This window comes from Lynx canadensis, chromosome A2, assembly GCF_007474595.2.
Source record: "Lynx canadensis isolate LIC74 chromosome A2, mLynCan4.pri.v2, whole genome shotgun sequence".
NCBI classification, from domain to species: domain Eukaryota; kingdom Metazoa; phylum Chordata; class Mammalia; order Carnivora; family Felidae; genus Lynx; species Lynx canadensis.
The window spans coordinates 157,476,995-157,546,402 of record NC_044304.2 but is presented as its reverse complement, the minus strand read 5'-3'; the positions used below and the strand labels follow the sequence as shown (position 1 = coordinate 157,546,402).

General features: G+C 39.0%; 3 protein-coding genes across 3 annotated transcripts; all 3 read right to left on the bottom strand.

Annotated features, from left to right (window-relative positions):
- Positions 1 to 4,534: 4,534 nt before the first annotated feature.
- On the bottom strand, positions 4,535 to 5,476 carry LOC115502074 (olfactory receptor 2A1/2A42-like). The gene has a single exon (XM_030297266.1). It carries the CDS (start codon positions 5,474 to 5,476, stop codon positions 4,535 to 4,537), a length of 942 nt encoding a protein of 313 aa, XP_030153126.1.
- Positions 5,477 to 12,148: 6,672 nt separating this feature from the next.
- LOC115502066 (olfactory receptor 13-like) lies at positions 12,149 to 19,006 on the bottom strand. The gene is made up of 2 exons (XM_030297252.1): positions 18,074 to 19,006; positions 12,149 to 12,265 (listed from the first exon to the last, which is right to left on the bottom strand). The coding sequence occupies exons 1-2, from the start codon at positions 19,004 to 19,006 to the stop codon at positions 12,149 to 12,151; spliced, it is 1,050 nt and encodes a 349-aa protein (XP_030153112.1).
- A 24,970-nt stretch (positions 19,007 to 43,976) lies between these two features.
- LOC115501023 (olfactory receptor 2A2-like) lies at positions 43,977 to 44,657 on the bottom strand. The gene has a single exon (XM_030295845.1). The coding sequence runs from the start codon at positions 44,655 to 44,657 to the stop codon at positions 43,977 to 43,979; it is 681 nt and encodes a 226-aa protein (XP_030151705.1).
- Positions 44,658 to 69,408: the final 24,751 nt, after the last annotated feature.

The following is a 69,408-nucleotide window of genomic DNA, read 5'->3' as shown; positions in this document are numbered from 1 at the left end:
GCTGTAGTCAAAGTTCATCAGGAAGGAAAGAAAGCAGACCCTTCCCTGTGGTCTGGGAAAAGACATCAAAACTATGATGTCCAGTGAGGCCACATTCTAACTCTCCTTCCATTTTCCTCCCTAAGAACGAAAGATTTAACAGGTCTTCTCTATTGCATCAACATTCAAAGTGTGGTCTGTGGCAGCGAGATAAGAGAGATTGTTAGAAATGCAAATCTCTGCCCATCCTATTCAGGCCTGCTAACCTGCAAGATCTTCAATGATTTGTATGCACACTGATGCCAGAGAAGCACTGGTCTACACCATCTAACAAAGAATAAACAGTCATCCTATAGGTCGGTGGTTGTCTGTGCCCACTCCACATGCCAAAGACCCTGGGGAACTCGATTCCAAATGGCTTGTGAACTAGCTCCCACCCACAGCATCCCACCCTATCATTTGCACGTGACAACCCCTAATTCTCCACCATCTTGCAAGACGTAGGAGGCTTAACACCCTCTGCTTGGCTGCTCAGCTCCCACGAGCACCTCCTGGCACACCATAATCACAGGCTTTCACAATTTGGCGTGCTCTTTTTGAAGGGCTCATATCCTCTGTTCCACATGACAGAAATCAATATACATAACTCTTTATGTTAAGGAGTAAATACCTTCTCCTAATATGTTTGTAATTCCCTTGTGATCACTGGCAAATGAAACATGATTCATCACCATATCTATAAGAAACTTGTAAGAACTGAGTGCATTTGAAACTAAAAGTGACTAATGGACAACCAGATGTCTAACTTTGAAAGAATAATGGCTGCTATATTTAAGTTACGTATTTTATGGAGCTGTACTGTTTTTTGCTTTTTGTTTTTGATAGGAGTTTAGGCTAAACTAAGAATGCTGATCATTCTTAGCCAGCATTCACTGAAGTACTACTCTGACATGAGCCTGGTCTAGCTATTGAAGATGTAAATATCAGAAGGTCCTGTTCAAAAGAATCATGCGGTTAATCTAGTTTGGATTTGATGGGATTTGAAGTGTTGGGGTTTGGAGACAACAGTCAAGGAAGAATTATTGAGATGTCTTTGGTGCAAAACGGTGTTTTATTTTTTTTATGGTGGCTTTATTAAAGCAAAGGGACAGGACCCCTGGGCAGAAAGAACTTCCTGGACTGTAAGGAGTCAGTAATTATATACTAGCGAGTTGGGGGAGCTAAAGAGAAGGGAAAGTTTCCAAAAGGATTTTCATATGCTAAAGAATCACAGGATCCCAGAAGCCTACCTATTGTCAAGCTAGGGTTGTTTTCCCCTCTAGCAAAGTATTAACAGTAAGATAGTAGGGACTTCCTGCAGGAATGTTTTACTCTGCCTGCCTCAAGTATTTGTCAGTGGGCTGCAGGTTATAAGGAAAATTTAATTTTGCCTGCCGTTTCCTTCTGCCTTTGTTTCCCACATCAGACTGACTGGATTTGAATTCTGATTCCACTAGTGGATTTTTGTGACATAGAGTATGTTCACTAATTCTTTAAACCTCAATTTCCCCTCTGTAAATGGAAATACCATTAATACTTCACAGCTTTGAGGTGAGGATTACACCTAAAGAATTTAATATAGTGTCTGGTACACAACCACTGCCAAATAAATTTTAGCTGCAATTATTTTCTACCATACTAAAGGATTTTGAAAAATGTGGAAATCATAAGATAGTTTAACATTGAAGATTGCGTGTAGCTAAGTGATAAAGGCTCATGAGTGCACCTGACCAGTGCTCGCTGAGCGCCTCCTACGTTCGAGGCAGGGTGCTAGTGTGGATGAAAAAGAGGTGGAGAGACTCCAGTTCTTGCCCTTGGGAAGCTCCCATCTTACCTATGAAACTCGGTACCTTCCTGAGCAATATTCTATAAATGCCACCTGAAAGATTATTACAGCAATTTTCAACACCGAAAAGGAAATCTAAATTCCTTTGTCTTGAGAACGGGCTCCTTTAGGTAAACTACTATCAACTACCCATTCTAATTCTACTCCATCAAGTGAAACTGAAACGTCGGTCTTCTCTTCCACTGTTTCCTGCTTCCCTGTGCAGCTCATGGCCAGAGCCCTCCTCTGGTCTCTGACCCTTGGAGTCAACGTTCGTTCTTGTTATCACACCCACTGCTTACATAAGTTTAGAGTCAAGGTGCTTCCTCTAGCAAACAAAGCTTCTGTCTGAAGCCTAGTGGCCATCACTTGGTCTTAGTCACTGATTTTGTTTTACTACCTTGATCTCTCTGGTCATTATCCACAGATAGCTCCAAAGGGGCCATGTTGCCCAGTGGTTATGGCTATAAGGTCAAGAAATAGATTGCCTTCGTTCAATCCTGGCCTGGACAGTTAGTATCTATGATACTGGGCAAGTTACTCCATCTCCTTGTGCCTGAGTTTCCCTATATGTGAAGTAGGGATACTGTCTCTTGCCTCAAAGGACCATTTTGAGGATTAAATAAGAAATATATGTAAAGTGCATTAACTGGCCTATAGTGAGAGAGACAGAGAGAGAGGGAGAAAGAGGGAGAGACAGACAGACCAGGTGTTGCTATCTTGGTGTATTGGTTCTGGGTCTTAGCTCAGCTAAATCACCAATCTCAATAAGAATGGCCTTTATCTTCATCTTCTTTATGTTTTGTGTTCCTTTAAAAGTCCAATGATTTTTGCGACTCTGCCCATGGGAATCATTGTGCACAACAACCAACTTCCCATAAATGATTTCATCTTCTAGGCCTTACAGAGCACAGATCAGCTCACTGTGGCATAGAAGGCTGGAAACAAGCCCTCCTTATGTAACACATTCACCTTTGGGATAACTTAGCTTTGTTCTTTATCGATAACACTGATGTTGAGGCACACAGTGCATACTGTTAAGTACTTAGGGCTTGGGAGCCAGACTGTCAAGATAAAGGCCAGATACTTGTTACTTTCTGGTATAAGTGTATATCAAACTGACAATAGGACCTTCTTCACAGCTTTGTTATAATGCCTAAATGAGATAGTCTATGTCAAGTGTTATCATTTCATAGAGTATGGCACTGGGAAAGCCATTAACCAAAATGTTAGTATTATAAAAACCCATTTTGTTTTCACATTTAGTGAGCTTTGCTGCCCAGTAATTAGAAATTGGGTTGAGTAATTATTATTTTTTTGAAGATTTTTTTATTTTGAGGGGAGGGGGCAGCGAGAAAGGGAGAGAGAAAGAGTCCCAAACAGGTTCTGCACTGTCAGCACAGAGGCCAACATGGGACTTGAACCCATGAACCATGAGGTTATGTTATGACCTGAGCTGAAGTCAAGAATTGGTGCTTAACTGACTGAGCCACCAAAGTGCCCCTGGGTTGAGCAATTATTGATTCCCAAGTGAAGGGCAACACATGTATTCTTCTGAACAAGTGTTCCATTCACTCTTAATATGAAATTGTGAAAGACTGGACACAAAGTGGCCATTTTAGTCTCCAGGCAGGTTAGAAAATGGACTTTATAGGTGACACCCTACAAAGCCACCTGAAATGTATGGGATTCATCCTTAATCATTGGATTTGTAAAGTAGAATGAATTAGTAAAAACCAGGGCATTACCAAGCCCAAATAGCCAGTTATACTCTACTAGCCACTTACGTTCTCTGGTCAAATTTCCTATTTCAAGGATAAAACATCTAATGAGGGAAATTATGTACATGTGGACAAGCAAGGTGGACATGCTAATAAAAAGACTCTCATAAAAAAGAAAAGCACATGTTGAGATACTCTGTACATCTAGATAACTTACAGCTTAACACTCAAAGTTTTCTGGTGAATCCACAAACAACCCTAAATATATGTTTTCTTTGATACCCCTTATCAGCCTATTCAAGGAGAGAATGCCCAGTTTTGCTCTTTTGTTACCTACGAGTAACCAGTTTATCTCCAGAGCTATAAACAACGTGCACTATTCCCATCCTGTCTACAGATTTTTTCTTCTTCTCTCCTTTTTCCTATATTCTTTGCATTAATTTTGTTCTTTCAATCAGCCTGCTTGTTTACTTCCTCATGTGAGTTAATTTTCATACAAAATTTCTCACCATCATGCAACACGTTAAGTAAATACCTCTGAGTTTCTTTAACAGTTATTCTTTAATAGGGCAAGTACAATTTTGGGATAATGGACAAGTGTGCCTCTGGGTTTGGAGGGTCATTATCTTTCACTGCAGCTTTCTTTTTTTCCCTAAGTCTTATGATATATACAGTTTAGTGAGTTTAAATACTTAGGTTAGAGAGAGAGATAGACTGTGTTCAACCTTTGGGACCTAGAAAATGAACTTAAACATTTTTTAATGTCACAGATATTAAATTCAATGAGCAATAAAAGAAAAAGATCGTATCTGATAAAATCACACCTGTAGATAATCAATGAATACAACATATCTAAAGCTTTTCATTCAAAGGAAGAGGAGGGCTTGTCCTTTAGGTATACCTAAGATGAGAAAAATGAAATTTCCTGGATTTAGGCAGTGATCAAGCACTTAGTCTGGTGATTCCAATGTCACTCCAATTGGGAATGACTTTCCTTGCACATTGCCCTTTTCAGGGCACTCCTGACATCTGCATTTCTCAGGCTGTAGATCATTGGGTTCAGCATAGGGTTGAAAAGGCTGTAAAACAAGGAAAGGATCTTCTGCTGCTCCTCAGGGTGGCGGGATTTGGGGGCCATGTACATGACAATGGCGCTTCCAAAGAAGAGCCCCACCACACAGAGGTGGGAGGAGCAGGTGGAGAAGGCCTTTCTGCGGCCCTCCCCGGACTGGATCCTCAGGATGGCGAACAGGATGCGCGTGTAGGACACCAGCACCAGGCAGAGGGGCCCGACTAAGATAAACACACAGGCAACAAAGATGACAACTTGGTTGAGCCAGGTGTCAGCGCAGGCCAGCTTGAGGACAGACAGGATCTCACAGAAGAAGTGGTTGATTCCATGAGGCCCGCAGAAGGGCAGCCTCAGGATGAGAACCACATGGACCAGGGCCAGCAGGGAGCCACATGCCCAGGAAGTCACCACCAGGGTGATGCAGCCTGTCCAGCTCATGATGACAGAATATCGGAGCGGGTGGCAGATGGCCACATACCGATCATAGGACATCACCACCAGGAGAAGACATTCAGTATGAGCAAAAGTCAAGAAAAGAAAGGTCTGCGTCATGCAGCCAGCAAAGGAGATGGGCTGGTCTGGCTTCAGGAGGTTTACCAGCATCCGGGGCACCGTGTTGCAGGCATAGGCTATGTCGACGATGGCCAGGTGGGAGAGGAAGAAGTACATGGGGGTGTGCAGTCTGGAGTCCAGCCAGATGAGCCCCAGGATGAGCCCGTTCCCCAGCAGGGTGAAGGCATAGAACAGGGAGAAGAGCCCAAAAAGGATTATGTGAATCCTTGGACCAAGACAAAATCCCAGTAGGATGAATTCTGTAACCATTGTTCGATTTTTCTCCATTTTACTATTAAAGAGAGAACCAGATAGCTGTATGACACAATTATTTGAAAACAACTCTTTTTTATTATTCATAAATTTTTGGTATGTACAAAATTATTAAGAAACAACTTTAAGAAGCCACTGAATTAAGGAAGAAAGGAAGGAAGGGAGGGAGGAAGGAAGGAAGAAAGGGAGGAAGGGAGGAAGGGAGGAAGGAAAGTAGGAAGGCAGGCAGGCTTACCTATTTAAACAAATTTAACTGTCTTTAAGCTAAATTCTTAATCTGACATCTAATTTTACAGAAGAGGAATATGTTATGTGATTACCCACATGGAGCCTTTGACACTGTGATGGAATTAGGAAATATCAAACCATATTACAAAGAAAATAATCATGAAATCTGGATTGTTTCAGAGCTACATATGTAAAAATATGTAAGAGAAATTCTAGATAGTAGAAATAAGAGGAGCTTTAAATGAGAATGGTCTCTGGAAAAGAAAATAATTTCACTTACTTCAGCTGAAATCATGATTGAGTTCTATCGGTATCTAAAGCCCATGTTCGTGGACTGGAAGAATTAATATTGTTAAAATGTCCATAGTTGTCAAAGCCATCTATTCAATACAATTCCTGTCAAGATTTCAATGACACTTTTATGGAAGTAGAAAAAAATTCTGAAATTTTAAGAAAGCATAAAAGACCTCGAATAGTCAAAGTAATCCTGAGAAAGAAGAAAGCAGGAGTCATCACCCTTCTTGATTTCAAGCTATATATGAAAGCTATAATTATCAAAACAGTGTGATACTGGCATAAAAACAGACATACAGACCAATGAAAAGGAATCAAGAGCCCAAAAATAAACTCATATAAATAATATTTGACACAGGAGCCAAAGGAGAAAAGATACTGTCTTCAATAAATGGTCCTGGAATCATTGGATATTCACATGTAAAAGAATGAAACTAGACTCCTACCTCACACTACTCACAAAAGTTAACTCAAAATGGATGAAAGACCTAAATATAAGATGAAAAACCTTAAAACTCCTAGAAGCAAACAGGAAAAAGGCTTCCTGACATGGGTTTTGGCAATGATTTTTTAAATATAACACCTAGGGGGACCTGGGTAGCTCAGCTGGTTAAGCACCTGACTTTGATTCAAGTCATGATCTTATGGTTCGTGGGTTCAAGCCCACATCGAGCTCTGTGCAGACAGCTCAGAGCCTGAATCCTGCTTCAGATTCTGGGTCTCCCTCTCTCTCTGCCTCTCCCCTGCTCATACTCTGTTTCGCTCTGTCAAAAATACACACACACACACACACACACACACACACACACACCTAACACCTAAAGCACAAGCAACAAAATAAAAAAATAAACAAGTGGAATTATATCAAACTAAAAAGCTTCTGCATAACAAAAGAAATGATTAACAAAACCAAAAAAAGACAATCTATGAAAAGGAAAAAAAATATTTGCAAACTATATATTTGATAAGGGGTTAATATCCAAAATATATGAAGGACTGATGCAAATCAACAGCAAAAACAACAGGGGCACCTGGGTGGCTCAGTCAATTAAGTGTCTGACTTTGACTCAGGTCATGATCTCACACTTTATAAGTTTGAGCCCTGCATTGGGCTCTGTGCTGACAGCTCAGAGCCTGGAACCTGCTTCTGATTCTGTGTCTCCCTCCCTCTCTGCCCCTCCCCCACTTGTGCTCGCTCTCTCTCAAAAATAAATTTAAAAACATTAAAAAAATTTAAGCAACAACAAAACATGAAAAAACCTCCCAAATAACCAAATCAAAATGGACAAAGAACCTGAATAGACATTTTTTTTCAAAGATGACACACAGCCAATAAGAGCATGACAAGATGTTCAATATCATTAATCATAAGGGAAATGCAAATCAAACCCATAATAAAATAGCTCTTCACTGCTGTCAGAATGGCTATCATCCAATAGACAAGGGTTAACAAATGCTGGAGGAAAGGGAGCCCTTGTGCACTGTTGGTAGGAATGTAAATTGGTGCATCCACTAAAGAAAATAATATGGAAGTTCCTTAAAAACTTAAAAATTGCATTTGCATATCACCCAGCAATTCCACTTCTGGGAACATATCAAAAAGAGCACACCATGTGGGAGAGATGTTTGTGCCCCGTATTCATTGCAGCATTACCTATAATAGTCAAGGCACAGAAACAACCTAAGTGACCATTGATGGATAAATGCATAAAGAAGTTTTGGTATACATATATGTTGGAATATTATTCAGCCATAGAAAAGAAAGAAATCCTGCCATTTGTGACAACATGAGATCATTGTGCTAAGTGAAATCAATCAGACAGAGAAAGAAAATATGGTATGTTCTTACCTATACGTGGGATCTAAAACAAATAAACAAATGAAACCAAACTTATAGAGGGAAAAAACCTGATCTGTGATTACCTGAGGAGGGGGGTGGGTGGAGAGGGAATTGGCGGAAGGTGGTCAAAACATCTTTTGATCAAATTGATCAAAAGATCAATTTCCAGTTCTAAGATAAATAGGTATTGGGGATGTCAGGTATAATATTATGACTATAGTTAACAATTATGTATGATATATTTGAACGTTTTTTTTTTTAATTTTAATGTCTATTTTTGAGGGGGGGAGTAGGGGAGGGGAAGAGAGAGAGAGAGACAGACAGACAGACAGAATCTGAAGCAGGCTCTAGGCGCTGAGCTGTCAGCACAGTGCCCAATGTGGAGCTTGAACCCACAAGCTGTGAGATCATTATCTGAGTCCAAGTCAGATGCCCAACCGACTGAGCCACCCAGGTACCCCTGTATTTGAACTTTAAGAGAATGAACTCTAAGAATTCCCATCACAAAATAGAAAACCTCTTTTCTTTTCCTTTTTCTACACACATATGCATATATATATATATGTATATATATATATATATACACACACACATATATGTATGTATATAGAAATATATACATATATTTCTATATACATACATACATATATATCTATAGGTATATATATATATACACATATATATCTAAAGGTGTGTATATATATACATATATATCTATAGGTGTGTGTATATATATATATATATATATATATATATATATATATATATAGGTATCTATCTGAGATGATAAATGTTAACTAGACTTACTGTGGTAACCATTTCACAATATTTTTAAGTCAAATCCTTATGCCTATATACTTTAAACTTATATAGTGTTGTATGTCAATTTTTTTTTAATATTTATTTTTGAGAGGAGTAGGGAAAGGCAGAGAAAGAGGAAGGGAGACAGAAGATCCGAAGCGGCTCTATGCTGACAACAGAGAACCTGATTAGGGGCTCAAATTCATAAACCGTGAGATCACGATCTGAGCTGAAGCTGGACTCTCAGCAGAGTAAGCCACCCGGGTGCCCTTGTCAATTTTATCTCAGTAAAATTGGGGGAAAAAATTTAAAGATCATAACCTGGAATGAATAGAAAGAGGAAATATACTCATCTTGCTGTTAATTCAATCCTTCATATTTGTAACATGTATTATAACTGAAATCCAAAACATAAGAAACTACTATTTACATCAACAAACAGTGGCTGACCACAGCACCATGAGTTAAAATATACTTAAAAAAAAAAATATATATATATATATACACTTTATAAGTAGCTAATAGGAACAAATTATTGACAAATGGTAATTCAGTTTGTCTACTGAGAAATGGACACATCAACAAATTAGTGATAAAATACTTAGTCTATGAATTTTATCCTAGACTTGGTAAACAAGAGAATATCAGGAAATATATGACTGGAGAGTTTTGGGAACCTCCAAAAGTCTAGTCAAGGTGCTTTGATACAACCTCAGGGAGGCAGGGCAGGAGGATGTGACAGTGAACCCACATGTAGTTGCTTGTGTGGGCTACCTGTCTGGAGACTGTGGGAAAAATAAAGGAGATGATCCATATGGAGCATAGACACAAAGTCTATGAGAGAGGCAGAACTTGTGCGTCTTTAAAGTTGTTTTTTTTTTTTTAAGAGAGAGACAGAGACAGCACAAGTGGGGGAGGGGCAGAGAGAAGTAGAGAGAGAATCCCAAGCAGGCTTCACACTGTCAGTGCAGAACCCAATGGGGGGCTTCAAACCATGAAGCCATGAATTGTTGAGCTGAGTTGAAACCAAGAGTTGGACCCTCAACTGACTGAGCCACACAGGCGCCCCTGTCTGTGCATCTTTAATGGCCTTCAGGGACAATAAGCCTGACCATGTCATACCTATATGACATGCATTAGTTTTCAAAATCAAATGAAATGCAAACAGATTAAATTTCTTATGGGCTGGTGGGGGTTATGAGGGTGGCTCAAAACTGTAATGTGTTCCAGGTCCAAATGTAACCCTCAGGCATAGCAAGGTACATTAACTTACATAGGTACAATTTCAGAATTTCAAAAAGGATAAATTGTCTGGTTAATGAATAATCAGGTAAATCTAAACTTCTAAAGTAAATATCTAAGAAGGAAATAATTTCATATATAATCATCAGAACTTGATGGAACCTATGTTTTATTTATTTTATATATATATATATACACACACACACACATACATACACACATATGTATGTGTGTGTGTGTGTGTGTGTGTGTGTGTATAATTTATTGTCAAATTAGCTAACATACAGTGTATACAGTGTGCTCTTGGTTTGGGGGGTAAATTCCCGTGATTCATCACTTACATAAAACACCCAGTACTCAACCCAACAAGTGCCCTCCTCAATGCCCATCACCCATTTCCCCTATCCCCTGCCCCCCTATCAACCCTCGTTTTTCCCTCTGTATTTAAGAGTCTCTTATGGTTTGCCTCCTCTCTGTTTGAAACTATTTTTTCCCCTTTTCTGCCCCCATGGTCTTCTGTTAAGTTTTTCAAGTTCCACATATGGAGTGAAAATATATGATTTCTTTCTCTGACTTATTTTACTTAGCATAATACCTTCCAGGTCCATCCACGTTGTTGCAAATGTCAGGATTTCATTCTTTCTCATTGCCAAGTAGTATTCCATTGTATATATAAACCACATCTTCTTTATCTATTCATCAGTTGATGGACATTTGGGCTCTTTCCATAATTTGGCTATTGTTGAAAGGGCTGCTATAAACATTGGGGCACAAGTGCCTCTATGCATCAGCACTCCTGTATCCCTTGGATAAATTCCTAGTAGCTCTATCGCTGGGTCATAAGGTAGCTATGTTTTAAACAGTAAATCTTGAAGAGTGATGAGCTGGCAAGTTCTCCTCTAAAGTAGTGGGCACGGGGAAGGCAGAATTCTTAAAATCACCACCTATTGTTAATCCTTGACTCAAAGGAAGCGTAGGACTACTCACCTGCAAGTAGCAAGGAAAGACTGAAAACTGATTCATCTTATTTGCTTATGTGGTTACAAGCCAAGACTTTGCTGAGTGGTCTTCTGGGGTAAGGGCTGATAGGATAAGTGAGTTTTCTGGATATAAGAACTATTGTGGACCGTAAAGAACTAGGTGTCAGTTCTGTGTAATCATAGCCTATTGGAGAATCTGTTAAAGGCTAATAGTTGATCATACTCATGAGTGCCCCCTATGTGCTGGGCACTGTGGAAGCACGTAGTAAAAGCAGGAGGATGGTGCTGAGCTTTGTGAAGATTTTCTCGTACAAAGGTGCTTCAGAAGAAAGCAGTGACAAATAAAAAGATACACATTAAACACAAAAATCCTATAAAAAGAAATGATTGACTATCTCGTCCTTCTCCCACCTCACACACCAGCAGCTAACACCGTGGTCCCCTTTCTACACTTTTCCCATCCCCACTGCACAAACTTATCTTCCAAGCTATGAAAAATCTAACACTTACACATATTTATTGAATACATTCTAGCTGTCCTTAATGCTAAGCTTAAGATGAGCATATGACAGATTTAGTACCCACTGTACCTGTGTTGACGATAAGTAAATGCCTATTTTATACAATAACCAACATGTTAATTTTCCTGACAACACCCTTCTGTAATATACCCTCCTGTAATTTTCTTTGGTTAAGATTATTCCATATGTTCTGTTTAAATGCATGACACAGGAATTTCTTACTCCTTCTGTTAGTGCTATCTTTTCTTTTTTTTCTTTCTTTTTTTTTTCCCAACGTTTATTTATTTTTGGGACAGAGAGAGACAGAGCATGAACGGGGGAGGGGCAGAGAGAGAGGGAGACACAGAATCGGAAGCAGGCTCCAGGCTCTGAGCCATCAGCCCAGAGCCCGACGCGGGGCTCGAACTCACGGACCGCGAGATCGTGACCTGGCTGAAGTCGGATGCTCAACCGACTGCGCCACCCAGGCGCCCCTAGTGCTATCTTTTCTAAGTAAATGTCTATCACGTGGGTATTTCTCCATCAATGAAGCAAATTAACCAAACTCGAAACCCAAAACATCTTTATATAATTTGTCTATAAAATGTGCATCTAATATTCCCCTGAAACTATTCATATAGAATGTGAACGATGAGCATATATGTTTAACATTAATAAAGAGTATTTACTTCTCTAACATTTAAAATAAAGATTGTCAGAAACAGAGTGATAGTCCACAGAAGTGTAGATGCTACCCCATGTCTAAGAGGAATTAATGATAAAGTAAAATAAGGTGGCCTGGTTAGCTCCCACGTTTGGACTCAGGGACCCCAGAAGGGAAAAGTACCTCAAGGTTGGGCAGGATCGTGCTTTCTGGGAGCGCCTGTGGGAGCTGCAGAACCCTCACTCCTGTTCCTGACTGCAAAGGTGGCAGAATCCTCAGAAAAGGCGCTTTTATTCTCCTATGGCCCCAGCCTAGTTGGTAGCGTCTAAGGGCTCCCTGGAGGGGTGGGCTGCGAGATACAGTGCATGCCCACTCCACTGGGAAGGGGACAAAGCAGTTCCCTAGTTCTGCTCTCATCCCCAGCAGGACACACGATCAGGAAACACAACCAGCCACAGACAGAGCACACCTCTGAGACAACACCGGTCATTACGGCCCCGGAAAACTTGGCATTATTTGGATTTCGTGAATCCCAGCACTGCCCTAATTCCCAAACCATCAGGTCGTTCAGGGGAACTTAGAAGGAAGCAGAATGAGTGTGACGATGAAGAAGCTCCCGGCATTCACCTCTGTATTTCAGCTTCTCCCCACTTTACTCTGGGCCACCTTATGTAGCAGCAGAGGGGGGAAGGAAGGACCCTGAAAAATCAGCTGGTTCCAAGCAACAGCTCAAGATGTGGAGATGGCGTAGAGAGCAGGTTATGGAGGCAGGGAGCAGACCGGGGAGTCTGAGGAGAAACACGGAGTCCCAGTGGGGCTTATTAGAACATGCCTGAGGAGGGGTTTTCTAGAACACAAACCATTCAAATAGGTCAGCCTTGGCAATACTCTCTAATCTTGATTCTGAGGTGAGGAGATTCTAGGGGTCCAGTCCCTCAGGCCAGGGGGAGAGAACCCTCTAGAAGGCATCTTCCCCTTGAAGCTTCCTACCTCTTCTGGGTTGGGAGAGAATTTCCTACCTGTGATGATGTCATGTTTATTTGCATCCTACTGTTTTCCTATACTGGATGTGAGGGACTCAAAATGTTATCTGAGAAATCTCTTATCAATCAAGCATGAGATTCACAAACTAATTAGTTCATTACAGTGTGATTCCTGGCTTCCTGGGGTTATCCCATAAACTTAGGGAAAACTGGTTACAATTATCAAGTTTCTTTTCTTTTTATGTTTCAGGTGGCTTGTAGAAAAATGTGGATATCTGGAAACTGATGTTTAAAAGAAAAAAAATAGTGGCAAAGAAAAAAAATAGAAGCTGTGAAAATAATAGGGTTTTTCTCATTCATCACTGTATGACTATCAGTTATAAAAAGTAGGAACTTTGAACTAAGACAATAAGGAAATTAAATATAAATTTTTATGATACCAAACAAACTTTAACTTTGGGAAATGCATCATCTCAAAAGTACATGTTCTCTAGTACATATCAAGGTAACATTGTTTTAACTTAGGGACAACTTCTAAAAGTGGTCAGAGTAGGGGCATCTGGCTGGCTCAGTCCATAGAACATGCAACTCTCAATCTCGGGATCATGAGGTCAAGCCCATGTTGGATGTAGAGCTTACTTTAAACAAAAAGTGGTCAGGGGTGCCTGGGTTGCTCATTGGTTTAAGCATCCAACTCTTGATTTCAGCTCAGGTCACAATCTCACCATTCATGACTTCAAGCCCCATGTACTGTTGACAACACAGGGCCTGTTTGGGATTGGGATTCTCTGTCTTCCTTTATCTCTGTCTCTTCCCTGCTCACATTTGCATGTTCATCCTCTGTCTCAAAAATAAACGAACATTAAAAAAATGAAAATAAGAAATTTTAAAAAGTGGTCAGAGTAAAACATAAACATATGTAAAACATAAATGTTTACAAAGGAAAATAACACATAGCATAATTAACTCTTAATTGCAAAAAATATATTTTTAAAAAAATATATATTCTTTTTTATATTATCTGTTAGCATCAGACATTTTCTAACCACCAATCTTATGGTTATCTCAAGGTCCACCAGAATTTGGACATCATTTCCATTTGGAAGTAGAATAAAAATCAATACTTTGATAATTTAAACACTTCCCAAAGTAAATTGTCTCAATAATCGGTTTGAAAAATGTTGGCTTTTTAATGTTTACTTATTTATATATATAGAGAGTGTGTGTGCATGCAAGCAGGGAAGGGGCAGAGAGAGAGGGAGAGAGGGGGAATCTTAAGCAGGGACACCGGGCTCGAACTCATGAACCATGAGATCATGCCCTGAGCCAAAACCAAGAGTAGGACACTTAATTGACTGAGCCACAGGCGCCCTAACAAAATGTTGGCTTTTAATTGATGAACTAAGTATCTGAGTCAGGGATGAACATATCTTCAGAAAGTCATAACATATATAATTAATGGAAAATAGCAATTGCTATTATCAATGTTTCACTTGGAATCTTGAAAACTGGGAAAATAAAGAGGCAGAATTTGTTAGTTCATTGAGCACAGCCCAAGGTATAGAAACTTCAGTTGTAGACATCTAGGTTCATGGTAAGAATAAATTGTGATCTATTGGGAGGAATTTTTCTACAGTTTTGAAGAAGTACCTTTCAGCACTATTCAAATCCATCTGTTCTGATTCTAGGCTCTTTGATCCATATATCACTGTTTATTCATTTCTTGGATTTTTGAAAAGAGAACTGGGTTATTTTGGATAATGGGTATAGGTACTCCTTTCCCTGGGAAGAAACATCCTTCACTATAAAGGTTGAAATTGCATCTGGGTTAATCATAATTATCTTGTGAGTTTTGTGAGAGTCATTAAGTTCTGACAATTCTGATCAATTCCAGATTAACTGACAGAAAACTAGTTTCCAGACCTTCCAAACTGATGACCAGGACTTAGGCCCCCAAAGTTTTTTTCAAGAGAAGTTGAATTGAGTTTCTTTTTTTCCCTTTTTCTGGGATCCATTGAGCCACTGATGACTGTCCATGTGTTCCGTAGTGCCCATAAACTCCCAATGAAGAAGCCTCACACAAGATAAACCCTGAGGCTAAAATTGTGGTTCTATAGCCTGATCATCAGGATTTCCATAGAAAAAGGTTAACCAAGAAAGATTAGTATGCTTATTATTAAGGACTAAACATTAACCCCATAAGCAAGAACATTTGAAATGATAGTTGTTCAATAATATAAAACACTTTGAAGTAACTAAGTAGTTTCTTTTAATCCCCCATATTCCTAACTGTTCAGTAGAGTTTAACTCCACTAAAGCTTGATAGAACTTATTTCTTCAATTTACTTCAGGGTGTAATTTACAATCAAAACGTTCCTATAACTGTGCTTAAAAGACTTTACTTATCTTCAAGTTCAATGGCTTTGCAAGTACCTGAGCCTTAACTATATCCCAAAATACAATTTAAAAATTACAATTTGTAAAAGGTATTAATTTACTGAATACACCTTAAAAACATGTTATTTTCTTCTATCAGTAGAAAAAGAACTAATAAAATTGTAAAATGTAAAAGTAATAAAAGCATCAAAATTTTGTCTGTGTATTTAGCCACCATAGAATTTAGAGTTTTGTTTTTGTTTTGTTTTGTTTTGTTTTTACTTTCATGAGGAGGAAATCTTTGCAACTGCATAAAAACCTCACTTAACCCTTTTTATTTTGAGATTACAGTAATGCACACGGCATTCCATATAGAGAATGAGGAAATTCCTGTTTGTAAGGCTATCATTTGAAATTTATTTCAAGAACAGCCAGTGAATAATAAATCATGCACTTTCCCTATTTTGTTTACTTTTTAATCATCAAAGGATCAACTAGCCCTTTGGACATTCTATCTTTTATTCATATCCTTTTTATACATCATTCATCGTGTACGTTTCCTATAAACATTCTCTTACAGAACATCTCCCATATCTCTATTTTCTAAACACAACAATGGAGAAATCTTGTTAAATCTTCTACATTGTGTAAGTAGTGGCTTTTGCAAATCCTCCTAGATTTCGTGAGAAACTTGGTTTTATCTTTAAATTTATTTTTAATTTTTTTAAGTTTATTTATTTTGAGAGAGAGAGAGAGAGAGAGCGAGCACAGGTAGGGGAAGGGGCAGAAAGAGAGGGAGAGACTCTCAAGCAGGCTCCACACCATAAGTGCAGAGCTTGACACGGGGCTCAAACCCACGAACCACGAGATCATGACCTGAGCCGAAATCAAGAGTCAGAAGCTCAACTCACTGAGCCACACAGGCACCCTGGTTTTATCTTTAAAATCAAGGAGAGAAAAAATAGATTTAGTATACTGGGTAAGCAGTGGAATGCATAGTTTTTTTTTTATCTCAGATTTAGAAGATTGTGAAATTGAATGAGGTCATTCCATGAGATGTATCTGTAAATGCTGACCCAAGATGAAGCAGAGGGTTGGATTCATTACCTCCAGATGATCCAGCACTGAAAAGGAGAAACAGTTACCCTCACTTTATTTACCCAAAGAAAGCACACATTCTCACAGGCTCATCTAGGGTATTGCGCTTAGGTCCCTTTAGAGGCTCACCTTGCAGGAAAAAAATCATTTTGCTCTAGAAGGTGGTTATAGGAAATATTCACAATGAGTCAATCCAGATCAAGGTTTCCTGGTCCCAGAAACCGCTAATAAGTGTTACAAAAAAATTGTTTATGTGATCAAATAAGTTTGGAAAATATTGGCTAAAAACTGGAATAAAAATCTTCTTTACTGCAGATATTCTTACAGTTTTCACAATGATAATATGAATTGTGAGCTCTAAAGTAAGGCATCTAATACGCAATAATTTTCAAACTTACTTGACCATAGAGTTTATGTTAAAGCCCTCTTGAGGAGCTGGTGTTTTGAGAAAAACACTTTGAGAGGCATGAGGCTAGACCATAGCTTGAGAAAGATGTTATAAAGAGTATTGTTCTAGGTCTGCAGCTTCCAAATCTTGGCTCATGGACCAGCTGCATTACACTTAGCTATTGATAATGTTTTTTAAGTTTATTTATTTTAAGAGAGAGAGAGACAGAGAGACAGAGAGAGAGAGAGTGAGAGAGAAAGCAGGGGAGGGGCAGAGAGAGAGGGAGAGAGAGAATCCCAAGCAGACTCCATATTGTCAGTGCAGAGCCTGACATGGGGCTCAATGTCAGGAACCGTGAGATCGTGACCTAAGCTGAAATCAAGAGTCAGACACTTAACCAACTGAGCTACCCAGGTGTCTCGACAATATATCAAGATATAGATCTCTAAGACATATCCCACATCCACTGAATCAGTGATCTAAGTGGTGGCTCAGAAGACTGACTGTATTTTTAATAAGGGTCTCAGATAATTCTCATGCTAATCTAGAGTTGGAAACTCTTGAGATAATATCTTCCTAGGTCACTATCAACCTGACGCCATAATATTTTCATAGGCTCTCTTCATTCCTGGGACTCTTTTTTTTAAAATATATATATATATATATATATATATATATATATATATATATATATGTAATATATATATATACACGTATATATATGTACATATACATATGTATATATACATGTATATATATGTACATATACATATGTATATATATATTTTTTTTTCAACGTTTTTTATTTATTTTTGGGACAGAGAGAGACAGAGCATGAACGGGGGAGGGGCAGAGAGAGAGGGAGACACAGAATCGGAAACAGGCTCCAGGCTCCGAGCCATCAGCCCAGAGCCCGACGCGGGGCTCGAACTCACGGACCGCGAGATCGTGACCTGGCTGAAGTCGGACGCTTAACCGACTGCGCCACCCAGGCGCCCCTATATTTTTTAAATAAATAAATATATACATACACACACACACACACACACACACATACATATATACGAGAGATGGAGAGGACAAGCCAGGAAGGGGCAGAGAGAGAGGGTGAGAGAAATCCCAAGCGGGCTCTGTGCTGTCAGCACAACATGGGGCTTGAACTCATGAACTGTGAGTTCATGACCTGAGCTGAAACCAAGAGTCAGATGCTTAACTGACTGAGCCACCCAGGTGTGCCCCCAGCACTCTCTTTAAGGCATTCTTCACTTCTGAGTTCCTAAGACTATAGATCAGGGGGTTGAGCATGGGATTGAAAAGGCTGTGAAACAGGAGGAGATATTTCTTCTGCTCCTTGGGGTTCCCATATCTGGGCCCAACATACATTATAATGGCCGTGCCATAAAAGAGTCCAACCACACAGAGATGGGATGAGCAGGTAGAGAAGGCTTTTCTTTGACCGTCCCCAGACTGGATCCTGAGGATGGCACAGAGGATGCACATATATGAGATTACAATCGAGGAGAAGGGTCCCACTAGTACGGAAATTGCTCCAGCCAATACCACAATCTCATTGATGTGTGTATCTGCACAGACAAGTTTGAGAACAGCCATGATTTCACAGAAAAAGTGATTGATTTTCTGGGATCTACAGAAGGGTAAGGGTAGAAGTAACATGAGATGAATCAAAGACAGAAGGACTCCAAAGGTCCAGGAAGTCACCACCAGCATGATGCAGACTCTCCAGCTCATGATGACAGGATATCGGAGCGGGTGGCAGATGGCCACATACCGATCATAGGACATCACCACCAGGAGAAGACATTCTGTGACAGCAAAAGTCAAAAAGAGAAAGGTCTGTGTCATGCAGCCAGCAAAGGAGATGGGCTGGTCTGGCTTCAGGAGGTTTACCAGCATCTGGGGCACCGTGTTGCAGGCATAGGCTATGTCGACGATGGCCAGGTGGCAGAGGAAGAAGTACATGGGGGTGTGCAGTCTGGAGTCCAGCCAGATGAGTCCCAGGATGAGCCCATTCCCCAGCAGGGTAAAGGCGTAGAACAGGGAGAAGATACCAAAGAGAAGCATCTGAATCCTCAGAGCAAGGGGAAATCCCAATAGGGTAAACTCTGTGATAGAGGTCATATTGGCTCCCATATCCCTATGATGGAATAGAGTTAATGTATATGACTTAAGAGAAATCATTTGAAATAAATTTATGTTGTTTGAAACCTTTTTTTTAGGACAGAAAGTTATTCAGAAACACTTTCAGTACATTTTTATGTATTTTAATGAATGTTTAAAGACTTTAGTAGCCCTGAAATAAATTTAAAAATAGATACACACACACACACACACACACACACACACACACACGTTTCCTTTGTCGTTAATGTTATTAGCAGAGTCTAAATTTTCAAAATAAATACATTGTCACCTGTCAGATACACAGTTTTTGCTTCATTCAGTGAGCTACCCCATATTCTTCAAATGAATTCTGCTTTTCTTTGCCAAAGTCCTTAAACAGCAGTAAGTCTAATCTTGAGTTGGAAGGGCTCATTAAGAATAACAATATACTAGGGTTAGCTATACCATCAGCCAGATTCACCATTAGCCATTAACCTGTCACCTGCTTGTCTAAACACACTTTGGGGGGGGGCAGAGGGAGAAAGAGAGAGAGAGACTCTTAAGCAGGCTCCACACCCAGAGCAGAGTCCAACTTGGGGCTCGATCTCACAACCATGAGATCATGAGCTGACTGGAAATCAAGAGTCAGATGCTTAACCGACTGAGCCATCCAGGTGCCCATAAACACATTTTCCGCTCCTACATCTACTGTCACCTCTATAGCTAGTATCTCACCAACTCTCTTCTTGATCAAGTTCAAATACTTATTTTCAGCCTAAAATACCACTTTTCTTACTTAGTTTTCCACAATATTTAGATGAACGTATATGTGAATGACTGAATAGCTTTATACTATCATTTATTTAAATATAAGAACAGAATCAAAATTTTGTCACATTTCGACTCAATGTGGCCAAACACTCTAATAATACCAATTTTAGACACTGTCTCTGCAGGGGACTGACAATAACTCCTAGACTTCTGTAAAGGATACTGCAGAAGGGGTCTCTGAAGTCCTCTAGAGATTGAACTAAATCTTCTTTCTCTATGACTTCACAATTAAAGTGTAAGTACATTTTTTTTCAACCATGTGACTACAGGTAGCCGGTGCCAACTATGAACCAGGAAGAGCATGTCTCTTGATCTTGGACTATGAGTCAGAACTGTGAGAAATAAATTACTGTTATTTATAAGCTAAAAATAAAAAATAAAAAATAAAATGTAAGTACAAACATGACATTACCCTTCTCGCTTAAACTTTATTCCCAACTTTTACGTAAGACCGTCTTGTCTTGGAGGCAATCAGGATGAACAATAAATCCTAATTTAAATGGCTATAAAACTATAAACTTACTTAAAAATGACCCCATGTGCACTGAAACTCTCTTATAACCACTCCAATAAGAAGTGTCATGTCCAGGATGTTGAAAATAATTTCAAGTATTTACTGATTTCCTGTAACGCACCTGCCATTGTTCTTTGGGTAGAGGTATCATGATAGGAAATTGGGCTTCATACTATCGCACATAATAAATAGATAAGCATTTGCACACTTATTCAATAACCCTGGATAGTCTTTCTTATATATTTAGATATTTGACTTCCCTGTATGAGTGACACATTAAATCTAGTTTTTTAATAGAGAAGTGCTGGGATTTTTGTTTAATATTAAATCTTTACCAGAAAGTCACTTGTACATACTTACCTCCTTACCTCTTGGAAAGAGCTACCAGTCAAAAGCAGCCATTAGTACATTGATTGTATTAACATAATGATATATTAAGAATATATTTTACTCGGAATATCCTATTATTTAAACTATCAGTGAGCAAAATTTGAGACTTAATAACAATGTACTTTTGCATGATATTAAATTGTGATAGCAAAAGCTAACAGGCAATGAAAATGATGCTAAAATATATTTGGCCAGAACTTATGAAAGCAATTAGGAAACCTGCATGTCTAGAGATGACTGTTGTATAAAGATCCCAATACATCTTCACGCAGAAAAGGCAAACATATCTAGGGTGGCTGAATTTACTGATGGTACTGGAAGCCTTGTTGCTCATCTGAGAACTGCCAAGGAAGGATTTTGGCTCTTCAAGTTGCCTTTAAGAAAAGGCTTTATTAATTTATCATCTCCACAGGGCACCTTCCCAATTGCCTTGAGACTCTGTGTGGGATACGAGACAGGTCTCTCCTGTACCAGCATGCTCCCTACAGACCATGAAGAACCGAACCACTGTTATCCTCCTGAGAGGGGAGAGGAATGGCAGTCCCTGTCTCCTTCTGTCTTTCAAGAAGCCAGAGAGACAGTGAAATCTTTAGAAGTTAAGATAAAAACAAGTAGTACCTTTCTAGCTAAAAGAATACACACTAATATCAAGTCTTACTCTGGCACCACATGAACATTACAGCTACCCAAATACACGAATGTGTTATAGTTTCATGAATTTTTATGTTGTTCCACATCCTAAACATTCAGGAGGCCCTTGGGAGATTCAAAGATCCATGCCTGGTTATTCTTTGGTAGTGAAATAGAAACATGACACTAATTTCTACAGCCTTATTTCTTCAGGGTGGTCTAGTTCTCCAACCATCCTGAAGGTAGTAGGAAAATGAACCTGAATTCAAATGTCTTAATCATGACATCATTTTAGATAGCAGCTGCATCCTTGATCATAGATCTAGAGTGTGTGGGCATCTATGCTGGGAATCCATGGTAGCCATGCCCTGCTACTTGTTGATCTGCCTGGAGGGGCTGAGAAAAGTTCATTTTAGAACACTTTTCCTTTCTGATAACATCTGGTCCTGTCCTTCTGGGAAAGAGTTTTGTAAAAGCAGGAGGCCAATTCCTATCCTCTCTACTCTTATGGATGCAGCTAAATATATGTAATCTACCTACCAGTGTAGGCATATACCTATCACAGTATATTCTGCAGGATGTTATTGACAATCCAGTGCCCCAAATCTTTGTGTCAGGTCACAATTTCTATCAGGTCTACAATTTCTGAGTAATACGATATGAGCTGGGAGCAGTGAATCCCTTGGTCATCTGCTGTGAAGCAGGTCTAATGGACTAAGGTGATATTCTGTTGGCAAGCATATCAAAAGTCAGATTTTCTAATAGCCCTCCAATCGAGGTACTGGCCAAGGTACTACAGTAAGAAAGGGAAATTCATAGTTGTATGTCATCTGCAATCATGATAAATCATTGCTCCATATAGGATAGAAGGAAATAGCGTGCTCATAATGGATTTACTGGTCTCTTTAAGGGGAAGGCACCATATTGAGGGCCCAGCATTGGTCTCTGATGCTGATGGAACATGTAGTCAGCTGAGGAGAGCAGCAGAGTAGAGCCTCCTTGGTGTGGGGCAGCCTATGCTGTTGGATTCACGCAAAGCCTCCTTCTCTATTGCCATGGCTACTGCATTTGTGTGCTCTCTGTGCATTCACTGGGGTGGCCAAAAACAAAGTTGGCTGACATTCTGATAGAATCATCTTGTACCTGGTTGTTGAATGTTGGGCTTTTAAAAGGCAACAAGTGCACTTCTAATTTATCTACAAACTACCCAGAAGCTATTTTCAAGCCATAATCTGTTAGAACTGCATCCTGGACAGTCTTCGGGAACTGGGTCAACTAATTATTTTCATCATTTTGCTTCATACACAGTATTAGAAAAACAAGGCATTATGTAAATTTAGAGGAAACGTGTGGCTAGCAGCTAAATCCAGTCCCTTGTATTTTATTATTTTTCTTTAGATACTCTGCTTTGCAGATGCAATTTTTCATGGTGTCTTCCTTGGATGTCCCTTTCAGCTCTTTCTGAGCATCCCACTTAGCCTTGCCTTTGAGGTCCAAAATTTCAGGCCATTCTGTATTTATGTCACACACAGTCATTTGCTTGTTAGGCATTAATGTGCAATATACAGATTCTCATTCTTTGTGTTCCATTCACCTAATATTCCAACAGTACTCCTTCTGATCTGTGACCAACCAGTCAAACCATTTGCCAATTTCCAGGAGTTTGCATATTCTCATTTCAGACAACTTCTGTCCCCACAAGGTAGGTGATTAGGTGAATTGCCAGCTATGGAAAATGACAGATTAACCCTTATCTTTAAGGTCCCACACCCACGGTAGATACACTGCACTGAGTGGGAAGAACCATCGGTGATAGAAGATACATGAGGATCTGGGCCATTCAGCTTACTTTTGTCTTCTGCACTTGATCTTGTCCTGACTTGTACCACATTCTTTTTATGAGGTATGGCTGCTATGGTTACTGAATCTTATGATTAGGTGGGTTGTGTAACATCTCAGTTCAAAATAAGCAATCCTGCATTTATAGCTACTTGATACTCTATGAATAGTCTGCTAAGGTTCAGTAGTACATCAAGAGTCATGTTTTGAAATGTGTATTGTCTTCTGGTATAGAAGGAAAGACCTTGATGCGGAATTCCTGTTGCCTGTCCAATGACTCACCTATTGGGGCTTGCCAGAGACTCCACATGACATCTTTATCTATTAGAGATACTTTCCAATCCGTGTTGTCTGCTGATCATACAGCCCAAGTGCCAAAGCTATAAAGTATATAGATCCAATAATTTGTATATATTAACACACCTATGTAAGCCCCATCCAGATCGAGATGTAGAACATCTTCATCACAAGAGAAAAACTCTTTTTTCTTCTTCCCTCACCCCACCACCTGCCCCAAATCACTTCCTTACTCTGTGGAAGGAATTCTGACCTCTATCATAATAGGTTAGCTTCGCTTGTTTCTGAACCTCATTGGAATAATTATTCAGTATGTATGCATGTTTTCATGTCTGTTTCATACATGTTTTCTTCTTTGGTTCAATATAAGGTCCTTGAGATTTATCCATACTTTTGTATGTGTGTTGTATACATCATTTTCTGATACTGCATAATATTCAATATGAACATTTCACAATTTATTCTACTTTTGTGGAAGTTTGTGTTATTTCTAGTTTTTGGCTATTGTAACTAAAACTTCTTTGAATGTTCTTATACATGTGTTCAGTGTGTATATATAAAAGATAGAATTGCCCAATCCTTAGACAGGCACATGTTGAATTTTAGTAGATATTGCCAAACAGTTTTCCAATGTGGTTTTATAATTTTAGTTTCCCACCACCACTTGATATTAATTTTATAATGTTACCCATTGTGGTATTTGTGATTTTATTGATGATTAGCTGTACTGAACACATTATCATATGCTGATTTTTTGAATAATCTTTTGTACGAAGTACCTGTTCAAATCTTTTGCCCAGTTTCAACTGAGTTGTTTTTCTCCTGTCATTGATTTGTAGACATTCTTTCCAGAGTCTGGATCCAAGTGCTTTGCTGAACATGTGTACTAAGTCTGTCTTCTTCCAGATGTGGTTTGCCTCTTCACCTTCTTACTGATTCTTTTGATAAACAGAAATGATTCGTTTTAATGGCATTCAGCTGAATTTCTTCTTTTATGATTAGTGCTTTTAGCTTCCAACTTAAGAAAACAACTCATCCAAAGGTCATACTCCAATTTCTCTCCTCGAAGAGTTATTACTTACTTTCATGTTTAGATCTAAGATGTGCCTCAAATTATCTTTGTGTGTGGTACGAAATATGGGTTGGGGTTCTTTTATTTATTTTTTATAAAGAGGTCAACTGCATTTACCCATTGAGTTACACTGGCAACATTGTCAAAAATACTGATGAAATACGTATGGATCTATTATTGTAGTCTCTATTCTCTTTTCTATCGATTTATCCTTAAACTAATATCATCAATACAACATTATATACTAAGTCTTGCAGTCAAAAATGTAAAGCTTCCAATTTTGTTCTTTCCAAAATTATTTTGATATCTAAGGGTCTTTAAATTTGTATGCAAATCTTTGTGTAAGAATTATGTTTTTAATACTTGTTTTCAACTTAAAAATTTTTCATTTTTAGTTAAACTTCTATTTTTATATAATTGTATGTTCATGTGCAGGTGTAAAAATAATACAAGGGTTATTATATTACCATTATTAAAACACCATACACTCTTTACTGTTTCCCCACATTGGTAACGTCTTTCAAAACTATGATACAACATCACAATCAGCATGTTGACATTGGTTCAGTCGAGGTGAAAACATTTTCATCACCATTGAATCTCTCCCTGTTGCCTTTTTCTAGGCATGTCCTTCCCACCCTCATTGTAACCACAAAAATATTCTCCATTTCTGTAATTTTGATATTTCAAAATTGTTACATAAATGGAATCATACAGTATATAATCTTATGTGATTAACTTTCTTTTTTTTTTTTTCACTCAGCGTAATTCTAGGGAGGTTCATCCAGGCTGTTGCAGAAATTAGTAATTGCTCTTTTTTTATTGCTGAGCTGTATTTTTTTTTTTTTAAAGAAAGGCAGAGTGTCACATGCAGTGCCTCCTTTGGATGTGTCTGGAGTCTTGGAAGCTTGACTAGCCTACATTCTCCTACAAATGGACTATGAGTGCTTGCTTGGACGTTCTAGAGCAAAGCACAGCTACCTGTATACCCTTAGCCGAAACGGTCCTTCTCTATCAGGGAAGGTTGTCCTCTTCCTGAGGGACAGAAATGCACATGGAGCAGTGAGGGAGGAAGGGGACACCCGCTTAGCCAGCCCGATCAGCCCAAATCGACCCTGGCGATCAATGAGATCGCCCTCACATCTGAGCTGCACTCTATGGTGTGGATGTGGCACCTTTTAACCATTTACCTACTGATGGACGTCTGGATTGTTTCAGTTTTGAGCTATTCTGCCCCAAAATATATAAACATTTGTGTACAGCCTTTGTTTTTGTTTTGGTGTGTGTGTGTATAAGTCCTTTTCCTGAGATTTATGCTTTGGCAGTTTAAAAATTATGAATTAACTTTCCTTAGTAGTTGTAGCATTATGCGAATTATCTCTTATTCGGTGAGCTATAGTAGTTTGTGTTTTTCGGGGAAGTGGACCATTTAATCAAGTTACTTGTAATTTCCTTTATCATCCTTTGGCATCGGCAGCAATATCCCCCATTTCATTCTGGTATTTTTAAGTCATGTGTTTTCAAGTACTATTAGAGGTTTCTAAATTTTATTCACCTTTCAAAAGAACCAACTATTTGTTTTATTGATTTACCTATTGATTTTTTTTAAGTTCAATGTTTTCTATTCTTATATTCATTACCTGCCATCCCCTGCTTGCTTTGATTTTATTTTGCTCTTTTTTTTCTAGGCTCTTGAGGTAGGGACGTCTATTATTAATTTGAGACTTTCCTTATTTACGTATTTATTCATTTATTAATTTTAATTCCAATATAGTTAACATAGTGTTATATTACTTTCAGGTGTACAATATAGGGATTCAACAATTCCGTACACATCCAGTTCTCATCATAAGTGCCCTCCTTAATCCCCATCACCTACTTCCCCTATCCCTTCAACCACCTCTCCTCTGATAACCATCATTTTGTTCTCCATGATTAAGAGTCTGTCAGGGCGCCTGGGTGGCTCAGTTGGTTGAGCGTCCAACTTCAGCTCAGGTCATGATCTCACTGTCCGTGAGTTTGAGCCCCTCGTCGGGATCTGTGATGACAGCTCAGAGCCTGGAGCCTGCCTCGGATTCTGTGTCTCCCTCTCTCTCTGCCCCTCCCCTGCTCATGCTCTGTCTCTCTCTCTGTCAAAAATAAACATTAAAAAGAGTCTGTCTCTTCTTTCCTTTGTGAATTTGTTTCTTAAATTCCACACATGACTAAAATATGATATTTGTCTTTCTGACTTATTTTGCTTAGTCTTATACTGTCTGGCTCCAACCACGTCATTACAAATGGCAAGATTCCATTCTTTTTTATGGTTGAATAATATTCCATTGTATATATGTATGTATATACATATATGTAGGTACATATGCATATACACATGTATATACATATATACATATGTACATATACATATGTATATATGTATGTACATATGCATATACACATTCATCATCTAATGGACGCTTGGGTTGCTTCCATAATTTGGCTATTATAGTGCTTCAACGAACATAAGCGTGCATGTATCCTGTTGATTTAGTATTTTTGTATTTTTTGCAGTTGCTGGATTGTAGAGTAGTTCTATTTTTAACATTTTGAGGAACCTCCATATTGTTTCCACAGTGGGGGCACCCACTGTGGGAATCCAGCTTGCACTCCCACCAACAGTGCAAGAGGGTTGCTTCCTTTTTCTCGATAATCTCACCAGCACTTGTTTCTTGTGTTTCCGATTTTAGCCACTCTGACAGATGTGCAGTGATATGTCATTGCAGTTGTGAGACTCTTCCTCTTTTCTAATTGTATTTATTGTAATATACACATTGATTGAACATTTCCCTCTCAGCGCTGAGGTGTTGTATTTTCATTCTCATTCAGTTCCATGTATTCATTTCTCTTGAGCTGACTTTGACTTATAGATTCAAAAGTAATTTAAAAATTTTTAAATGTTGGGAGAGTTCCCTATTTTTCTTATGTTGATTTCTAGTTTGATTCCATTGTGGTTGGAGGACCCACTCTGTGTGATTATTTCTTTCAAATTTATGGAGATATTTTTTATGGCTTAGACTAAGTCTATCTTGGTTTATGTTTTTTCAGTCTTTGAAAACACTGTGTATTCTGCTGTTGTTGGAAGGAAGGTTTTATAAATACTGATTAGACTCTTTAGGTTGATGGTGTTCTTGAGTTCTTCCATATTCTTGCTGATTTTCTAGTTGTTCTATCAGTCGTTGAATCAGGGGCACAGAAGTCTCTAACCATTTGCGGACTGTTCTAGATCATCTTCTCAGTTCTGCCAGTTTCTGCATCACATATTTTGAAGCTGTTGTTTGGTGAATACACATTTAGGATTGCTTTGTCTTCTTGGTGGATTAAACCTCCTGTCATCATATCCCTTTCTAACACTTTGCTTTCTCTGGTATTAATACAGCCATTCTTGCTTTCCATTCATTAATGCTTGCATAGGATATACCTTTTTGTGTCCTTTTATGTCAGTCTACCCATATTGTTGTCTCTGAAGTGAGTTACTTGCACACAGCAAGCAAGAAATAGAAGAGTCATGTTTTAATATACTTTGACATTCTCTATCTTTATTATTTATTTTAAAGTTTATTTATTTTGAGAGACAGAGTGTGTGTGAGCAAATAAGGGGCAGAGAGAAAGAGAGAGGGAAAGAGAGAATCCCAAGCAGGCTCTGCACTGTGACCACAGAGCCCAACACAGGGCTCAATCCCAGGAACTTCAAGATCATGACCTGAGCCAAAATCAAGAGCCTGACGCTTAACTAAGCCACCCAGGTGCCCTGACATTCTGTTTTTAAATTGTTGTATCTAGACATTTATATTTAATCTAATTATTGGTGTGATGGGGGTTAAGTCTGACTTTTTTTATTTTCTGTCTCAACTCTCTATTTTTTTGTTTCTTTTCAAAGAATTTTGACTTCCTGTGTGTTACTTGACCATTTTTTTAGAGCTCCATTTTGATGTGTCAATAGTGTTTTTGGTGTATCTCTTTGTATAGTTTTTTGGGTGTTTTTCATAGCTTAGTTGTTCTAGATATTATATATACATCATCACATTCAATTGATGTCATTTTTTACCAGTTTGAGTGAAGTATAGAAACCTTATCTCCTTTCATGTCTTTACTCTCTCCAATTTATAGTATAGTGATCTTTAATATTTCCCCTACATAAATTTAGAATACACCAGATAATGCCATAACTTTTGCTTGAGCCATCAACCATAATTTAGAAAATTTAAGAGGATAAGAAAAGCCTATGGATTTACTCCTAATTTTGCTCATTATGCTATTTCTTTCTTCCTGATATTACCAGTTTCCTTCTTTTCTAATTTCTATTTAGAGCTATTTCATTACTTTAAGATGATATTCCATTGTATTTTGGCTTCCATGATGTTTGGTAAAGAAGTCAACTAAAATTTTACTGTTCCTTTTAAAGTAATGTTTTTTTTCTTCCCCCCAAAGTTGTAAAGTTTTCTTTCTTTCCTCTTTCATTTTTCAGTAGTTTGACTAGTATGTTTCTAGTAAGGTTTTCACTTTTCTTTTTTGGTTGAAATTATTTTTTTAAATTTTTAATTGAGTGTTATTGATAATGTTACATTAGTTTCAGGTGTATAACATAGTGATCCAACTACTTTATATATTATGCTATACTCACCACAAGTGTAGGAACCATCTGTCACCATACAATGTATTACAATATCATGAACTGTATTTCCAGTGAAGTTTTCTTTATATTTATCCTGCGAGGACTTTGAGCTTCTTGAATCTGTGTATTGATATTGCTTATCAGACTTTATAAGTTCTTGTCATTATGTCTTCAAATAATTAATCTGTCCCATTTTTTCTTTTTCTTTCAGGAACTAGGAAATGAAGGTTTGTTAGAACTTTGGAGTATTACCCACAACTTTATTTTGCTATTTTGAGTTCTTTCCATTCTTTTTTCTTCCTCTACTTTACTTTTGGTAATACATATTGAACTGTATTTGACTTCACCAATTCTGGCTTCACTTGTATTCTGTCTTCTATAAAATATTTTTTTAAGGGAAGATTTAGAATTTTCACTTGATTTTTTAATAGATTCTTATTTTATGACATTTATTTAATAGTTGTGTGGGTTTGTTTCATTCCATAAATATACTGTAACTTAGTGCATCTCTTTCTGACAATTAGATTATGGATTATGTCCATTTTATTTGCTATGATGTGTTATGGGGCAATAAATATATGTGCGATCTCTCTCTCTCTCTCTCTCTCTCTCTCTCTCACACACACACACACACACACACACACACACACGAGTTTTTTTTTTTTTTAATTAAAATCTTAGATGTATTCCTAGGAGTGGAATGGATGAGTCAAAGAACATTTATTTTCTTGCTTAGAGACAAATGAAAGCAAGAGAAACAGATATTTCAAAGCTTAACTTGGTCAAGAATCCCTCATTGGGAAAGGGGGCCAACTCTGTAGTTTAGACTTTGCAAAGCTGAATTCATCCTCCCCTTTAGTTTCCTACCTGATAGGTTCTTCCTCCATGCTTGCTCTTGGGAAGCATCTTCCTTAAACCTCTAACTCAAACGGGGAATAATATCCTCCCTATGGGTTATTCTTACCATTACTTAGGAAGTGGAAAATGAGAAAACAGAAAAAGAAAAATAGTCTCCTCAAACTTGAATTCAATCACAGGATGGATATGGAGAGCTATAAATTTAAGGGAAGACTTTTCACTCTAGCTGCCAGTAGACAGCCTCCAGCTACCAGCCCCTTCCAGGTGACTCTGCTGCAGTGATGTCTCATTCTAGTGCATGTGTTTCTGGTGCCACTTAGAACCAACAACAACTGTGGTGGGGATACAAAGGCCCAGCCATCATGGTGCAACTGGTAGGCCATGTGTGTTTCAGAGCTGCCTGTGGGATTGAATGAGTCTTTGTTGCACTGGCATGGTAGGTTTCTTGCCTCCATGTCCCTTCTACAAGTGTTGATCCCTAATAAATATCCTGCTGCAAAACTTCATTGTAGAGTCCACTTCTGTAGATCCACTCTGGGATAAGCTGACTAAATGTGTAGACCCTTGATCCTTTCATGATTATCTATCTTTCTATCTATCTATCCATCTATCTTTAAAAGTAATCTCTACACCCAACATGGGGCTTGAACTCACAACACTGAGATCAAGAGTCTCATGCTTTACTAACTGAGCCCCCCAGGTGTCCCCATAATTACCAGCCTTGAGATCTTGTCTCATCTTACCCTCTGCTTTGATCTAACTGCCCTTGAATCTCAAATGGTTTGACACATTTCAGACACACCTTGTCTTAGGGTCTTACCTGCTAGGTCTTTGGAGTTTTCCAAATGGAAGCTCCATCATATACACTACCCTTAGTCTTCCTTCATGATACTCACTTGCCACAGCACAACAGATATACCCCAAGTCCTCGATGCCTTATAACGATATACATTTTATACTTACACAAAGGCAGACATAGGCAAGGCAGCCCTTGCTCATTTTGTAGCTGTGCCTTAAGGAACACAAGTTCTCCTAGTAGATCACAGCAGGGAAACGGGTGGATGACACATACCTGCTTGGAACTACTGTAGCTTGGAAATGACACACATCACTTCTCACTTTTTTAGGACAGAAACCATCATGTGTATTCATTCTAGTTTCAAGGAAGACTAGGAAATATAGGGAATTACATGGATATGTTATAATCTCTGTAACTTTCAAACATGTGATGGAACTGGTTTCTACTGGCTTACTAGCATTGGCTGTACTCATGCCTTTCCTACTTCATGCTCAGTGGCGATGCAATGGTTGCACAGAAGCAGGTCCCAGGCTCTGAGCTGTCAGTGCAGAACCCGACGTGGGGCTCGAACTCTCGAACTCTGAGATCATGACCTGAGCTGAAGTTGGTGGCCTAACCGGGTCACCAGGCGCTCCAAGATGAAAATATATTGAATGGAGAGTGCTGTGACATCCATCTTAGACACATGCATAGGTACTCACTGTTTACCCACTGAGTGGCTACTGATATATTTGCAGTTCAAAGGGCTATCTTAAAATGCATGAAAGTCCTGTGATATTCTGAGCCTTGACTTCTTGCTTGATTAAAGAGCTTTCTTTGCTTATACAAAAATAATTACCATAAAGAACAAGACAGGCAGCCAGCTCATCCTTTCTAGGCTTAGTTCCAACAGTCTGGTTAAAGATGGTCCTCACTGCTTCGGTGGATTCAGGCTGTTCTAGGCACCACCTTATGAATGCGGAGTCTCTATGAGCTGATGGTAAACGTGCAATCGTGGTCAAAGATGTCAGTGAAAATAATTATATTGTCACTATAAATCTCTAATTTTTTAAGACATAGTCAAAGATGAAACGGTGAGGATTGTGATACAGAAGCCAATTCACATGCTATGTTTAACATATAAAACGTATGTATTATCACATATATCATTTTGTCCTTCCCAATGATCACCCTGTTCATTATTATGTAAAAGACACTGAACGTTTTTGTTAAATGAATGAGTGTCAGAGTCAGTGAAAAATACATACATCCAGGGCGAAATAGGAGATCTTTTGTTTTTGCAAAGTTGTGACTTTTGCTTTAAAGAACATTTTTTTTTCTGTTAGATGTTAATGATTTGACAATAACTATTTGAAAAACTGTAACAACTCAACTAATTAGTTATGAACATATTGTTTCCAGACTGTAAATTGGAATTGGTTTCTTAAACTATCACAAACCTATGGAAAAATTATAACAAATGCATTTTGTAGTTTATATCCGTTTTGTGGTTATAGTTTGGAGAAATCTAAAGAAAAAGTTGCATTAATTAAAAGAAAAAGAGCTGGGCGTTTGGGTGGCTCAGTCTGTTGAGCGTCCAACTTCGGCTCAGGTCATGATCTCATGGCTTGTGGGTTCAAGCCTCTCATCGATGCCTGGAGCCTGCTTCAGATTCTGCGTCTCCCTCTCTCTCTGCCCCTCCCCTGTTCATGCTCTGTCTCAAAAATAAATTAAAACATTAAAAAAGAAATTAAAAAATTTTGATACATATTAAAAATGTCCCTCAAAACTGGGGTGCCTGTGTGGCCCTGTCAGTTGAGCATCCAACTTCGGCTCAGGTCATGATCTCACAGTTTGTGGGTTTGAGCCCCGTGTTGGGGGCTCTGTGCTGACAACTCAGAGCATGGAGCCTGCTTTGCATTCTGTGTCTCCTTCTCTCTCTGCCCCTCCCCCACTTGTGCTCTGTCTTTATCAAAAATAAACAAATGTAAAAAAATTTTTTTAAATAAAAAATAAAAGAAAAAGAGCTGCTTAAAGTAACTTTGAAATTAGTTTCAATGTATGGCAGACATTTGAAGTTTTTAAACTACAAATCTGAGAGAAGCATCAGTTAAGATAGAGTAGGGTCTCCTTATGGGCAACAGCTTACATGATGTCCTTACAGTATTTATAGAAAATGAAGTGTCATTTCATTTGACAACATATTTATAGAAAATGACACTTCATTCTGCATAACAGTGTATTGAATATGTGATATTAAATTTAGCTGCAAAAATAATTGTCTAGAGTTCAGAATTGGCTAAGAAACATCAGTAGTATATCATTCTTTTCAGACACTAGAAACAATCAGCATGATTAAGATATGTCTAATCTCTAAATTAGAAAGTTAATAATTAAATTTAAAAAAACCTATGTCTACTGATTACCAACACTTGCCTCTTGTATATCACAATCTTATTTCCCAGATTATCTTTCCTTCAACTGTGGTTATTTTTCACTTTGGATTATTAAATCATTTATTTCACATTTTGGTTACATTATGTTGATACTATTTTTTTTTAATTGACCAAAACCAAAAGTCAAGATATCACAGAGCATGAAATCGTTACAGCAATGGAAGAGAGAAAATATGAAAGCATTTGATGGTTGAACAACAGCTCAATTTGTTAATTGACACAATTAAAGTTCATCGGTTCATGAAAATAAAAAATAGTAAAAGCACTTCCTCCCCTGCTGTATGTTTCCACTGAACATACAACATAGGAACCTCTGAAAAATGTTTCTTGAGCTAAGAAGTTTTCCTATATATCTTTTTCTCTACAATTGTTTGAGAGAATCCAGCAGTATTGGTATTCATCTTATTCTACTCTGGGACCAGAAAAATATTTCCTGAAAGACAGATGCTATCATAGTAGGATATATGTTATCACTTACGAGTAAACTGGGAGAACAGAACTCAACCTAACTCGAAGTCATCCTTTACTATTTCACTGTTTCATTTTGGAAGGCAATAAATTTTTGCTTATAAACGCTATCACTAGGACTTTTGTTTTTAGGCTGATTGCCAGTCACTCAGTGGTAACAAGATTAGTAGCAAATTTTATGTTGAAAATTCTGCTGGTGGAAGGTATCCACAGCTACATTTTTTTATCCTTAGCCTTCCATCTTTGCACATCAATACCTTCATCTATGTGTGTGAAGTTCTTTCAACTTATGGCTGAGTCCAGAGAGCCATAGACTGGACAAGGAGTCTCCTATTTTCTTTGCCTCCTATTCATTTTCATGTAAGTACCTGTTCTGGCCTCCACACCTAGTCACACTGTTGGAGGTAATGTGGAGAGTGATGTCAAATGACGTCAGGATGTCCACACTCACCTGGGCTCCAGGAAGAGCTCCCCAGGAGAATTTCTTTGCCAGTGCAGCTGCCTTGAACACAAACTCTGACTCAACAAGACAGACATCCAGGATGTGATTTTTGATTCACCATCATCCGGGTGATTTCTGTTTCCTCGTCCTACTGCAATAATCCATACCCTAAGCCACCTACCAATGCAAATAATGTGGTGGTGTTATCTCTGGCTATTACATTAGGATTTTACTTTAACCTAGAAGCAGTCCCACAGAGGGGAGACCTATTCCCCTTTCCAGCAGTCTCCAAAGTGAGAAATACCAAGGTTGAAAATATTTACTCCACTTTCTGATGATGTTGGAGAATAATGTAGCTGTTCTCTGCACTTCTAGGAGCAAAGTTTGTAATCTATGATCATCAGCTCAATACAATTTTCATGACTCTCTTGAGAACTTTTATTTTCCTGGGGGTGGTGCCCGTACTCATTATACATACATGCATATTTTCTAAGGGGAAAAGTTTTGCTAAACATTTACTGAAGATCATTTTTTTACATTTTATTTGAGAGAGAGTGAGAGCAAGTGAGCGAGCTTGTGAGCAGGGAAGAAGGGCAGGGGGAGGGAAGAGAGGGAGCTAGAGAGAGAAGAGAGAGAGAATGTATCTTCAGCAGGCTCCATGCTCAATGCAGAGACTGAAGCAGGGCTTCATCCATGACCCTAGGATCATGACCTGAGCTGAAATCAGGTCAGTCGCTCAACTGACTGAGCCACCCAGGCACCCCTGCTAAAGATCATTTGTGTTTGATGGTCTCTGGAGGAAAATATATATGGGAAGAGAAAGAGCAGATACATTCTTATAGAAGGCAAATCGATTTCCGAACATCTCAAAGGCTATAACCTGAGGAAAAGACCGCAATTTATGGGACATAACACTTGGATGTATAACAGTTCTCTAATTCAAAGGTGGTTTATAAGATCTGTGTTCCCTGATATCTAATAAATGGGTGCCTAGGAGCCTGTTCTGTCATCTCTAAGGGGAGTAAATCCTTTCAAGAAGATGACTATTTTCATCCACTGAAGAATAAGATTGGGAAGTAAAGTAAGATTATCATAATGACATTGGTATCAGTTTAGCACTTATTGCCTTTCAGGACCTCAGATATATACATCACACATACTATTTTAACATGTTATGTCCATATTATAGATGTGGATTGTGAAGTTAGAGAAATAATTGTCCATTCTGTCAACTACCAGCACCAAGAGTAGTACAGAAACTAAATCCTTTGCTCTCATTACTGAAGATCTACTCATTTTCAAAAGTTCGTAAGAAATTTTTGAACTGAGGGGCGCCTGGGTGGCGCAGTCGGTTAAGCGTCCGACTTCAGCCAGGTCACGATCTCGCGGTCCGTGAGTTCGAGCCCCGCGTCAGGCTCTGGGCTGATGGCTCGGAGCCTGGAGCCTGTTTCTGATTCTGTGTCACCCTCTCTCTCTGCCCCTCCCCTGTTCATGCTCTGTCTCTCTCTGTCCCAAAAATAAATAAACGTTGAAAAAAAAAATTTAAAAAAGAAATTTTTGAACTGAGTAATTGCTCAGAAAGGCTTCATCTGCTTTCCTCAGTCTTTACCAACTCTTACTGCTTTTGTAATCCTTCCGGAATTCCCACTCATATTTCCCTGGTATGACTCATAACCTCAGAAGAGAGTAACTTCTCTTTCTCTTACTGTACAATTCTTCAGATTATAGGCTATATGAATCTAATCTCAAAAACATCTTCAAAATGTTTTTATTATTTTATCATTCTAGGATTCTTGCTCCAGTTCTGTTCCATTGGGCAAGTCACATCAGAAGGTGTCAACATTCTTTTTCATTTATCCCAGCACATTTACATCCACATAAGGTGTAAACATGATTACGCAACAAATGCAAATTACTTCCTTCAAATTGGCTTTATAAGCAGTAAGCAAAACAGGAAAAATAGGTGACCTGTTGGTTGAGAAAGGTGAATCAGAGACAGAGAATTACTGTGGCACGCTAGCACATTGTCTTCTTGAAATTATTGGGTAATGATAATCAAAGGAGATAATATATATTTTACAATTCACTGTTAAAATTTTGAGACTTAATACCTTTATTCCTAGTAGGTGCATCTTTGGGGCATCTGGTAGGCAGAATAATGCATGCCCCACCAAGATTTCGACATCCTAGTTCCAGGAATTTAGTTGAAGATCTTGAAATGCAGAGATTATCATGGATCATTCACAGGGGCCACTATAATCACAAGAGTCCTTGTAAGAGGGAGGCAGGAGGTCAGAGAGGAAAGTACATGCTATTCTGAAAATGGAACCAAAGAATGTGGGCAGACTGGAAAATTTAACGAACAAGGAAATAAATTGTCCCCTGAAGCCTCCAGAAAGAAAACAACCCTGCAGACCCATTTTAGAGTTAGGACTTTTAGAATTACAGGATGATAAATTTGTGTTGTTTTAAGCCACTAAGTTTGTGGTAATATGTTTCAGCATGAATAATAAGGTAATATAGGAATGGTCATGCTTTATTTTCAATATGTTATAAAAAATAAATCCATTTCTAACTTCTGTGGCCACCCCAATACAAATTCAAAGAGAAGTTAGTGATTTCTGGTCTTTATTTAATCATATAAACAGCTTGGAAGTCAACAGTCCTGTATTCACACAAGAAAAAAATCTTAACCCATTGAAAATAAAAAAATCTTCATTATCAAAAGAGAAATAAGTTGCATTTCATTAAAATTAAAAGGTTGTGCTCTGTGAAAGACACTGTTAAAAATATGAAAAACTGGGTGGCTCAGTCGGTTAAGCATCTGACTTTGGCTCAGGTCATGATCTCACAGTTTGTGAGTTTGAGCCCCACATAGGGCTCTGGGCTGATGGCTCGGAGCCTGGAACCTGCTGCGGATTCTGTGTCTCCCTCTCTCTCTGACCCTCTTCTGCTCATGCTCTGTCTCCCTCTCTCTCTCATAAATAAACATAAAACATTTTTTCAAAAATATGAAAAACCAAGCCAAAGACTGGAGAAAACCTTTGCACATAGAGGAAAAATGACTTGATTCCAAAATACACAAAGAACTCAAAACTCAACAAGAAAATAAACAACCCAATTTAAAAATGGACCAAAACCCTAACAGACATCTCTTCAAAGAAGATAACAGATAGCAAATAACCACATGAAAAACGGTCTATATGATGTCATCAGGGAAATGCAAATCCCGATTAGAATGACTAAAATCCAGAACATTGAGAATACCAAACACAGATTAGGATGTGGAGAAATAGGAACTTTCATTTATTGCTGGAGAGAGTGCAAGACTACACAACCACTTTGGAAGGCAGTTTATTACAAAACAAGACTACAGAACTAGACATTCTTTTACCATGTGACCTACCAAACTGCACTACTTGGTATTTACTCAAAGGATTTGAAAACTTATGTCTATGTGGAATATCCAGACATTGGAATAGTCTTCTGCACTAAAAAGAAACGAATTATCAAGCAAAGACGAGACACAAAGGAAACTTCAGTGCCTATTACTAGTGGAAGAAGCCAATATGAAAAAATCTACATACTGTATGTTTTCATCTGTAGGACACTCTCAAAAGTCAAAACCGTGGAAGCTGTTATAAGATCAGTGGTTGCAAAGGGTTAACAGAGAGAATGGAGCACAGATGATTTTTAGGGCAGTAAAACTTCTCTGTATGATATTATACTGGTGGATATACATAATTATACACTTGTCCAAACACACAGACTCTGTGGTCACTATGACTGAACCCTAATGTAAATGATGCACTTTATGCGACAATGATGTGCCAACATAGGTTTATCAATGATAACACATGTACCACCAAAGTGGGGGATGTTATGTGTGGAGGCAGAAAGTATGGAGGGTATCTCTATACCTTCCACTCAAGTTTTCTGTGAATATAAAATTGCTCTAAAAATAAAGTTCATTAAATAAAAATGGGCAAGAGATATGAAGAGACACGGCAAGGAAGCACCTGCAAAGATACTCTGTGGCATATGTCATTGGAAAATTTCATATTAAAACAAAAAGGAGATACCACCCACTGCATACCTACTAGAATGACAGTGGTCCAAACCCCTGACAACACCAAATGCTAGCAAGGATGTGGAGCAACAGGAACTTTCATTCTTTGCTGGTCGGATTGCAAAATGGTACAGCCCCTTTGGAAGATAGTCTGGTGACTTAATGCAAAACTAAGCATACTCTTGCCATTGATCCAGCAAATCAAGCTCCTTGATATTAACCTAAAGTTAAAACTTATGTCCACAAAAACCCTGCACATACATGTTTATAGCAACTTTATTCAGAATTATCAAAAATTAGAAGTTCCAAAGATGTTCTTCAGTAGGTGGATAAACAAGCTGTGATACGTCCATAAAACAAAATATTATTCAGCAATAAAAAGAAATGACCCTATGAGGCCATGAAAAAACATGGAGAAACCTCAAATGTGTATTGCTAGTGAAAGAAGCCAATCTGAAAATGCTGCATACTGTAGGATTTCAACTATATCACATTCTGGAAAAGGCAAAATTATGGAGGTATTAATAAGATCAGTAGTTGCAGAAAAAGAAATTGAGGCATCAATCCCATTTATAGTTGCACCCAAAATAGTAAGATACCTATTAATAGACCTAACCAAAGTAGTGAAATACCCGTACTCTGAAAACTTAAAACACTGATGAAAGAAACTGGAAATGACACAAGGAAATCAAAACACATTCCATGCTCATGGATTGGAAGAACAAATATTGTTAAGATGTCTATAATACCCAAAGCAATCTACACATCTGATGCAATCCCTATCAAAATACCACCAGCATTTTGTCATGGAGCTAGAACAAACAATCCTAAAATTTGTATGGAACCACAAAAGACCCCAAATAGCCAAAGCAACCTTGAAAAAGAAAAGCAAAGGTGGAGGCATCACAATGCTGGACTTCAAGTTATATCACAAAGCTGTAGTAATTAGAAGAGGAGATCTTGGCACAATAAGAGACACATAGACCAATGGAACAGAATAAAAAAGCCAGAAAGGAACCCACAGCTATATGGTCAATTAATCTTTGACGGAGTAGGAAAGAATACCCAATGGTAAACAGTCTCTTCAACAAATGGTGTTGGGCACACTGGACAGTAACATGCAAAAGAATGAAACCGAGCCACTTTCTTACCCCATACACAAAAATAAAGTCAAAGTGGATTAAAGACCTAAATGTGAGACCTGAAACCATAAACGTCCTAGAGGAAAACACAGACAGTAATCTCTCTGACATTGGCCATAGCAACTTCCTTCTAGATATGTTTCTTGAGGCAAAGGAAACAAAAGAAAAAATAAACTATTGGGACTTCATCAAAATAAGCTTCTGCACAGTGAAGGACATAATCAAAAGACTAAAAGGTGATATACTGAATGGGAGATATTTGCAAATAACATATCTGATAAAGGGTTAGTATCCAAAATATAAAAAGAACCTCTAAAACTCAACACCCCAAAAAATAAATAATCCAATTCACAAATAGGCAGGATACATACATAGACATTTTTCCAAAGATGACACACAGATGGTCAACGGGCACATGAAAAGATGCTCAACATCACTGATCACCAGGGAAATACAGATAAAAATTACCATGACCTATCACCTCACACCTGTCAGAATGGCTAAAATCAACATAAGGAACAACAGGTGTTGGTGAAGATGTGGAGAAAGGGGAACCCTCTTGCACTGTTGGTGACAACGTGAACTGGAGCAGCCACTCTGGAAAACAGTATGGAGGTTCCTCAAAAAGTGAAAAATAGAACTACCCTATGACCCAGCTATTGCACTACTAGGCATTTACCCAAAGAATACAAAAATACTACTTCAAAGGGATATAAACCCTGGTGTTTATAGCAGCATTATCTACAATAGACAAATTATGGAAACAGCTCAGGTGTCCATTGACTGATGAATGGATAAAGAAGATGTGATATTTTTATACAATAGAATATTACTCAGCCATAAAAAATAATTAAATCTTGCCATTTGCAACAACATGGATGCAGCTAGAGAGTATTATGCTAAGCGAAATAAGTCAGAGAAAGACAAATACCATAGGATTTCACTCATATGTGGAATTTAAGACACAAAACAAATGAGCAAAGGGGAAAAAAAAGAGAAATAGAGGCAGACTAAGAAACAGACTCTTAACTATAGAGAACTGATAGTTACCAGAGAGGACGTGAGTCGGGGCATGGGTTAAATAGGTAATGGGGACTAAGGAGTGCACTTCTGATGAGCACCAGGTGTATGGAAGTGTTCAATCACTCTACTATACACCTGAAACTAATATTAAACTGTATGTTAACTGAAATTCAAATAAAAACCTAAAGATATTTAAAAAATGGTTCAGCATCAGTGGTTCCCAAGGGCTTGGGGAGAGCAAGAGCAGGATGAGTTGGTAGAACATAGCGGATTTGTAGAGCAGTGAAAGTAATCTGTGATGGAGTGCCTGGCTGGCGCAGTCAGGGCGTGAGACTCTTGGTCTTGGGATTGGGAGTTTGAGCCCCATGTTGAGTGTAGAGGTGACTTAAAAATATTTTAGAATATTAAATTAAAAACACTATTCTGTATGAATCTGTAATGGTGGATATATGTCATTATACATTTGTCAAAAGTCATGGAATGTACAAGACAGAGTGAACACTGATGTAAACTATGGGCTTCAGTTAATAATAATATATCAATATTTGCCTATTGATTGTAACAAATGTACCACATGTAATGCAAGACACTATAAACAGGAGAAACAGCATGAGAAGGGATGAGGGAGTATATGGAACTCTCAACTTAGCACTCAATTTTTGTGTAACTTGAAAATGGTACTAACAATAAAGTCCATAATTTTTTTTTAAAAAGGGCATTAATGACTTATCTAATAAACAAGTTAATATCGAGTTAAGTCTGTTATTCAGTTGACAGTCCTTAATAAAGAGAACACTTTCAATAAAGAACTGAGAGTTGATGGAAGGAAGTGGGTGTGCTAGATGGGCTAGACGGGCGATGGGCATTAAGGAGGGCACTTGTGATGGCACTGGGTGTTGTATGTGATGAATCACTAAATTCTACTCCTGAAACCAATATTATAGTATATGTTAACTTGAATTTAAATAAAAATTTGAGAAAAAAGAGAAGAACTCTTACATATTGCTAGTGAGAATCTGCCATCACTGTAGAAAACAGTTTGGCAATTTTTTTATAAACATACACTTGCCATATAGTCCAGAAATCTAATCCCAAATAAAAACATACAGATATAATTTTTTTTTTTTAAAAAAGAGAACACTTTCAGAACTAAAGGAAATGCTTTCGCTGACAACTACAGAAAAACACACTTTGTGTAAAAGTGATCTTACAAATATTAGCATAATGAGTATTGCTCACTCTGGTTTCACAAATCCAGAGGGCTTTTGCCACCGTGAAAGATTAAGTGATGTTGATGATTTCAAACCTATCTCCCATCTCTTGGTTTCACCCCAAACCATTTTAAGATGGATTGATTCAAACACTAAAAATATAGGTAGAAAAATTTATCCAAGAGTCTCTACAGGTGAGCCAATCTTGAAATACTGGCAATTATCATAAGCCAGAAGTAAATGTAACACTAAATCAGTGCTCAAAACCTTAGCTTCCAGGACCATTGAAGCATTTTCTAACGGACTTCATTGACTTTATCCTATCATAACCTGAAATGTGTCTTAAAATTGTTTATGTAATTCTAGTTGAGTTAAAGATTTCCACAACTTTTCATCATTTACTTGGATATGATTTCAAACAGAATTTACAGTTTCTTCATCATTTACTTCACTATCCTCATTATCTTTATTAAAATTATGTTCCTGTGAAGGTAGACCGATCAACTCTCATTATGGTGGTATAATCGATCAAGACTGCTTTTTGTACAATTATCAACTGAAGCATTTAATATATTGTGGAAAAATATAAAATTTTATTGATTTTAAAACGTACAGCTCAGTGGCCTTATTCACACTGTATGCCATCACCATCACCACTTTCCATCTCCAGAACTCTCTCATCCCAGAGGGAAACTCTGTCCCCATTAAATAATAACTCCCCATTCCTCCCTGCCCTAATCCCTTATAACCACTGTTGTGTTTCTGCTTCCATGACTTTGACTCTTCTACATATCTTCTTGCTATCAGCTTGCCAAGTGCTTGCCAATATTGTTGAATTTTTCAGAAAACCGATTCTGGGTTTCATTGGTATTTTTTCCTCCTTTTATTGAGGGGTTTTCTATTCTCTAGTTCCTTTGCCTGTGCCCTAATCTTCATTAGTTCCTTCCTTCTGCTGATTTGGGATTTGGTTTTTCTTCTCTTTCTGGTCCTTGGAGGCATAAAGTGGGGGTTGCTGATTTGCGACCTTTATTCTATTTTAATGTAGGAGTTTATGCTGTAAGCCACCCTTTTAGCACTGCTTTTGCAACATTCCATTTGGGGTCTGTTGTGTGTTTCATTTTTTTTTTTTTTTTCATTTCTCCCCAGCTAGCTTCTAACTTCTGCTCCTGAACCCCTTGGTGAATTTTTCACTTCAGTTCTCGTATTCTTCAGCTCCAGAGTTTCCGTCTGGCTCTTTTCCACAGTTTTTATCTCTTGGTGATATTTTCATTTTTCTCATGCATCATTTTCCTTGGTTTGTTGTTTATTTGTGTTCTCTTTGAGACTATTGAGCATCTATCTTTAAAATAATTATATTGAATTCTTTGTCCGGTAATTCACAAATCTGCATTTCTTCAGTGGTAGTTTCGGGAGATGAACTTTGTTCCTTTGGCTCACGTTTTCCCAGTTTCTTGGCATATCTTGTGAATTTGAGTTGAAATGTGGGCTTTTGGAAAAACAGCTACTTCTCCCAGCCTTTACTGGCTTCATGGCGGGGAAGATCTTCGGCAATCTGCCCTGTTAGAGATTCTGCGGACCTTTTCACGCTTTAATGGGGACGTAGTTTCTCTGAACTGGTGCGTGGATTTTCAGTTAAGAGGTTTGCCTGCTTCTTCTCTGGAGCCTGTAAACACTTGCTCCCCCTGGTGTTTGTCTGAGATGCTACAATCCCCCTACAGCTCTATAAGTTAGTGTTTGTTTCTCAGGGGCCGCAAGATGGCCCCCAGACCGCCATTCCCAGCAGGTCTCTAAATCACACCAGATGGAAAACATTCCTCGGCCATCTCTGAAAGCCAGAATGTAATACCCATGGTCCACTCCTCTCCTTTCATCCAAAGAGAAAGTGGAGTTAGGAAGGAATCCTCTGATCATGCCACACGGGCCCAGGGATGGGGAGTGACTAGGACAGGAAAAATATCACAACCTTGCCTGATCACTTTTCTGTAACTCTTCTTGACTTTGTGCTTCTCCAGGTGCTGCAGCCTCTCTACTGGTTTCTCATAATGGCTATTTGATCTATATATTATTGTCTCCTAGGAGGAATGGAGGAAACTCAGGGATTTCTATTCTGCTACCTGGCTAATTTAACTCTTTTGATAATTCTCACCATCAAATCATGAATCTTCTTGGGGAAATTTCTTGAGTTTTAATACACCAGCAATCATATCTCTTGAGAAGACAAATTCCCTGCTGAAAAATTCTACCATTCTTCATATTGCCCTCTTTTTCTGCAATGCTCTGTTAAAAGCAGCCTTCATCTGAGCATTCCTTAGACTGTAGATGGGAGGGTTCAGCAATGGGTTGAAGAGTGGTGAAACAGGGTAAGGATTTTCTGCTGCTCCTCACGTTGACTATTGTCTGGGACCAAGTCAACCATCATGGCTATGCCAAAGTAGACTCCAACCACACAGAAGTGGGAGGAGCAGGTGGAAAAGGCTTTTCTGCACCCCTCCGTTGTCTGGATCTTCAGGATGGCCCAGAGGATGTGCACGTAGCAGATCAACACTGGGGAGAGGGGCCCAACTAAGATAAACACACCACCAGCAAAGACAAAAACTTCATTGATCCAAGTATCACCACAGGCCACTTTGCGGACAGATAGGATTTCCCAGAAGAAGTGGTTTACCTCCTGGGGCCCAGAGAAAGTCAACCTTAGAGAGAGAATTACATGTACTAGGGCTAGGGAAAATCCACATGCCCAGATAACGATGACCAGGAGCATGCACACTGTCCAGTTCATGATGACAGTGTACTGGGGCGGATGGCAGATTGCCACGAACCCGTCATAGGCCATCACTACCAAAATCAGGCACTCTTCACCAGCACAAGTCACAAACAAAACTATCTGCATAGCGCACGAGACAAAGGAGAGAGTTTTTTTGTGCTTCACTAGGTTTTCCAGCATATTGGGCGAACTGCTGGAAGCATAGCATATGTCAATGATAGCCAGATGAGAAAGGAAGAAATACATGGGGGAATGCAGTCTGAGGTCTAGTCAAATAAGTCCCAAGATCACGCCATTTGCCAGCAGGTTGCAGATATATAACAGGGAGAAGACACAGGAGAGGAGCACTTCAGTGTCTTTACTGAGCTGGAATCCCACCAGGATGATTTCTGGTCCACGATTGGTTGCCCCCCCCCCATTCCTTGATGAAAGTTTATCAAGGACTGAAGTGTGATAGAAAGGTCAACACTGGATATGAATGAAAATTGAAGTTATTTACTCAGAGGAAAGGAAAGTTATGAACTCAGAGGAAGCTTTTATGCCTGTCCCTACTTGACTTTTTCTTGTCCAATGTTTTAGTTTAAAATTTTTATTCATATAAGTATCCAAAAATTAAAACAATATGATTATATATAGTTTACCAAATTGTTTTAAAGTTTGCTTCATCAATTCTTTTTTTTTTTTCCTATGTACACATTTTTCCCCCTTGGCCACGTGAGAGTAAAATGTAGGCGTAATGTCAATTTGTCCCTTCATTTTTTTCTAAGACAAGGATATTCATATTCAGGATAAGTAACCAAAATCAGGATATGTAACATTAGCATGATTCTCTATTCTAGATACAGCATTTTCTGCCCCTCTGGTCCAAGATGCAATCTTGCATACATTGCATCTCCTCTAATATGAAATAATCACTCAGTCTTTCCCTTGAAATTGATATTTTTGAAGCATAAACACCAGTTGTTTATGTCTCTCAACTTGGGTTTTCCATTTATTGCCCCTTTTTAGTTCAAAATATAAATTTCTAATAGGATATAAAAAGTGTCCTTCTTAATGGCTTCCATTAATACACAGGTAATGTTAATTTGTCCCAATACTGGTGGTACAACGTGGATCTTGGTTAAGGTGGAGTCTTCAAGTTATCTCCAGCATAAAATTATTACTCCACAATTTAAAGCACTTTCTCACTTCTGGTGTCCTAAATTGTTCTAGCCTCAAGTTGTTTATTTCCCACTTCAGCTTGAAATAAGTTATTTCACTAAAAAGATCTAGTTCCTTTTAGTGAAGAATCTTATTTTCCAAAAAAAATCTGATTTTATTGGATCTTTAACAATATTTTTATCATGATTATTACCAAATTTCTAATATCCTCGTTTAATTAGTAGAGCATATAATTTGACATGCAAACTGTTAAGGGGATGATAAATTCTTAAACTTACTTGTTTAATCCTAATACATCTTTACAGACTTCCTTTGGAGAGCCAAATCTATTTTACTAAATTAATATTAAGATTAAAGAAAATGAGCTTGATATGATACAGTGGTTTATTTGGGGCAAAAGGATACTTCTAGTCTTATTTAAAATTTTTTGTTTTTCTTTATATTTAGACAATCATAGATTCTTGGGAATTTCAGATTCACAGATTAGTTTCAAAAGCCTGATACAATCTGTGAATGAAGACACACCTCATATGAAATTTTGACCTCAAGTTTTTCAAAGTGTCTTAGGAAAACATGAAATTTAATGAAAGACTAAAGAGATAATACTGGGAAACATGGCCAAAAGTGATCATTGTTAATAATTTGCATATAGTGTTTCATTACTTACTGTACATAGAATCTCATATATAATTAAAAATTAAACAGCGTTATTTCTTTTAGAATCAGTTCATGTAAGTTCCCCATGACAAAATACTTTTCTGCAGCATACATTGCCAGCTGTATACTATTTTATCTTTTAACTGATTTAATATATTACCTTCTAACTATATTGCATGCAATAGAAATTATGGCCCATGCTGACTCTATTTTATACATAATTTTTTGTACCTTTTGTTATTTTCCCATAATAGATTCATAGACACCAAAGTTCTCAGTCAAATCTATCTCTGTCATCATCTTTCTGTCTAAAAAGCAAACAAGCAGGAGAAAAGAAATCCAGACATATTATCACCAGAAGAAATCACTTGGGGGGAAAGAATCTCTAACTGAATAATCATGACTAATGTCAAACTCACCTTTCCTATGAAAGGGCCCCCACTTCAGCTTTTCAGCTTCTATTATGCTGACTCTCAAGTTTTTATACAATTTAGTCCAACCTGGTGTAAAATGTACTTCCTCTGGTTTGTTCTTAGGTCACCTTCATATTAAATACCAAGACGGAGAAAGACTAGTTACTGGAAAGTGACATTTTATGAAGGTTAAGTATAATCTGATGACAATGTATGTAACCTCTGGTGTACTGGGTTAAATCTGTCTTTCTTAGTTGATTACAGCTGAGGGCTGTCTATCCTCCAATTTCAGGGAGCTGATTACAACGGACACCTGTCTCTTACTGCCGAAATCATTCCATGTGGAAGTAGTTATCCTAACACCAACTATTCAGCATTTCCGTCCTAGACATCTTTTTACATTTTAACACCAAAAGACACACATTTCTTTGTTTCCATCTATTGGTTTTTCTTAATTCCAGTTTGTGGCCCAACAGGTACTCCTGTTTCCTAGATGAATGACAACATGGAATGAGTTATTATTTGAGGCCAATATCACCCATTACACAGAAATGTCTTTACCTTTACAGTCATTCAAGTTAAAAAATATTTAATGTGAGGGTCGTTTGGAAGATGGCAGCGTAGGAGGACGCTGGGCTCACCTCAACCTGCTGATCACTTAGATTCCACCCACATCTGCCTAAATAACCCAGAAAACCACCAGAAGACTAGCAGAATGGACTCTCTGGAGCCAAGTGTAGACAAGAGGCCCACAGAAGAGGGTAGGAAGGGCGGAGAGGCAGTGCGTGCTACACGGACTGGCGGGAGGGAGCCAGCCCACCCGGCAAGGCAGAGCCCCCAAGTCTGGCTTGCAAAAGTGGAGGGGCCAGACAGAGGGTGTTCTGACATCCAGTGGGACTTAACATCTGGAATGTTATAAGTCAACAGCTCTGCTCGGACAGCAGGAGGGTGAGAGGACACTGGGAGGGAGAGATGTTGAGCCCTGGAAGACAGAGCTCAGCTCGGTGGGGAACAAAGGCGCTGGGAAGCACCAGCTCCCTCGCCCATCCCCCAGCCAAAATCCCAAAGGGAACCAGTTCCTGTCACTGAACTTGCTTGCAACGTGCAAACACCCAATGCTGTGCTTCTGTGGATCCATCCCTCCGACAGGTCTGCCTCCCTCCCGGTGCCGCAGAGCCCCTCTGAAAGCCAGACCACTGAAGGCAAAGAGAGCTGAGTCTGCCCCTCCTGCCCCTGTGCACCTTGCGGATCCACCCCAGCTAATATGCCAGATCCCAAAGAAGCAGCACCACAAGCCTGGCAGGGTGCAAGTAGCCCAGATGGGGCCACACCACTCCACAGTGATTCCTGCCCCTGGGAGAGGGGAAGAGAAGGTACACACCAGTCTGACTGTGGCCCCAGTGGTGGGCTTGGGGCAGACATCAGGTCTGACTGCGGCCCTGACCACCAACACAAGTTACTCCACACAGCACAAGGGAAAAGCCCTGCAGCTCCATGCCACTCCAGGGACTATCCAAAATGACAAAACAGAAGAATTCTCCTCAAAAGAAACCCCAGGAAGTAGCAACAACTAACAAATTGATAAAAAATGATTTAAGCAATGTAATGGAACATGAGTTTAAAATAATAGTCATAAAATTAATCACTGGGCTTGAAAAAAGTATAGAGGACAGCAGAGAATCTACTGCTACAGAGATCAAGGGACTAAGAAGCAGTCAGGAGGAGCTAAAAATGCTATAAGTGAGCCGCAGAATAAAATGGAGGCGACCACAGCTCGGATTGAAGAGGCAGAGGAGAGAATAGGTGAATTAGAAGATAAAATTATGGAAAAAGAGGAAGCTGAGAAAAAGAGAGATAAAAAAAATCCAGGAGTATGAGGGGAGACTTAGAGAACTAAGTGATGCAATGAAACGCAATAATATCCATAGAATAGGGATTCCAGAGGAAGAAGAGAGAGAGAAAGGGGCTGAACGTGTACTTGAAGAAATCATACCTGAGAACTTCCCTGAACTGGGGAAGGAAAAAGGCATTGAAATCCAAGAGGCACAGAGAACTCCCTTCAGACATAACTTGAATCGGTCTTCTGCACCACATATCATAGTGAAGCTGGAAAAATACAAGGATAAAGAGAAAATTCTGAAAGCAGCTAGGGATAAACATGCTCTAACATATAAAGAGAGACCCATAACTAATGGCAGACCTATCCACTGAAACTTGGCAGGCCGGAAAGGAATGGCAGGAAATCTTCAATGTGATGAACAGAAAAAATATGCAGCCAAGAATCCTTTATCCAGCAAGTCTGTCATTCGGAATAGAAGGAGAAATAAAGGTCTTCCCAAACAAACAAAAACTGAAGGAATTCGTCACCACTAAACCAGCCCTACAAGAGATCCTAAGGGGGATCCTGTGAAACAAAGAACCAGAGACATCACTACAAGCATGAAACCTACAGACATCACAATGACTCTAAACACATATCTTTCAATAATAACACTGAATGTAAATGGACTAAATGTGCCAACCAAAAGACATAGGGTATCAGAATGGATAAAAAAAAAACAAGGCCCATCTATTTGCTGTCTACAAGAGACTCATTTTAGACCTGAGGACACCTTCAGATTGAAAGTGAGGGGATGGAGAACTACCTATCATGCTACTGGAAGTCAAAAGAAAGCTGGAGTAGCCATACTTACATCAGACAAGCTAGACTTTAAATTAAAGGCTGTACCAAGAGATGAAGAAGGGCATTATATAATAATTACAGGGTCTATCCATCAGGAAGAGCTAATAATTATAAATGTCTATGCGCTGAATACAGGCACCCCCAAATATATAAAACAATCACAAACATAAGGAACCTTATTGATAAGAATGTGGTAATTGCAGGGGATTTTAATACTCCCTTTACAACAATGGATAGACCATCTAGATGGTCTAGATGTCAATAAAGAAACAAGGGCCCTGAATGATACATTGGATCAGATGGACTTGACAGATATACTTAGAACTCTGCATCCCAAAGCAACAGAATGTACTTTCTTCCCAAGTCCACATGGAACATTGTCCAAGATAGATCACATAGTGGGTCACAAAACAGACCTTCATAAGTATAAAAGAATTGAGATCATACCATGCACACTTTCAGACCACAATGCTATGAAGCTTGAAATCAACCACAGGAAAAAGTCTGGAAAACCTCCAAAAGCATGGAGGTTAAAGAACACCTTACTAAAGAATGAGTGGGTCAACCAGGCAATTAGAGAAGAAATTAAAAAATATATAGAAACAAATGAAAATGAAAATACAACAATCCAAACACTTTGGGATACAGTGAAGGCAGTCCTGAGAGGAAAATACACTGCAGTCCAGGCCTATCTCAAGAAACAAGAAAAATCCCAAATACAAAATCTAACAGCACACCTAAAGGAAATAGAAGCAGAACAGCAAAGGCAGCCTAAACCCAGCAGAAGAAGAGAAATAACAAAGATCAGAGCAGAAATAAATAATATACAATCTAAAAAAACTGTAGAGTGGATCAATGAAACCAAGAGTTGGTTTTTTGAAAAAATAAAATTGATAAACTTCTAGCCAGGCTTCTCAAAAAGAAAAGGGAGATGACCCAAATAGATAAAATCATGAATGCAAATGGAATTATTACAACCAATCTCTCAGAAATACAAGCAATTATCAGGGAATACTATGAAAAATTATATGCCAACAAACTGGACAACCTGGAAGAAATGGACAAATTCCTAAACACCCACACACTTCCAAAACTCAAACAGGAAGAAATAGAAAACATGAACAGACCCATAACCAGTGAAGAAATTGAATCAGTTATCAAAAATCTCCCAACAAATAAGAATCCCAGGCTTCCCAGGGGAATTCTACCAGACATTTAAAGCAGAGATAATACCTATCCTTCTCAAGCTGTTCCAAAAAATAGAAAGGGAAGAAAAACTTCCAGACACATTCTATGGAGCCAAAATTACTTTGATTCCTAAACCAGACAGAGACCCAGCAAAAAAAGAGAACTACAGGCCAATATCCCTGATGAATATGGATGCAAAAATTCTCAATAAGATACTAGCAAATCGAATTCAACAGCATATAAAAAGAATTATTTACCATGATCAAGTGGGATTCATTCCTGGGCTGCAGGGCTGGTTCAACATTTGCAAATCAATCAATATGATACATCACATTAATAAAAGAAAAGATAAGAACCATATGATCCTGTCAATTGATGCATGGCTGGTTCAACATTCACAAATCAATCAATGTGTTACATCACATTAATAAAAGAAAAGATAAGAACCATATGATTCTGTCAATTGGTGCAGAAAAAACATTTGACAAAATTCACCGTCCATTCTTAATAAAAACCCTCGAGAAAGTTGGGGGAGAAGGAACATACTTAAACATCATAAAAGCCATTTATGAAAAGCCCACAGCTAACATCATCCTCAATGGGGAAAAACTGAGAGCTTTCTCCCTGAGATCAGGAACACGACAGGGATGTCCACTCTGACCACTGTTGTTTAACATAGGGTTGTAAGTGCTAGCATCAGCAATCAGACAACAAAAGGAAATCAAAGGCATCAAAATTGGCAAAGATGAAGTCAAGCTTTCACTTTTTGCAGATGACATGATATTATACCTGGAAAATCCAACAGACTCCCCCAAAAGTCTGCTAGAACTGATACATGAATTCAGTAAAGTCACAGGATACAAAATCAATGTACAGAAATCAGTTGCATTTTAATACACCAATAATGAAGCAAAAGAAAGAGAAATAAGGAAACTGTTCCCATTCACAATTGCACCAAGAAGCATAAAATACCTAGGAACAAACCTAACCAAAGATGTAAAAGATCTGTATGCTGAGAACTATAGAAAGCTTATGAAGGAAATTGAAGAAGATACAAAGAAATGGAAAAACATTCCGTGCCCATGGATTGGAAGAATAAATAGTTAAAATGTCAATACTACCCAAAGCTATCTACACATTCAATGCAATCCCAATCAAAATTGCACCAACATTCTTCAAGCTAGAACAAGCAATTCTAAAATATTTATGAAACCACAAAAGACCCCAAATAGCCAAAGTAATTTTGAAGAAGACCAAAGCGGGAGGCATCACAATCCTAGACTTTAGCCTCTACTACAAAGCTGTAACCATCAAGACACCATGGTATTGGCAAAAAAAAAAAAAACACAAAAAAAACCAAAAACACAACAACAACAAAAACAGACACATAGACCAATGGAATAGAATAGAAACCCCAGAGTTAGACCCACAAAAGTATGGCCAACTAATCTTTGACAAAGCAGGAAAGAATATCCAATGGAAAAAAGTCTCTTTAGCAAATGGTGCTGGGAGAACTGGACAGCAACATGCAGAAGGATTAAACTAGACCACTTTCTCACACCATTCACAAAAATAAACTCAAAATGTATGAAGGACCTGAATGTGAGACAGGAAACCATCAAAACCCTAGAGGAGAAAGCAGGAAAAAAACCTCTGACCTCAGCCACAGCAATTTCTTACTTGACATATCCCCAAAGGCAAGGGAATTAAAAGCAAAAATGAACTATTGGGACCTCATGAAGATAAAAAGCTTCTGCGTTGCAAAGGAAATAATCAACAAAACTAAAAAACAACCAATGGGATGGGAAAAGATATTTGCAAATGACATATTGGACAAAGGGCTAGTATCCAAAATCTATAAAGAGGTCACCAAATTCCACACCCGAAAAACAAATAATCCAGTGTAGAAATGGGCAGAAAACATGAATAGACACTTCTCTACAGAAGACATCCAGATGGCCAACAGGCACATGAAAAGATGCTCAACGTCACTCCTCATCAGGGAAATACAAATCAAAACCACACTGAGATATCATCTCCCACCAGTCAGAGTGGCTAAAATGAACAAATCAGGAAACTATAGATGCTGGAGAGGATGTGGGGAAACGGGAACCCTCTTGCACTGTTGGTGGGAATGCAAACTGGTGCAGCCACTCTGGAAAACAGTGTGGAGTTTCCTCAAAAATTTAAAAATAGATCTACCCTATGACCCAGCAATAGCACTGCTAGGAATTTCCCCATGGGATACAGGAGTGCTGATGCATGGGGCACTTGTACCCCAATGTTTATAGCAGTACTTTCAGCAATAGCCAAATTATGGAAAGAGCCTAAATGCCCATCAACTGATGAATGGATAAAGAAATTGTGGTTTATATACACAATGGAGTATTACGTGGCAATGAGAAAGAATGAAATATGGCCTTTTGCAGCAACGTGGATGGAACTGGAGAGTATGATGCTAAGTGAAATAAGTCATACAGAGAAAGACAGATACCATATGTTTTCACTCTTATGTGGATCCTGAGAAACTTAACAGAAGACCATGGGGGAGGGGAAGGAAAAAAAAGCTAGAGAGGGAGGGAGCCAAAACATAAGAGACTCTTAAAAACTGAGAATAAACTGAGGGCTGATGGGGGGTGGGAGGGAGGGGAGGGTGGGTGATGGGTATTGAGGAGGACACCTTTTGGGATGAGCACTGGGTGTTGTCTGGAAACCAGTTTGACAATAAATTTCATATTAAAAATAAATAAATGAATAAAATATGTACTTAAAAATGAGAAAAAAAAGAAAAAGAAAAAGAAAAAAATATTTAATGTAATCAACACCACACATCTTTGATGTTGTGTAACTGTGATAAGACTTTTACCATACATGACCACAGTGTATTTTCTATAAAACGTATTTCCAGATAATGGGAGATAAATCTCTTGAGAGATGATGGATAGAGTTTTAATTCCTATTTCTTGACTTTCTTTTATGCTTATACAATTAGTAACAAAAATATTCTGAAAATTATTCTATATATAATTACTATTATATATCTCTGGGGAATGCCTTTTATAATAGCTGGTATAATTCTTGAAACAGACATTCAAATATTTGTTAAATGGAAGAAAGAATTTGTATACATGCACACACATCAGGTCACATATTGACATTACACTGTTCTACATAGATTTGTAAATATCTCAAAGATCATAGACCTCAAAAAGATACCAAAAATTACAGTATCCAAACTCTCAAAATTCTTCTAGTTTTATGAATTCATGCTTTACTAATTTGTCTATCTCTATATAAGTATCTTCTATCTACTGAGCAATACATGAATTCCGCTTTACTAGAAAGTTCAAAATTAGAATTTAATCATTTGAAAACTGTTCTTACAAAAAATGCCATGAACGATCCATGTAATTTTAATGCAGTGTTTCTATAGGGTACATCTGAATAAGCTTTGAAGGTGTAGACAATAGTGTATCTGCAGAAACTATGGCAATGCCAAAGTGAGTTAATGTCTTGCACCTGCTTTGAAGTGATGCTTAGAACCAAGTTTCAGGAAAATAGCTTTATTGAAAGATTTACAGAAAATAAAATAACCTAAGAAAGAAACACAAAGACACATGTGACAGTATTTTGAGCCGTTGAAAAAACATCAACCTACAGGAGGCCTCAATCATGAAGATACTTTTAAAAATAGTGAAGATATAGTAAATCTTTTAAGTAATGCAGCAGTGAAATAGAGAAGATGTCAAGATAGCCTAAATTCAATCTCCCCTTCCCAATAGAGAATAAGTTAACAGCAGCTCAGAAAAGGAAGGTCCTGGTGGTCAGTATGAGCAATTCTCCCTCTGCCTGGGCAATTCTGCAACTGAGTTAGGGAACTTTACGCTACTTCTCCCACTTTAGCTGAAGGTATTGGCACTTATTCTATCCCGTTTTGTGGTAGGATAAATACTCATATCCAGCATAGTAATTTCTGAGCCTAATAATTATTAACATTGAGTGATAGCTTGAGAATATTACAATAAGAAATAACTATGCGGCAAGCTCACCTCTTACACTGTTTTGGTGAGAAGACTTTCTGCAACTTTAGTAGAATTTTGCTTTCCAGCAACAAAGCTACTCTGTCAATATCTTCTCCGGTATCAGTTAGTAGAAGGTCCTTTTATTCTTTTGGCTCCATCAAAGCCTTATCCAGGGGAGATCCCTGCACGTGAAGCCTCTTCTACTTCCAGATCTCTTCCTAAACAATAGAGTTAGCCTAATGTGGAGCCCACCATTCAACCACACTGGGAAGTGAAGAGGAAGCTACTGAGGGACTACAGGGTCCCTGTCACAACTCAGCGGGCAGAAGCTCCTGGAGCTGGGTGGGGGTGGAAACTGGTCATCTAGTGCACCTGTCTGCCAGGTAACTCTGAGTTAGGAGGGACTCAGGATATTTCACTGAGGAATATCATTCCTTTCCACATAGCCAGGCTTCCACCTTGTCCTACTTCAACTACCGTCCTAAAAACCATCCCACAGTGCCAATAAATCTCTCCAGTACGCAGATATAAGCACTGGATATTCCTCAGGAATCTACTTTCACCAAAAGAAGACCCTTCAGAGGTAAGTTACATAAGATGCTGTAGAAGGCTGCAGAGGAGAAATCTCAGACTCATGAGACCTTCATTACAATTGCTGATGGCTTTGCAATAGAATGTGAAGTTCTAATTAAACCTCTAGGAATAAAGGTTTTATTTAAATCGGCAAAGAACTCAAATTCCCAGAAGGACCATGAGACATCATATGTCTCTAGTTCTCCCTAAAGAGAAGGGGGGAAAATTCCCTGAAACTTCTGTCTCTGGAGGAGAGCAAAGATTTTATCTAGTTGACCTTGGAGGAAATTTCTAGAAAGAGGCAGGGCGCCTCCTAGCATCACACTCTTTATGCTCACAGACTTTGAATATCTCACAAGTAAAGAAAAAACCTGAGGGAGATATCACAAATTACAATATTTAAGCCTCCAAAAGGACTATAGCTTTATAAACTCAGGCTTCTCTTCAGACCCCATGAAGGCCCATGGGCAGCCGGGATTTTGATTGTTGAGAGGTAGTTTCCATGAATTTGTCAGGGCAAACCTGAGAAGGAATTAATTATTGAGCCCTTATTCTGTTTCTGACAATGTGCCAAATGCTTTACACGGCATATATATATTTAATCTAATCATTTTACAGCCAAGGCGACTGAAGTTTAAATAAACTAAGTCAGCAGTTCCCTAATTGTTAGTCCAGGGACCCCGAGACCCCGTGAAATTGTCCATGAGATCAAAATAATTTTTATAATAATTTAAGATATTATTCTTTTTCTACTCTCATTCACTCACGAGGGTGGAATGCAGTTTTTCAAAGGCTACATGACATTTTCTACTTTAAGATTGGCTATAGAAGCAAATACAAAAATCTAGCTGTCCTTGACAAACATTAAAGAATTTTACAAAAAAGAAAAAAATAAGTAAAACAATGTCATCTTTTCACTCTTGGTTTGTTTTAAATATAAATTATCATAGGATGAAATTATCTTTTAAGTGACTTAAATGCTTTCAAATTGTTTTAACTCCTATTATGACAAATGCCAACAAATACCCATATAAGTAAAATCTCTTTGGGTCCTTAAGGATATTTACAATTGTAAAGGTATCTTGAAAGCAGACAATTAAAAGGACCATCGCAGTAAAGAACTGTCGACTATCAGCCCAGGCCCAGAGCTGCACTCAAATGACTTCTGTTAGATTCCAAAGCATGTGAGTTTTTTTTATTGCTGCCCTAACAAATTACCCCAAGTGTAGCAGCTTAAAACAACTCTATCTCACAGTTTCCCTGAGTTGGAAGTGCTGGTACAGGATTCTCTGCACACGTCTCACGGACTTCACAGATGGGAGTTGCCTTGGTTTGCAATCTTCACGTGAAATCCAACTCCACTGATGGAGAATGGACCCAATAGTAGAAGAGGCTTCATCATGGCTTCTGTCATGGTTTCCTTCCTATTCCTAGATTGTGGAGTTGTTTTCTCTTTTTCTCATCATTAAAGGATATTGAACCTTGTCAAATGAGTTTTCTCCATCACTTAGATAATCATGTGTTTTTTTTTCCCTTTGTTCTACAAATATGGTGTATTGCATTGATTGATTTTTGTATTGGGAATAAGGCTGCTTACCAGGAATACCCCCTCACCCCCAAACATACTGTATGATGTTTTTAAGATGCTCCTGGGTCCAGATTATGATTATTGATAATTTTTCCTATTTATATAGAGATGCAGGTTTCTTTTTTTTTTTTTTTTTTTTTTTTCTGTCTTTGTCTGACTTTTGTAACAGGGTAATAGTGGCCTCATGGAATAAGTTAGAAGTGCTCCCTCCTCTTCAATATTTGGAAGAGCTTATGAAAGATGGTTATTTTTTTATTTAAACGGTGGTAAAATCTACCAATGAAATTATCTGGTCTGGACTTTCATTGGGAGGTTTTTAAATACTGATTCAATCTCCTTACTAGTTATGGATTTATTCAGATTTCCTATTTCTTCAAATCTTCATGGGTTGTATGTTTTTAGGAATTTTTCTATTTCATCAGATTGTACAATTTTCATGATTCTCTCTTATATTCCTTTTTATTTCTATAAAATCAGTAGTAATTTCCCCTTATTCATTTCTTTTACTTTTATGTTTATTTTTGAGAGAGACAGAGAGACAGAGCATGAGCAGGGGAGGGACAGAGAGAGAGACACAGAATCCGAAGAAGGCTCCAGGCTCTGAGCTGTCAGCACAGAGCCCAATGCGGGGCTCAAACTTGCAGACCATGAGATCATGACCTGAGCTGAAGTCGGATGCTTAACTAACTGAGCCACCCAGGCACCCCTCCCCACACTCATTTATGATTTTAATACTTTCAATTTTTTTTCATTAACCTATCCAAAGTTTTATCAATTTTGTTGATCCTTTCAAAGAACTAACTTCTAATTTCATTCATTTTCTCTATTTTTTTCCCCTATTTTCTGCTTCCTTTATCTTTTTATTCTTTTTTCTTCCTTTATCCTTTTTATTCTTTCTTCTGGCTTTGGCTTTAGTTTGCTCTTTCTTCTCTAGTTCCTCAAGAGATAACATTAGGTTATATTAGAGATATTTTTTCTTTTTTAATATGTTTATGGCTATAAATTTCCTTTGTAGCGCCACTCACTATGAGCCCATAAATTTTGATATACTCTTTTTTCGTTTTCAGTAGTTGCAAGGTATATTTTAACTTCTGTTGTGTTTTCTTCTTTGAGCCAATTTGTTGTTAAAGAGTGTGGTCTCTAATTACACTTATTTATGATTTTTTCTTGTTTTTCCTATTATTATTCGTTTCTAGTTTTATTCTATTGCAATCAGGAAAGATGCTTTGCATAATATCAATCCTTTAAATTTATTACAACTTGTTTTTGCTCTACAAAAATTTATATATGAATATTCATAAGATGATTATAATAACTTTTTTTCTAGCTTCCAAGGGAAAAAATTCTATCTTAGCTTGTTAGAGAAGATTGAAACAAAGGCTTATCTTTTTGCTTGACAATACAATCCATGTAACCACACAAATAGTTATCGTAGGAACATCTATAATTAGTTTTTTAAACGTATGATTTAGGGAAACCTGGGTGTCTCAGTTAGTTAAGTGTCCAACTTGGTTGGTTAGGTGTCTCTTGATTTCAGCTCGGGTCATGATTTCACAGTTCATGAGACTGAGCCCCGTCTTGAGCCCCATGTTATGCTCTGTGCTGGGCATGGAGACTGCTTAAGATTCTTTCTTTCCCCCTCTCTGCCCTTCCCCCACTATCATGCACACATGTGTGCTCTTTCTCAAAATACATAAATAAACATTAAAAAATGTATTATGTAATTTACCTATTCCTCGAAAAATAAAGTTTTGGGGATGCTTATTTGACAAAAATAATCTGGGCTATGTCTCTTTATAAAATCAGTTTCTAAAAATAAAAAAAAAAATGAGAGTCATAAGCACATTCCCCAAATTTTGTGCTCAATACAGATTTAAAAATCTGTGAACATCAGTTTAACATTTTTTAGTTATTATATGAAATGGTATAAATGAGAATTTTTTAAATAGTAATGCAATATATTCTGACAACCAAATATTTTAGTGCTAGAATCCCCAGAATCCTACATATAGCTTTTATATTCATAAACATAAAAATCACCATGTCAAGTTTCTATCCATATTCAAAATTGCCTATCATCTGTGAACATCTTTTCCCATTATGAATTAAATAAATCTAAATATTGATTCTACTTAAAATACATGTATCTCAGTTTGAGTTCCTCCAGAAGCCACTTCCTCCAGAAGTGGTTTTTAGAAGATAATCCTCTACAGGTAGAGGTGGAAGAAAGGGGGAGAACCAAGTAAAGCCTGCCTATAAAGAGTAGGTGATCAAGCCGGCTAAAATTGTAGTAATTGGAGCTTGAACCTAATGGAAAAATCTTGGAGCCAGTGTAGCATATGCTTCTCAGTGTTAAGCTATCTGGAGGTCAAGGAAAGTGAAGTTTCCTTGAAGCTGAGCTGATTGACTAAGTAGAATCAGCTATTGGTTGACGGTCTTAGGGTGGATGGACCAAGCATTAGGCTCTCTCTCCCTGCCCAATGAGCTAGAAAGTGCCTCTTGGGGCCAGGGAAAGTGATCAGACAAAGAAATTCACATGCTGGCCTGTGAGGCCAGGCTTGTGTGCTCTGAAATAGAATAAAAACGTGTTACAGACAGGGTACCCCCAGCACCAGCTACAAAATCCATGCAAAAATTGTGTGATCAACATGCACCCCAATGTTTATAGCAGCACTATCAACAATGACCAAAGTAGGGAAAGAGCCCAAATGGCCATCGATGGATGAATGGATAAAGAAGATGTGGTATAGATATATAATGGAGTATTACTCGGCAATCAAAAAGAATGAAATCTTGCCATTTGCAACTATGTGGTGGAACTAGAGAGTATTATGCTAAGTGAAATTAGTCAGAGAAAGACAAATATCATATGACTTAACTCATATGAGGACTTTAAGATACAAAACAGATGAACATAAGGGAAGGGAAACAAAAATAATATAAAAAAAGGGAGGGGGACAAAACATGAGAGACTCAAATATGGAGAACAAACAGAGGGTTACTGGAGGGGATGTGGGAGGGGAGATGGGCTAAAAGGAGATGGGCTAAAGGGCATTAAGGAATCTACTCCTGAAATCATTGTTGCACTATATGCTAACTAACTTGGATGTAAATTAAAAAAATATGTTAAAATTAAAAAAATCATGTGATCAATATTGAGTTCCATAAAGGGTTTCTCTGATTTCAGAGCCTATGAATATCAATTAACATTATTCAGTTTGTCTTTATTATGTGAATAAAATCATATAAATGAGGATTTAAAAAATTATAGTGTATCACATCACCTTTGAAATCTAAAATGTGATTGGACATCAGGCAGGGGAATAGGTATGATTTTCTGGTTTTAAATTGAAGGAGATAATTCTGAAAAAAAACCCTATATATTTAATGATTTTTAAAAATAAATACAGTAGCACAGATATTTAACCATAGTTAAGTAAAAATACAGTTTAAAATTTTAATTTCAAAAGTTGGTTTTACCACAAGAGACTCTTAAAACTGAGAATAAACTGAGGGTTGATGGGGGGTGGGAGGGAGGGGAAAGTGGGTGATGGGCATTGAGGAGGGCACCTGTTGGGATGAGCACTGGGTGTTACATGGAAACCAATTTGACAATAAATTTCATATTAAAAAAAAAAGAAAAAGCAAAAAAAGAGTTGGTTTTATGTATACCCAACCTACTAACCCCCATTTTATATCTCACACCTAAAGAATTTTATAAAACTCTGTTGGCAAAAAAAATAAAAATAAAAAAAATAAAACTCTGTTGGCATTACATTTATTTTGGGGGATGGATACTATCTAATTTTAGCTCCTGTAATTCACCATAAATGAGAAAAATATTTCTATGTCTTCAGTATATATTGAGAATGATGTGGCAAATCTACATAAAAGAATTAAAGTTTCCAGTTCATTTACCATGTGAAAAGTGTTCAACAGATTGTCAACAATTAGGAAGGCACATTTAGGATAGTCTATAGATTATATATAATGTTCATGCAGTTCATTTTCAGGGGACAAGAAGGAAGGAAGACAGTCACCCTTCAAAACCTGAAACTGCAGAAAAGTCTAATTTTTGTAGCATTGCCACTGGGGTAACACAAATACACTGATTTCAGATAAGCGCCCTGAATAAAATATCAAATGGCAAATACAATCTATTACAGGCACTGATTTACACTTAACTTCTTATAGTGACAACCTTCTGTGTTGTATACCAGGGAGGAGAGGTCAGAGGTTTTTCTATTTAATGATAGCTCATGAGTCCCTCAAGCAATATTGAGTCAGCTCACCAGTAAAAATGATTCTAAGGCTTTCATCTAATTTCAGTGCATATCTTTAACATCCAAAGTTTAGGTAATAATGTTACAATTAATGTCATTAAACCTTTAAACATGATTAATCTCAACCCAACCATTAAAAGCCTCTATGGTAGCCTGCTGCTTTAATTGTTAGTTCTGGTCTGCCCTTGTATCCTGAGTTGGGACTGCTTGGGGCCTTAGCTACTTAGTTTAATGTGGAATCTTTTCTACACAAATTCCTAAATTTATACATAAGTCAAAATTACAGCTTTTTTTCCTCTTACTAATAGTACCCCTGACAACATTTGCCTGATTCTTTGGCTTTCAGAGCATACTTAGACACTGAGATGGCCATCCGTCTTCACTGTCTCTCTCCAATGCTCCCAATGATCTGGTATTAGCTTCTAAATCCAGCTCTCAAAAAAATTCAATCTCTCCAAAATTTATTCTGCATTTCAGGCATGCTGTCATCATAGATTAAAAGAATACATTTATCACAGTGTATATTTTATAAGATTTTACTTTACAGGAGATTCAATTCACGTATTTAAATTTCTACATAATTTTAATATATATTTGGAATTTTTGTTTGGGAAAAAAATAAATAGCATCAATTATGATACTATAAAACCATCATTGGAGGGCTTTGTCTTTAATATTCCTACAACTTGTCCCACCCTCCCTCGTGTCTACAAAGAAGTAATCATTCCCTGACTTGTCATAGAAGTGAAACCCTTCGGTTCTAATTCTCACGCCACTTTGGTGGACTCTGATGGCTTACAACTCAGGTAGGTGCTACCTAGAATGGCATTCTAGTAATTTCCTGTTAGCAGATCATCAATTCTCTCCTTCTACATAGAAAAAGTAGGGTTAACATTGATATGAAAACCCTTTGAGCCTAATAAGTAGTGACTTGAATCTCACGTATAAGAATGTTGAAGATACAGACAAAAATAAATTATTTCACTTTAGAGGAAGGTGTTAGAAATTCTGTGCCTCATCACATTCCAAGCTCTGACAGGACTCTCCTGATTTTCTTTTGAGTTCTGTAAAATTTTTAAAAATACATTTTCATTTGTTATACTATTTTTTTTAAAAAGTGCCTTAAAATAAATGCAAAAAGCATAAAAAACAAAAATATTCCCTGAAGACGTTGCCAAGTATAAACACATGTGAAATAGAGAAATTGTTCCCGTAGTAAGGACTTTTTACCATATTTTCCCCAGCTAGAACTTTCCCCCCACGTGTAGTAAGTGATGATGGTAGTCACATTATCTAGGATCTGACAAAGGGTTTCCCTAGGATGAGGACCATCAAATCAAAAAAGAAGCTATTCTGTCCCCTGCACCAGCTTCTGTCCTGCTAGAAGAAATAATTATGGAATCTTTATCTAATAGCTATGGGATTTCTTCCTGCTACTTATTAACATCTCCCTCCTGGGCAGCAGAGAAAAGGACCCTAATGTTCCTCACTTCTCTGGCTGGAGAATATTCCTAGGATACAGTAGGAACACATGGTTCTCAGCAGAGGAAGAAATGAAATATAGTTCAAGGACAAATGACATAACACCTCTGAGTTCACCATCATTTGTGATGTGAGACCAGAGGATTAGATGGTCTTATGCCCTTTTCAGTTGATACCTTGAGCCACAAACAGCTGGTGCCACCAGCCCCTCCCACAAATGGCCAGAGGGGAATGAAGAGACGTCAGACACCTATCATCATGGGGAGCAAACGGATACTGCTCAGAGTCTCCCAAAATAGTGAGGAAAAATGCATCTTCACAAAAGTGGCCTTTTATCCTTCCCAAACCTATCAGGTTTTATCAGTTCCTGCCAGTTGGCTGCTCTGCTCTTCTGTAAACTATTAACCAACGGATAAATGATGACTTAGACAAACAGAAGTACTATTTCCTGCATTTTCTCAAGTGGGGCTTTCATGTACAGGAACACGCACAGAGATGGGAAAAGGTTGGAGCTGTGTCACCCACTCCTTGAAGCAGTTTTGGGGAAATGAGGAGTTCTAGATCCTCTTTCTTCCCTGATCACTTGACAGGATTCAGGGTGCTCAGGAGGCTTCTAGATGTGAGGGCTTTATACTCTGATCACTTAGAACCAACCTATTCCCCAGAGATGTATCTATGGAATCCAGAGAACATATTACAAAGCATCTTCCCAACATTCTAGGTCTTCCCTACAGGTAGAGTAAAAACCTGCCCCTCACCTCTTGGCTCTCCAGCTTTATTCTCCGTGTGTGTGTGTGTGTGTGTGTGTGTGTGTGTGTGTGTATACCTGCATGCATCCACTTATGCAGAGAAGGACCCACGAAGAAGGATGGGTATCTGTGCTAAAGAGAATCTTGGTATAAAAATTTAATAGGTAAGTCATACTTTATTATGTCACCTAGTACAATCCCCAAGGATATGAATGTATTGTGTACTTGATCTTGAAATTTCCTGTCTCCATGTTCTACTTTTGGAAAGTTCATGATGAATGTAAATCCCATGGTGCTTATTAAGGCAGCCTCAAAGGACTCTATTTTCTTTAGGGAATGAACAATCTTTGCCTGCTGAAAAGTGTTAATGTGAGATAATTACCAGGAATATCTATTGCAAATATTAATTTTTATGGAGAAACTCAGGGAGATTGAATCCCAGTCCTTCGGTGCTTTCCTGTCTTTTTTGATTTCAAGCTACTGCCCAAACTTGGTCCCAATTCTTCTCTCTTTTTTTTTTTAAGTTTATTTATTTATTTAGAGAGTGAAAGAGAGAACATGAATGGGGGCAGGTCGAAGAGGGAGAGAGAGAATCCTAAGCAGGCTCCATGCGGACAGTGCAGAGCCCAATGCAGGGTTCCATCCCATGAACCGTGAGATCATGACCTGAGCTGAAATCAAGAGTCAGACACCTAACCAACTGAGCCACCCAGGCTCAGGACCCCATTTTGTCCTATTTCTACAACATTTCTCCCCCAAATATACAACCTACATTAGAGGGGCTATTGTGCCCTAAGCATTGTAAATTAAGATGATAAATGGCTTCGCTAGCACCCACACAACTAAGGGAAACACATAGCCATAATGACTCAGATCTCCTTAAATTTATGAGCAATCACATCAGTTTGTCCTGGATGCTACCACAGCTCATCCTGTTTCCTGTTTCCCTAATCTCCTCTCCTCGCCAGGTGATTCTTCCCCCATATTTTCTCTCTTTAAGCCTCCCATGAGTCCTCCCACCCACAGTCCCAGCTACTGACTGACAGTGACTGAGGATACAGAAGAATCAAACAGGAACTTGTACAACCCTAACTAACACATTGACGGAGTTCCTGGACCTGCACTTATTCCCAACTCCTCGGCTGTTACTGCGAAGTCACTGGGTTGTCCGTCATGAAGGACAGTCTGCCACTTACGCCAGGAATCCAGCCCTCCCACCTACTCAAGAACTGTTCTCCCGCCATTTGTCTCAAATGCCTTTGCTCCTATTCCTTTAAACATATCTAGTCAAATGTGAGACCGTTTTTCTCACCAATTATCTTGACTTTGCTAAACCCAACGACCGGTTCTCTATCCTTATCTGACTTGACCTGCCAGCAGCATTTAACACAGTCCATTGCTCCCTCTTTGAAACACTCCTTTCTCTTGACTATCATGATATTCTGCACCACCACCATGAGTGGTCCTTCTCGGAAGTCAAGTTGTCTAATTTGTCTTCTGTGATACTACACAGTCCTTGGTTGGCCATAACAGGTAAGCAAGCAGTATAGGGCCCCTCAAAGGTGGAAAGACTGTTCACAGTTAGAGGGGGTGATATTTTCTATGGCCAGCAACTTCCTGAAACAAGTGGGTCAATAAGGGGCTGTTCTGGTGGTCATAACAGTCCTCATGGGGTTGCTGGCTGCCATGGCCAGCAGTACATCACTGGTAGAGGGGCTACTCCAGTGTGGAAAATGACATGAATGAAGTTCTCTGGTGAGGATGAGCAGCCGATGGTCTTGCCATTTAAACAGCGAGAAGACCACTGTGGTGAAAGAAATCATGAGAAATGAAACTTATGCTTCCAGAAGATGAGTTTTGAGTGTCTAGAATCAGAAAATGGATTTGGTAGAAGACAACCTGGGATATCATTTACAGGCTTTTGAAAACAGGAGTGAAGAAAGAACAGGTATTTAAAGAAGGTTCTGAGAGCACCTCATTAAGATAAAGGGACCAAGTGGCTTATAAGCGAGTCATGACTAAGCACAGGGATGTTACTTTGAAAATAATTCTGGCCTTGATGATCCATCTGTTCTTTGTGGGAAAGAAAAACACACTCGTATTTAGGCATTGGAGGAAAACACACAATTTCTGAATACCAGAGGCCAGTAGAAAAGTCTGCCCAATCTAATTAGTTGTAAATACAAAGCCAACTCTCTGAATGAAGAGCTTTTACAGGTTAAGAAAAATGCTTTATCATTACATGCTAAATAGCCCATTTTCTAGAAAATTTTCTGTGCCTCTTTGAGTCCACTAATTTAAAAGCAGCTAAATAGGACAAAGTCTTTAGAAAAGAAATCACTTCTTTTACTACTACAGCCATAAGTTTTATTCAGTATGTGGGTCATTGAGTTTCATTTTCTTAAGTCCACAAATAAGCAGAGATTTAAACCAACTACTTCAAATTTCTGTTCTAGTCACCATGTAAAAGGCATAAGTGATCAACATTACCATCAATGCATTCTGTTCCCCTCCACAAGAAATTCAAACAACCACTCTCTTAGTAAAGTTAAAAACCAAAATCCTCATCTTATGTGAAATACCCACCTTCTCTAGAGGGCATCCTCCAAGTGCTGATGACTTTGAGCCCCCAACGACAGTCTCCTAATTACAACAAAGCCATACTTAGGGTGGCCCCTTGAATAGCATAAGTTCCACCCTATAAAAAAGGAAGATACTGGAGGTGAGTTTCAAGCACTTACCTTCATTCTCTCCCTCACCCCACTGCAGAGTCAGAGCTGGGCTGGAAATGCAGCTAACGTGGGACAGCTGAGGTTTTCTGTCGTTACTCTACTCAACAGATCACGATTGAGGCCACTGGTGACTTTGGACACTGGATGTTTCTCAGGGAAGTTTCCTGATCTGTGATGGCGGCTCCTTTTCTCGAAAGCTCTCACACTCCCCAGTCTTGTCTCTCCCTCTGCACGCAGCACCCTCATGCAGCTTCCCTGCCCCTAAACCAGTACCCTAAACTGACCCTAAACTCACTGCCCTAATCAAAGGAGCTCAGCCCTCACAGAGATGTAGCTGGCTCTTTGATTGAAACAGGGCTGTTTTCCACCCGTAGAGGCCCACTCGAATCACCTGGAGACCTCAGCAGTTCTGAGAGACCACAACCTCCAGATCCTGATGATGTGGGTCCAAGGCTGGGTCCTGGCCTTGTGGTTTGTAAAAGCTCCCCATGTGAGGTTTATGACCACCAGCTGAGGTTGGGAACCCTGATAAAAACAACTCCAAGGTGTTAATAGATGTTGCAGGTATTGTGTTGGAGAACGAGGTGTGTGTATTTGTAAAATTAAATTTGTTTCCCGAATAACCTGTAACCACGAGAAACCTTAGGAGGATAGTTTTGAATATATTCCACCTACAGGAATTAAGCAATGGGGAGAAGGGATGCTTATCACAGGCAGACTGCACTCCTTTCCCTCCCCCTGCGTCTATGGAGCGGGGCTGTGGGGAGGTGGGGCAGGGGGGCTGGATGTTGGGGAACATCAGTGAGAATTTGGGGCCACGCATGGATGTCTCAGCCTCCTCACTCCTTCCCCTGGAGAAAAGTGCTGCAGCTCAAAAACGTCAAGTGCCTCGACCTTTTCCTGAGAGTCATGAAGAACACTCAACCAATCCTTTTCTCCAGTTTAAATGGATCCAATCCAACCCGCACAAAAGCACCACTTGGTGGAGATTCAGAAGTGGCTTCTCAGGGTGAGAACCTGATTCTCCCAGGGAATTTCCCACTGAAATACTCCAGGAAAAGTCCTCTTTATCTTCCCCAACATCCCTTTAACATTATATACTCAGCATCCTCCCCTCCAATGGGATTGTCTCTCAACTTCATGGGTTGGGATTATCAGTCTGAGTCCACTCCCTCTCCCGGAGGGGTGGGGAGAGCTTTAGGGTTTGGAGATGGAAAGAAAAGTTGTGCCTGGGTTGAAGGTCATGCTGAAAAAATTTTCCATTGAGATTGTTTATCTCATGTGTGATTCCTGGATGGCCACCGTCTGTTCCACCGGGTAACTTGGTAGCAATGCAGATTCTCAGATCTCACTGACATTCACAGAATCAGAAACTCCAGGAGTGGCTCCGGGCAATCAGGGTTTTAACAAACCCTCTAGATGATTCTGGTGCAAGCTAAGACGTGAGAACCACAGGCTGTCTCAAGTTTTCTCTGGGTTTCTCCATTCCAAAGGAAGGAGAGGGAAGAGGGGAGATGGGAGACAGGAGGAAAGAGAGGGAAAGTGATTTTGACCTCACCTGGAGGTTCTATTTCAAACAAGCTGCTTAAAGAGAGGTTGCTGAGTAAACCAAATTCAGTGATGCCTCCTGCTGGTAAAAACATTCTCGTAGGAAAAAAAAAAAAAAGAGCAGATACAATATGAAAATGTCTGGTTAAAGATCACAAAATGAATTAAACATGTAGGCAAGTCCCCAAACTGACAGTCAGCTGGGTCGTAACCCCACATTCCCAGAAAGGCTCTTGAAGTACCATGAAAGTCAGTTAGAAAACTGTTCAGAAGCTTATCAGGGTCTCTAATGACTTTTCAGGAGGGGTTGTGAATTGCATCTTGCAAAAGTGTTCTGTCTCACAACAGATTTGGGACCACTGTTTTCTCAGCTTCTAATCTCATCTCTTCTCACTAATAAACTTTATGCATTAAAGGAGAAAGGTAATAGGAGATATAGTTTTCTATCCTTGGATTCTAATCCCGACCACAATACCAAGCCCATGGTAGATGTGTTTATTCTGTCATTTATCAATCACTTACACAGTTCCTGCTATGTATTATGCCTGCCCCATGCATCTACAAAAACTAACTCAGTCTACGTGATTACTCGGTGAGGTAGGTACAATTATTATCTCCATTTTGCAGATGATAGAACAGAGACGGGTTAAATAACTAGCCCGGGGTCAACAGCTGGTAAGTGGATTTGAACTCAGGAAGGCTCCCTCTAGAGACCGTGTCCGTAAACTGGTCACTAACTGATCTGTCATTCTGCTCGATTCTCCAGCTGTCAGGTGGGGCCTTGTCAGGGGTCAGATGACATAGTTAACTTTCAAGAAGCTAAACTCCGAAGAGCCCCAGTGGGAAGGAATAAACAGTTCAGGTCATCGAAGCTAGGTCATTTCCTTGTACTGTACCGTGTGCTCACTGCCCACGCGGCCACTTGTCCATCGGCAGGACAGCCGGCAGTCCCTGGCTGAGCCTCTCCACCGGATCCGAGATGGGCGTGAATCTGCGATTCGCCTTGGTTATTCCAGAAGGTGCCAGAGAAAGGGACCCAGAGGCTCCTCTTCTGACACATGAGGGAGGGGTCCCTGGCCACGTCCGTGCGGCCATCAGCTTGTTGGTTCTCTCCATTATTCCCAAGAGAGCAAGGGCACAGCACAGCACAGAAGACATTACTGCCCTGATGTGTTAGAGCTCCTGCCGTTTTCTCGAGACTTTAAAGGGAATCACCGTCTCAGGCAGTACGAGCAGGGGAGGGTCCACGGGGAGGCCGGGGAACCAGAGAGCCCTGGAGGCTAACGGAGAATAACGAGCAGGTGTGCTGGCGACAACCAGCGAGTAGGAGGCTGCTGCCGACCGCGCCCTTTCGTCACGTCGAGAGGCCCCGTGGCGGGACCCTGCTGTTCCAGGCAGAGCTCGAGGGGGAAGGGCCTCACGTCGGGGCAGCGGGACACCACAGGGCTCCGCGAACACCGTGCCCGCGGCTGGGACCAGCCCTGAGTCTCCACGCTTGACCGGGAGGGGGCGGCCTCCGGATGCCGCATCCCTGAGCGTGTCCTTTTCTCGGGGTGTCTCCCGTCGAGCGCTGCGCTGACGCCCGGCCCGCTGGCAGGCCTTGACCTTCTGGGGCGGAAGGACCCTTTCTTGTCACCGGGGGGGGGGGGGGGCCCTGGCTTTCTGGTTCTTGCCCCAGCCGCGCAGGACGTAGGGGAGACGGCGTTGGTCCCCGTAGCCCTGACTCGAACCTGGCGCCGGTGTCCGCTCTCTTAACCTCACGCATCTCTGAGTTCTTGACCTCCGGCTGACCCCCGGGGCTATTTATCGCTTTCATGTGGGGCCGGTGCCGTGTCCGGGTGCGTGTGCCTTCCCTCCTCCGCGCCTTTCTTGTAAGAGGAGTCAGGCCCTGGGGCCCTGCTCGTCCCCAGTGTGACTC

Excerpts from the sequence above, each read along its gene's own strand:
- LOC115502074 (XM_030297266.1), bottom strand. The coding sequence starts at position 5,476 with ATGGAGAAAAATCGAACAATGGTTACAGAATTCATCCTACTGGGATTT.
- LOC115502066 (XM_030297252.1), bottom strand. The coding sequence starts at position 19,006 with ATGGGAGCCAATATGACCTCTATCACAGAGTTTACCCTATTGGGATTT. Across the intron at positions 12,266-18,073 it reads GGGCACACCTGGGTGGCTCA|TCAGGAACAGGAGTGAGGGT; the intron begins GTCAGTTAAGCA and ends CCACCTTTGCAG.
- LOC115501023 (XM_030295845.1), bottom strand. The coding sequence starts at position 44,657 with ATGTATTTCTTCCTTTCTCATCTGGCTATCATTGACATATGCTATGCT.